The 59,774-nt window shown below is 36.7% G+C and overlaps 2 protein-coding genes across 4 annotated transcripts in view; one reads left to right on the top strand and one right to left on the bottom strand.

Moving 5' to 3' along the window:
• The window catches only part of KLRB1 (killer cell lectin like receptor B1), a 9,691-nt gene extending 2,580 nt beyond the window's left edge, over positions 1-7,111 (bottom strand). The window contains exons 1-5 of the mRNA XM_013049541.2: positions 6,946-7,111; positions 3,641-3,739; positions 2,883-2,957; positions 1,803-1,957; positions 1,311-1,420 (exon numbers count right to left, since the gene is read on the bottom strand). Coding sequence (XP_012904995.1) covers positions 1,311-1,420; positions 1,803-1,957; positions 2,883-2,957; positions 3,641-3,739; positions 6,946-7,045 — 539 coding nt within the window. The 5' untranslated portion in view covers positions 7,046-7,111. The remainder of the gene's footprint in view (positions 1-1,310; positions 1,421-1,802; positions 1,958-2,882; positions 2,958-3,640; positions 3,740-6,945) is intronic.
• A 15,543-nt stretch (positions 7,112-22,654) lies between these two features.
• On the top strand, positions 22,655-53,344 carry CLEC2D (C-type lectin domain family 2 member D). 3 transcript variants are annotated; one of them, XM_045073361.1, is made up of 10 exons: positions 22,655-22,757; positions 23,229-23,609; positions 24,045-24,094; positions 24,758-24,902; positions 39,560-39,712; positions 40,379-40,568; positions 44,740-44,853; positions 46,089-46,273; positions 51,159-51,262; positions 52,792-53,344. In XM_045073361.1, exons 6-10 carry the CDS (start codon positions 40,511-40,513, stop codon positions 52,928-52,930), a joined length of 600 nt encoding a protein of 199 aa, XP_044929296.1. In that variant the 5' UTR covers positions 22,655-22,757; positions 23,229-23,609; positions 24,045-24,094; positions 24,758-24,902; positions 39,560-39,712; positions 40,379-40,510; the 3' UTR covers positions 52,931-53,344. The 3 variants fall into 3 exon arrangements, with proteins under 3 accessions (XP_044929296.1, XP_004779765.1, XP_044929297.1); XM_004779708.3 differs by lacking the exon at positions 23,229-23,609 and having other exon boundaries at positions 22,666-22,757; XM_045073362.1 differs by lacking the exon at positions 22,655-22,757 and having other exon boundaries at positions 23,236-23,609; positions 39,633-39,712.
• Positions 53,345-59,774: the final 6,430 nt, after the last annotated feature.

Genomic DNA, 59,774 nt, shown 5'->3' with positions numbered 1-59,774 from the left:
GAAAATGATCTAATGAAGCCAGCTTTTTTTCAATGTTTAACACTTTCCACTACAGCTTTGATAAACTTGAACATGCTCCTGTGTTTTAAATTTCATGTTTTTTCCTCATATTCCTCATGTTTTTTGAATGGTAAAAAATTTTAACTATAATTTTTGCAAATTTGATTGAATCAAAGACTAAAAAATGTGACATAATATCTCTTCTGAAAAATTTAACAAAAAGTTTTTTTTAAGATTTTATTTATTTATTTGACAGAGAGAGAGATCACAAGTAGGCAGAAAGGCAGGCAGAGAGAGAGAGAGAGAAGGAAACAGGCTCCCTGCTGAGCAGAGAACCTGACACAGGACTAAATCCCAGGACCCTGAGCCGAAGGCAGAAGCCTTAGCCCACTGAGCCACCCAGGTGCCCTATCAAAAAGTTCTTTACAGAAACATTATTGAATTCCTACATGTTTTTGCTTCTGATGAAAAAAAAAATACTCTTCCCTTGTTGTACAATTAACCATGAATTCTGTTAAAATATGTAATTTACCTGTGCAGCATCAATTCAGATTAATCAAGCCATATTAATCCCATTAATCAAGCCATATTAATCCCATTTCCTCAAATAACTGTCTCCTTTACACCACTAGTTAAAATACACAGCTGACCCTCAAACATGGGTTTGGACTACACACTCTTATGCATTTATTTTTGGATAAATAGAATACATTTTTCACGTTTATGCTTTTCTTTTTGGATAAATAGAATACACTACTGTAAAAGTCGTTTCTGTTCTTATGATTTTTAAATAACATTTTATTTTTTCTATATTGTTGTAAGAATACAATATAGAATATATATAGCATATAGAATATGTGTTAATCAGTAAGCTTTTGGTGTGTCTGGGATCTGCACTCTGATATTTACTTTTTTTTTCCCTCTTATATTCACTGTTCCACGGCTGATTGTGACCAACCAAAGCATGTTGTCCCACAACTTGAAAAACACTACTTAAAAATTCTTGCATGCTAAAAGCCACCAGCTAGAGATGTTTAATTTCATGTGCCTCTCCCAAAAAAGTTACTCTGTTTCTTGTCTCCACTAAAACCCTTTTGCAGATTAAAATAGATATTGCTATGATGTCTTTTCACATATGGAACTTTTCAACCAACCAACTTCAACATCATTCATCTTAGTCTATTCTGAACCTCTTAAAAATTTCTAAACTAAATTAAAACCACAAAACTCGATCTTCCATAACAGTATTACTATCGTGAAATAAAACCTGATGTACAGTGAATATTCAAATTAGCTGGTCTAATACTCACACATTTGAATTTAAAAATGAGCCATTAATCCACTTCCATTTCTTTTCTGATAATGTTAATCCAATCCAAAATAGCATTCCCTTTTCATTTATCCAGTTTTGTATGAGTTTCTACCAATGAAATGGAAAAAAAAAAAAAAAAGGTTGAATATTGAATTGGCATTAGCTATTCATGGTTTGCATTTTTCTACTCGTTCTCTAAACCAGAGTTCAAGTGTACCTAGTCTATTATATCTTTCCTAACTCCCCATCAGAGTTAATTATTCTTTCTTTGTGATATTATTATGTCTACATTTATACTCTTATTGTTGTATGCATCAAATAATATTCAATTATTTGCTTACACCTGTGCATAGTCTCTCAGACTGTGAGCTTCTTGAAGTCAAATTTGCTACTTCTATCTGCATAGAACATTTGGGCTAAAGTCAGAAGATCTTGGTATGGTTAGAAAAAAGTGCTGAGTTTTACTAAGGTATCTTATTTAATTATTTACCAATTCTTCCTGATCTTGAATAAGCAGCAAACTGGATTCTTTTGTGGAACAATCAATCAGACTGTCATTCCAAGTGTTGGGAGCACGGGAAAGAAACAAGCATTTTTCTTGGAGTAGATGCCATTCTCCTGGGCACTTTAACAGGTTTGATTTCTCTGAGGTAAACAGAAAGAAGAAATAACTAAGTGTTATATTTCTATCCTGTCTCCACCCACTGCGACTAATCATACATGTACAGGTCATTGTAAATGCACAGAAATCTCTGATTCTCACTGTGAGAACAACAAATGAATTTTATTATAATTTAAGGTTTTTGAGACTTACTGCTCATTCTGGTATCAAGAAGTGCAAATTCACGACCATGAACTATATTGAGCATAAATGGAATTACAGTTATATTGAGCATCAGTGGAATCATACATAGAATATTAGAATAGGGAAAGACCATCAATGTCATTTAAGCAGCCACGTCCTACTTTTTAATGCACTGACAGAATAATTTAAGTCCACATAATCAGATGGTGGTAGAAGTCAAAACTATTCCTGAGTTTCCTGTAATAATAATTCCTACTCAGCACTAGGTCTGACTCCAATATGTAGTTTTCCAAAAAATGTTTATTTTAAACAACATGAAAACTGCAAGGTAGATAATAATTGATTTCACTAAATTAATGACAAATTCTATGGAAAATTTCTTATTGCCAAATTATCTATTTGCTAACTTCAGGCCAAAAAGGACAATAGTTAACTTTTTGACATGCTCATTAAGATCATCAAATATTTCATGTGAGCCCTAGTTTACTTTTTAATGTGTTATTTGACTATTAATTATTGAATATTCTAGCAGCAACTTCTCATGAGGGGGCATGAGCTGGTGATTAAGATCATAGACTTTGATGTCTGGCCACAGGTGTAATTTCCGTTGTCACCTCTTACTAGGTGACTAAACAATTTACTTATCCTTTCCTTTTCTCAGTTTTGTCAAACATAAAATGAGAAAAATAATGCTACCTTAATGTAAGGTTTGGTATCTGTCAAATATGGGCTATTATTTTTAGGAAGTTCAAGCTACCAAATTACCTTTTGTTTCATTCTTGTTCTCTTGAACATCCACTTGGCTTTCCTCTATTGATGAGTTTCGTCTTAAGAGTATCACTAATAAGTAAGGAGAAACCATTAAGAAGATTAAATGCTGAATGTGGTGAAATGGATATGTTATATTGATCATGTTAGGAGACTGTATTATCTCAGCAAGGCTGATAAAGCAAGATAAAGCAATAGTAATGTCGTAGCAAAGGGTCTAGAACACAACATATGTGTTAGAACACAGCATACATACACAAACAAACAAACAAACAAGAAAACACATGGAACAGTGAACTCACACAGACACTGACTTACCTGCTATCTACTCTTAAGTTGTTTAGACTCCTGACCAAGCTTTTTTATCTTCAAAATGAATATAATCATGCCTACCCCATGGGAGAGATCGCCTAGTGCATTCTGGAATTTAGTAACACTTAAAAAACTGTAAATAGGGGAAATTTTTATTTCTCTTTGCCATTGTCATGTTTTTATTACAATTGTGATCATTTACAGGTTCTGGGAGCACATCTGAAATACCTCATGAGATGATCAGAACAATTAGGAAGAGAAATGTGAAAGGCGAAAGTTTGCAGAGGAGGTTGGGGCCGAGCATTGTGTAAAACGTTGTTTTGTAATTGTTTTTATTTACTAGTCTTTCACTAAGTCTGAGGTGGCCAAATGATGTTGATACTCCAGTATTTGTGATAGAAATAATATAAGTATTCTGAAGCAAATGATCTTGAATCACTTACCTGAAACACTCAACCCAATCACAGTCAAAGTAAGAACAATAATGGCAGTACAACCAAGTTTCAGAGCAAACGGATGCCAAGATGAACCTTGACAGATGTCTGAGAAGTTAAGAAAATACACTCAGTTAACCCAGTTGAGTACATCTGGTATAAAAAGCAAGGGCGTTTGGGATCACATATAGGCAGATTCAGGTTGGGAGCTGGGAGCAGGGAAGAACATTTATCAGACATATTAGGGTCCCAGGAGGTGGATTCTCAGTCAGATCCAGCTGAGGCTTTGTTCATTGATAAAACAGAAATATTTATACTTGTCTTATGGACAAATGATCACTGTAATCAGGTGGGATAGATGTGGAAAAGGCTTGAAAATTGCCAAGCGCTGGTGTGAAAATGAAGGACATACCCTATTGTAGGGAGTAAGTCAAAGGACTTTGTTTAGAAAGGATGGCCTTCATCCGGTCAAGGTATTTTAGAAAGAGCTCTACTGAGGCTCTATTTTGTGTTAAGCACGATTTTAGGTTCCGGTGATATACTACAATTCTGTTCTTAGACATGGATTCCTCTACTTTATTGTTATCTAAAATAATTATTTCCAACTTGAGTCAGATGCATGACATTAAGGAAGAGTGTTTTGTGAAGCTGCATATTATTTTCAGTATTTCAATGAATGTAACATAGCACAAACTTATGTCTACGACATTGCATATTCTAACAAAATATCAAACACATTTGTATTTCTCTGTAATCATATCTTTTGTAATATATTGTATATCTCATGTTCATCAGAAATTGTGATTGTATTAATTAATGAAATGGAAGCCTAAATTAATCATAACTTTATCAACATATTTTGGTTCTCAACATCTTATTTATTTAATTTTAAAAAAGATTTTATTTGTTTACTTGACAGAAAGAGAGCACAAACAAGGGGAGCGGCAGGCAGAGGGAGAAGCGGGCTTCCTGATGAGGTAGCTTGATCTCAGGACACTGGGATCATGACCTGAGCCAAAGGCAGATGCTTAACCGATGGAGCCACCCAGGCATCCTGGTTTGAGACATCTTTTAAGTTTTGGATTTATAGGGAAAAATCACGAGAGTAATTTTCTAATAAAAATATTTATCCCACAATTCTTTCAGGTCTTGACTCCAGTGTCATCTCGCCATCACCTTCTGTAAATATTCCACTTGATACAGTCCCCTCCCCCAAAACTAAATTCCACTTCTATTTTTTTATTTTCCTCAGTTGCACTTAATATCATATGAACTTTTTACATATACTTAGTTCTTTGTTTATCTGTGTTTATAGTAGTATAATATAAATGTAATAAAGGAAAATCTTTTTCTCTGTTTTGTTTACTGCTTAGTCTCAGCACCAATAGCATGCCTGGCACATAGGAGGTGCTTATTTTCGAATGAATGAATAACCTCTAGAGGAATTTTGCCATCACCTTGCATATTTTTCTAAGGGACCAAACGCCTTGGCTGTGACAAAATAGGTCACTGATCACATCTCTGTCTGGTTTTACTGACTCCTTTGTTTGTGCTCACTATTTTACAGTAACCACAGCCTGAAAAATTTGGCCAAGAAGCTCAGTAGTGGTTTCATAACAAATGTAGTATCAGGTCAATGGTTTTTAATGACACATTTTGTTTTTTCTACTTTTTTAGGTTAGCTTTCAGGATGATATTTTGTAGGATAAAAATATAATCAGACCAGACAAATTTTCTGGACCACTGATTTGGGGTTATAGAATAGCTTTTGAAGAAAATCTCCCTGCCTCTTTTCTCTTCCCTTTTTTCTGACATTCCCTTTCAACACGATCTTCCTTTCTCTCCATTTTTGCTAGATCTAAATAGGGTAAAAGAACTCCTACTCTGTCCCATAAAAAAATAACTGTGGATAAACCAAATCCCAATTGTAGTTATCAAAATCGTTCAATTTCCCTTAACCACTATATGGACAGTATAGTGAAACTTATTTAGTAATCCCTAAACCTTTTTTCCCAATTTAGAACATTGATAATTTAATAGTTGCAAGCCTATACCAAATCATCCTAAAAGGATATAGCCCACATGCTTAGCACAACATGAACTGAATATCTGGTTAGATAAAAATCCCAATATTACATTTGGTTAGATTTCAGAAATTCATGATAATTTCATATGTATTTTCAGCCTCGTTCCTAGTCTTTTTTCACCCATGTCCAGATCATGGCATCCCTCACCCATTACTTCACATTACACTTCCCCATTTTATTCCCCTGCCACAGAAAAGTGCTGATTTCAACAAGTATCAAATAAGTTCGTTCATTAATGGTATTCTCTAGTGTCTCATGGCTTATCTCCTTCTAAACTGTAATACTTTTTTTTTTTAAGATTTTGTTTATTGATCTGTCAGAGAGAGAGAGTGAGAGTGAGCACACAAGCGGTGGAAGTGGCAGGCAGAGCAGGCAGAGGGAGAAGCAGGCTTCCTGCCAAGCAAGGAGCTTGATGGCAGGACTTGATCCCAGGACCCTGGAATCATGACCTAAGCCGAAGGCAGTGGCTTAACTGACTGAGCCACCCAGGCATCCCTAAACTGTAATACTTTTCCAGTATCAAGTTTCAAAGTCAGAAACTATCACATGGTAATTATATTGAAGTCTTTGATCTTGAATATGATTTTCTTTCAGAAAATTTCTCCCCCTTCTCTTTGGAGAAGGAAGGATGTTAATCATTAAGCTTGTACTTTACATTGTGAAAAAATACTATAGAAGTGAATTCATTAGAACTTAATCTTAGTATTTTGTGGAGGTAATGGCAGGTAGTAATGTGTCTGTAAAAATATTACTTTGTTTATACGTGTAAAATATTTCTTCCTGGTTTTTAAGGCTCAGTAATAGAAGTGATGTTCTATGTTCACACTAGTGTCTTTAAAAAAAAAAGATTTATTTTTGTATTTATTTGACAGAGAGGGTGAGTGAGCACAAGCAGGGGGACTGGAAGAAGCAGGTTCCTCACTGAGCAGCCTCCTTGATGGTGGGTTCGATCCCAGGACCTTAAGATCATGACAGGAGCTGAAGGCAGACACTTAACTGACTGAGCCACCCATATGCCCCCACACTGATATCTTGATAAAAAATGATATCTATAAGGTCTGTGCTTTTCTGCACAGTTACTGTTACCTACAGACAAACTATGCTGCACCACCATAACATAAATATAGGACTGCTGCTCATCCTCAGAGCAGTGATTTAAAATCCTAAATCCAAGAAGAAACTCTGGAAGATAAAACAAAGGCCAAAAGGAAAATTAAAGGTACCTACCTTGAGGAAGTGATGGGGGTGATGAACTTGTAAGGCAAGAACCCCTGGATAGGTTTAAGTCAGCATATACCACTTGTCCATCCATTGCCAACAGGGGCATATGGCCCTGAACTTGTGTGTAAGGGCAGACTCCAAGTTCTGTGAATGAAGATCAGCAAAAGGAAGTGCCCAGTCTGAAATGCTTTGTTGTCTCTCTTGTATCCCCTCCCACCCACACTTTTAGCTGTGGGTTTTCTCCGTAAATTAGTGAGACAATCCACTTATTGGGTGTCCAATATACTTAGATACGTAATATCTACCTTGCTTAATAACCTGGTCTGTATGACAAAATTCAGACAAAATTTTGTCGTTATCTTTCTAACCATTCCTTTTGAGTATCTTTCTCGGGGTCAGAACCAGGATGAGGCAAATGAGACATTCATTTAGGAGTCTCCAAAAAGACTCAGTAATCAAGATAAATAATTAATTAATTCAATGTTGCAAAAAATAAACATTCATGCAAAAAGTGGCAGAATGCCTTTTAAAAGCTCTAAATTCTTCCTGAAATATTTGTGTTCCAAATAAAGTTGCAAACTATGGAAAAGGGCATCTAAATGTGGAAATGGCCACTTGTAAGATAATTTTTTAAAAAAGTATCTATAAACCACTCTTAGCTTAGTTCTAAAGGCACTTGTGAGTATAACAAAGTTTCTATGTAAGTAAAAAAAGAAATTGAAATATGCCAGAATTATAGAAAGTGGAGCACTTAAGTCTGTGGAATTTCCTCTTTCAAGAATTTTTGGGTATAGGACCTTGGATGTCACCAAATCTGACATTCCCACTATACAAATGAGAAGAGAGAAAACCAGGAGTTTCCTCAAAGTCACTTAATGTAATCAGGGCAGAACCTGTATCAAATGCTCAAAATCACTGGATAGTGAAAGCAGTCTCCTGGTTTTGACTCCCCAGAAGGCAGGAAGTGTCTGTTCACAGCAGAAAGTTTTCTTTCTTTCTTTCTTTCTTTCTTTCTTTTAATATATTTTTTTTATTTTTTCAGCATAACAGTATTCATTATTTTTGCACCACACCCAGTGCTCCATGAAATCCATGCCCTCTCTAATACCCACCAGCTGGTTCCCCCATCCTCCCACCCCTACCCCTTCAAAACCCTCCGATTGTTTTTCAGAGTCCATAGTCTCTCATGGTTCACCTCCCCTTCCAATTTCCCCCAACTCCCTTCTCCTCTCCATCTCCCCTTGTTCTCCATGCTATTTGTTATGCTCCACAAATAAGTGAAACCGTATGATAATTTACTCTCTCTGCTTGACTTATTTCACTCAGCAAAATCTCTTCCAGTCCTGTCCATGTTGTTACAAAAGTTAGGTGTTCATCCTTTCTGATGGAGGCATAATACTCCATAGTGTATACGGACCACATCTTCCTTATCCATTTGTCCGTTGAAGGGCATCTTGGTTCTTTCCACAGTTTGGCGACTGTGGCCATTGCTGCTATAAACATTGGGGTACAGATGGCCCTTCTTTTCACTACATCTGTATCTTTGGGGTAAATACCCAGAAATGCAATTTCAGGGTCATAGGGAAGCTCTATTTTTAGCTTCTTGAGGAATCTCTACACTGTTTTCCAAAGTGGCTGCACCAACTTGCATTCCCACCAACAGTGTAAGAGGGTTTCCATTTCTCCACATCCTCTCCAACACATGTTGTTTCCTGTCTTGCTAATTTTGGCCATTCTAAGTGGTGTAAGGTGGTATTTCACTGTGGTTTTAATTCGAATCTTCCTGATGGCTAATGATGATGAACATTTTTTCATGTGTCTGATAGCCATTTGTATGTTTTCATTGGAGAAGTGTCTGTTCATATCTTCTGCCCATTTTTTTTTATATGATTGTCTGTTTTGTGTTTGTTGAGTTTCAGGAGTTCTTTATAGATCCTGGATATCAACCTTTTGTCTGTACTGTCATTTTCAAATATCTTCTCCCATTCCGTGGGTTGCCTCTTTGTTTTCTTGACTGTTTCCTTTGCTGTACAGAAGCTTCTGATCTTGATGAAGTCCCAAAAGTTCATCTTCGCTTTTGTTTCCTTTGCCTTTGGAGATATATCTTGAAAGAAGTTGCCGTAGCTGATATCGAAGAGGTTACTGCCTATGTTCTCCTCTAGGATTCTGATGGATTCCTGTCTCACATTGAGGTCTTTTATCCATTTTGAGTTTATCCTTGTGTACGGTGTAAGAGAATGGTCGAGTTTCATTCTTCTACATATAGCTGTCCAGTTTTCCCAGTACCATTTATTGAAGAGACTGTCTTTTTTCCACTGTATATTTTTTCCTGTTTTGTCTAAGATTAATTGACCATAAAGTTGAGGGTCCATATCTGGGCTCTCCTCTCTGTTCCACTGGTCTATGTGTCTGGTTTTTTTTTTTTTTTTTTTTTTTTTTTTTTTTTAATGCCAGTACCATGCTGTCTTGGTTATCCCAGCTTTGTAGTAAAGCTTGAGATCAGGTAATGTGATGCCCCCCCCCCCGTTTTATTTTTGTTTTTCAACATTTCCTTAGCGATTTGGGGTCTCTTCTGATTCCATACAAATTTTAGGATTATTTGCTCCAGCTCTTTGAAAAATACCAGTGGAATTTTGATCAGAATGACATTAAAAGTATATATTGCTCTAGGCAGTATAGACATTTTAACAATGTTTATTCTTCCGATCCAAGAACATGGAATGGTCTTCCATCTTTTTGTGTCTTCTTCAGTTTCTTTCATGAGTGTTCTGTAGTTCCTCAAGCACAGTTCCTTTACATCTTTGGTTAGGTTTATTCCCAGGCATGTTATGGTTCTTGGTGCTATAGTAAATGGAATCAATTCTCTAATTTCCCTTTCTGTATTTTCATTGTTAGTGTATAAGAAAGCCACTGATTTCTGTACATTGACTTTGTATCCTGCCACGTTACTGAATTGTTGTATGAGTTCTAGTAGTTTGGGGGTAGAGTCTTTTGGGTTTTCCATATAAAGAATCATGTCATCTGCAAAGAGAGAGAGTTTGACTTCTTCATTGTCAATTTGGATACATTTTATTTTTCTTTGTAGTCTGATTGCTGTTGTTAGGACTTCTAATACTATGTTGAACAAGAGTAGTGCGAGTGGGCATCCTTGTTCATGTTCCTGATCTCAACGGAAGGCTGCAAGCTTTTTCCCATTGAGGATGATATTTGCTGTGCGTCTTTCATAGATAGATTTTATGAAGTTCAGGAATGTTCCCTCTATCCCTACACTTTGAAGCGTTTTAATCAGGAACGGATGCTGGATTTTGTCAAATGCTTTTTCACAGCAGAAAGTTTTCATTCTGTTTCTGCTTTAGCCACACACAATTATTCCTTAAATATTACTGATAATTATGTAGAGTAAGCATGTATGGGAGTTGAATGACCCAAAAAGAAAAATATGACATTTGTAATTTTTAAAAATTTTATTTATCCAGAGAGAGAGAGAGAGTGTGTGAGTACAAGCAGGGAGAGTGGCAGAGGGAGAGGGAGAAGAAGGCTCCCCATTAAACAGGGAGCATGACGGGTGAGGGGAGTTTCAATCCCAGGACCCCAAGATCATGACCTGAGTGGAAGGCCTATGCCTAACCCAGTGAGCCACCCATGTGCCCCATTACATTTATACCTATGCACCCTTAAGCTGATGGTGAGGAAAAACAAAAGAGGTTGCTATTTTTAGAAACATATGAAAAATATGTGTCCATATATTATAAATATATATCCAGCATTGTTGATGATAATATTCTGAATTTTAAAACTTCTAAATATTTCTTTTCATTTTCTCGTGAGAGTTTGATTATTAGAGTGATGCACCAATGCTTATCCACCATTATTTAGAAGGTGGATGTTTCACCTTTCCCCCAAATTCTGAGTTTTGAGTATGATATACTGGGTCATTAAAACTAGCTTAGGTTGATAATACCATTATATGCACTCTTCAGTGACTCAGTGCCAATGTTCTTTAATTATCTGACTATTTGGTAAACTAAGAGTCACTTTATTTGTGCTGTGATATTTGGTTTTGTCACATACTTCACCTAAATTTTTAGAGTAAACATAATCTGCCAGGATTATGGAAGGGGATACTGGGTTATCTATATAGAACAATCATTCCTGAATTTTAGTATCTATATAAGGAATACCTGGAAACTTGTTAATAATGTAGAATCTTGTCACACATACTCTTCTCTTCCTAAGATAAAGTTAGTCTGATATGGGGGTTGTATTAAAAACAAAACAAAACAAACAAACAAACAAAAAAAACCATCCCAGGTAACTGGGGTGGTTCATGAACCACAAATAAAGAAACACTCATGTAGCAAGTAAAAAGTGTGGGGACATTTGAGGAAGATCAATAGAATTAACAGAAGTCTGTTAATCAGGGGATTTAAATAGATGCTTTTAGTTTAATAAAGCTTAATTTAAAGTTATGCAGCACCAGTATGCCTGGGTGCCTCAGCCTTCTGCTCAGGTCAGGATCCTACAGTCCTGGGATGGAGCCAGGAGTGTAGGGCTTCCCCTCAGTGGGGAGTCTGTTTGTTCATCTCCTCCCTATGCTCATGGACTCTCTCTTTCACATAAATAAGTAAAATCTTAAATAAAGTTACAAAACATGATTGTGACTATTAGGAATCCACAATGGCCATGTGAAAAATAATTCATTTGAATGTTCCTTTCAGAGTCTTTCCTTAGCTTAAAGAGAAGTCGGAAGAAAAAAGGAGTCTTTACTTGTGCATATATACTATCCATTGATGGTTCATTTTGCTTGTTACAGCCATCTTCACAATCATCTGTCACGAAAGACCCTTATTGTGTAATCATTATTGCATACATATAAAATAAACCCTTCATGGGAATTCATGGGAGAATGTTTTTAGTTATGTTCATTCTATTCATCTAGATGGCACTTTTGCAAAAAGGATATCAGAATTTAGTAATATACTGTCATTATATATGTGTATATGTTATATGCATATATATGTCACAGTACATATAGTGTATATATATATATATATGCACACATATACACACACATACAGAGTAGGCAGACATATAATATATATGATGTTAAAGTTAAATATTTCAGAGAATGAATTATTACAAACTGTGAGATTTAGAAGGTATAATAGTAGCAATAATATTGAGTAACTAAAAAAACAATAAAGAAAGATTTCTTTTTATTGTATCACCTATTTTGGCTTTGAGCTTTTCTAGGTTAATAGTGGGAGTTGGAGTGGGCAGGAAAAGAGGTTTTAAAAAAAGGTTACTTTTGAATGTGAAGAAATATAATAGAGGCCAGAAGATAGCTAGAAATGGAAAAACGAGTGGTAAGAGAATAATTTGGTGCAAGAAGATGAAAACTCAAGAAGCAATATGTGGTAATCATGAGACTAGAGAATCCATTCCAGGCTTATTATATATATATATATATATATATATATATATATATATAAAAGCAGACTAGGAAGCTACAGACCCACCTTCTTCCACTATATTAACAAAAATATATGGGCCAGAACACCTCTGTAGGAGTCTAGAGACCAGCTGAGAAACTGCAGCACCCAGGCTATTATAAAACCAAGAAAACATTCCACCAAAAGATGTAGGATAATTCCTAGCATTTGGTACACTCATTAGTGCCCTTACCCTTACACAGCACATTGTGGAGACATTAGGAGGAAACCCCATGTAACCTCCTTCAAGACTGAGGGTGGGGGGGAAGAGAGTGGACCATGTACCCAACATTCTGGATTGTCTGAAGGCTACTCTATTAACTGGTTTCTGTCTTGGCTACCTCAGAGTTTTTAGGGGACCAGTTCAAGATAAGCTACTCAAAACTGAGGGGAGCAGCAAGCAGGGCTACAGTATTTCAGGCAGATATGGGAGGAAAGGAAATGAAAAAAATTATTCCATTTATAATAGCATCAAAAAGAATAAAATACTTAGGAATAAATCTAATTAAGGACATGAAAGACTTGTATGTTGTAATCTATGCAACATTACTGAAAAAAATTAAATAATAATTATTTAATAATTATTTATTTCCATAAATAAATGGAAAGGCAGCCCATGTCATGTATTGGAAGACTTAATATTGTTAAAAAGTACATACTGCATAAAATAATCTTTAGATTAAATGTAATTCCTATCAAAATCCCTAAGATACCTTTATTTCCTCATGAGTATAAAGAAAAATGGGGTACCTGGGTGACTCGATCATTTAAGCATCCAACTCTTGATCTCAGTTCAGATCTTGATCTCATGGTCATGGGACTGAGGCCCACGTCAAGCTCTGTGCCGTACTTAAAGCCTGCTTAGGATTCTCTCTTTCTCTCTCTCTCTATGCCCCTCCCACCCTTAAAAAAAAAGCAATAGAAAGAAATCATCCTAAAATTCATATGGAATCTCTAGGAAATTCAAATAGACAAAACAACTTTGAAAAAGAAGAACAAAGTTTGAGGACTCATACTTTCTGATTTTAAAACATATCATAAAGCTACAGTAACCAGAACAGTGTGGTACTGGTGTGAAGACAGACAAATGAATCAATAAAATAGGGAACCTAGAAATAACTCTCATGTTTTTGGCTATATGGTCTTCAATAAGTCTGCCAACACTACTCAAGGGTAAAAGAGAATCTCTACAACAAATAATGTTGGGAAGTAGACATGCATAAGAATGATGTTGGAATATTACTTATATTACATATAAAAATCAACTAACAATGTAAGTGTAAGACCTAAATTTATAAAAGTTCCAGAAGAAAACATATAGGAAAAACTTTATAACATTGAATTTGGCAGTGATTTCTCTTATTTGATACCCCAAAAAAGACAACATCACATCTAGGCAAATGAGACTACATCAAACTTTAAATCTTTTGTGCATCAAAGGACACAACAAAGTGAAAAATCAACCTAAAGTGTTGGATAAAATGTTTGCAAGTCATATATCTGATAAGGGGTTAATATCCAGACTATATAAAGAATTTATATGACTCATATACTGCAACAACAAAAAATCAAAGAGCCTGATTAAAAAATAAGCAAAGGAGAGGAGGCGAAAGATGGTGGAGGAGCAGGAGACCTAAATTTCATCAGGTCCCAGCAGTTCAGCTAGATAGTTATCAAACCATTCTGAACACCTACAAACTCAACAGAAGATTGAAGAGAAGAAGAGCAGCAATTCTATGAACAGAAAAGTGACCACCCTCTGGCAGGTAGGACATGTGGAGAAGTGAATCTGTGGTGATATTTGGAAAGATAGACCACTGGGGGAGGGAGCCTCCATCAGCCACTTCCTGGCAAGTGAGAGAGCAGTAGAACACAAAATCAGAACTTTTAAAAGTCTGCTCCAGTGAGGGATGTGGCTCCAGAGGCTAAGCAGGGGGTGGAGCCCTCATGGGAACAGTATGGTCTCAGAACCATAGAAAGACCGGGGGTGTCACAGAAAGACCGGGGGTGTCTGAGTGCGGCAGAGCTCCCAGGTATCAGAACAGGGAAGCCATTGCAAACATGGAGCCAAGGAGGGGCTCTCAGCTCGGTGTTACCTTAAACCATGATCCAGGCAGAGTTGGGCCACTAATATTTGAGAAGGGACCCCACAAGTGGCAGATCCAGGGAGACTCACCTTCCTCCTCTGGGAGAAGCCATGTGGGAACACACTGGAGAAATCTGCTGGGTTTGGAGACTCCAAACACCAGAGATAGAAATGCCTGGTCACAGGCTGGGTGAGCTCAGAGCTTGGCCAGAGACCAGGGAGATGGGAGGGATTGACTGCTTTTCTCTGAGGGTGCACTGAGGAGTGGGGCCCCGAGTTCTGGGGTCCTGCAGGCCAGAGACTGGGAGGCCACCATCTTCATTCCTGTCCTCCAACATGGTATGGAAAGTGTTCAGGGAACAAAAGCTCCCAAAAGCGAATCCAAGCAGATTACTTAGCCTGGCCCCTAGCAAGGGTGGTGCAATTCTGCTTCAGACAAAAATAGACTCCAAATGGATAAAACAGGATGAGACAGGAATCCATCAAAATCCTTGAGGAGAACACAGCCAACAATCTCTTCCACCTCAGCTGCAGCAACTTCTTCCTAGAAATGTCGCCAAAGGCAAGGGAAGCAAGGGCAAAATTGAACTATTGGGACTTCATCAAGATCAAAAGTTTTGCACAGCAAAGGAAAGAGTCAACAAAGCCAAAAGACAACTGACAGAACAGGAGAAGATATTTGCAAATGGCATATCAGATAAAGAGCTAGTGTCCAAAATCTATAAAGAACTTAGTAAACTCAACACCCAAAGAACAAATGATCTAATTAAGAAATGGGCAGAAGATATGAGCAGACATTGCTGCAAAGATATCCAAATGGCCAACGGACACATGAAAAAATGCTCATCACTCAGTATCAGGGAAATACAAGTCAAAACCACAGTGAGACACTACCTCACACCAGCCAGAATGGTTAAAATTAACAAGTCAGGAAAAGACAGATGTTGGTGAGGATGCGGAGAAAGGGGAATCCTCCTACACTGTTGGTGGGAATGCAAGCTAGTGCAGACACTCTGGAAAAAAGTATGGAGGATCCTCAAAAAGCTGCAAATACAGGTACCCTACAAGCCAGCAATCGCACTACTGGGTATTTACTCTAAAGGTACAAATGTAGTGATCTGAAGGGGCACGTGCACCTGAATGTTTATAGCAGCAACATCCACAATAGCCAAACTATGAAAAGAACCTAGATGTCCATCAAGAGATGAATGGATAAAGATGTGGTATATATATACAATGGAATACTATGCAGCTATCAAACACCCCCAAACCTTGCCATTTGCAACAACATGGATGGAACTAGAGGATATTATGCTAAGTGAAGCAAGTAAATTGGAGAAAGACAATTATCATATGATCTCTCTGATATGAGGAATTTGAAAAGTAGGGCAGGGGGTCGTGGAGGGAAGGGAGGGAAGAAAATGAAACAAGATGGGGCCAGGGAGGGAGAAAAACCATAAAAGACTCTTAATCTCAGGAAACAAACTGAAGGTTGCTAGGGGGTGGGAAGGGAAAGATAGGGTAGCTAGGTTATGGACACTGGGGAGGGTTTGTGCTATAGTGCCATGAATTATGTAAGACTGATGATTCACAGACTTGTACCTCTGAAACAAAAAGTACATTGTATGTTAATAAAATTTTAGGGGGACCAGGGGGACTCTGTGGGTTAAGCCCCTGCCTTTGGCTCAGGTCATGATCTCAGGGTCCCAAAAAATGAGCAAAGAACTTGAAGAGATATATCTCTAAAATGATAAAGATATGGCCAACAAGCATATAAAAAGATGATCAACATCACTAATCATCTGAACAAATGAAAAGCATGCTAATTGGTATGAAGTATCAGTTCACACAGTTAGTCTGGTTATTACAAAAAAAAAAATACAAGTGTTGACAAGGATGTGGGGAAATGCAAACCCTTGTATATTGTGGGTGGGATTGTAAAATCCCGCAGCAACTGCTATGGAAAATAATATAGAGGTTCCTTAAATTTTTAAATAAAACTCCCATATTAATCCCATTTTTGGGTATATATTCTAAAGAATTGAAAATAATTGAAAGAAAAGGAGTCCTAAAGAGATATTTCCATAATCATCCTCATAACAGCACTATTTGCAATAGCCAAGAATTGGAAACAATCCATATAACCCTTGACAGATGAATGGATAGAGAAGATATGTTATGCTGACACCTGTCCGAATGGCTGGAATCCAAAAGATAAGAAATATTAAGTGCTGGTGAGTATGTGGAGGAAAAAACCCTCATAAGCTGTTGGTGGGAATGAAAATTGATATAGCTGCTGTGGAAAAGAGTATGGAAGATATGAAAGTGACTCAAGTAACCATGAGTAGATGGATTCAGATAAAGATGTGAGAGACATAAATAAATACACACACACACACACACACACACACACACATATACGTGTGTAAATGTTTTATGTATGTATATATATATATATAGATAGATAGAGAGAAAGAGAGAAGAGAGTGAAAGAGAGAGAGAGATACACAGTGTAATATTACTCAGCCATAAGAAAAATGAGATCTTGCCATTTAAATAACATGGATGGACCAGAAGGTACTATGCTAAGTGAAATAATTCACAGAGAAAGACCAATACACATTATTTCACTCATATGTGGAATTTAAGAAACGAAAAAAAGAAATGAAGAAATGAATAGATAAAAATGCTCTTTTTAAAAGACTATTCATCTGAGAGCCTGAGTGAGAGAGAGAGAGCACATGAGCAGGGGCAGCGGGAGAGGGAGAAGCAGACTCCCCCTGAGAAAGGACACCAGTCTGGGGCTTGACTCCCAGGGGAGTCGATGTGTAATACTGCCTGTGTTGATTTGCTAGGGTGGCCAGAACAAGGTTCCACAGATTGGGTGGTAGAAACAACAGATGAGTTATTTCCTCATAGTTCTAGATGTTAGAAATCCAGGATCAAGATGTCAGCAGGGTTCATTTCTTCTAGGGCTGGCTCTGTGTTTGGATTTTAAATTTTTTTTTTTAAAGATTTTATTTATTTATTTGACAGACAGAGATCACAAGTAGGCAGAGAGGCCAGCAGAAAGAGAGAGAGGAGGAAGCAGGCTCTCTGCGGAGCGGACAGCCCAATGCGGGGCTCGATCTCAGGACCTTGGGATCATGACCTGAGCCGAAGGCAGAGGCTTTAACCCACTGAGCCACCCAGGCGCCCCTGTGTTTGGATTTTAAATGGCTGTCTTTTTTCTGTGTCTTCCCATGACCTCTCTGCAACTGTACCCTAATTTCTTCAAATATAAGATACTATAAATAATAAGGACACTAGTCGGATCGGATAAGGGCTCACCCTAACAGCCTCATTTTAAATTAATTACCCTTCCCCTCTATACAGTCACTTACTGAGGTGCTAAGGCTAGGATTTTAGTATATGAATTTTTGGGGGGGGGGTTAGGGACTATAATTCAATCTAGAACATATTCTAACGAATTTTCCACTTTTAAACTGGGCTAATGGTTATATATGGCTGCAAAAGATGGTTTAGGGTTCTATAACTGAACTTGAAATTATTAATATAAGCTGATCATACTGCAAAAATTAAAGTTTTTATGGGATGCCTGGGTGGCTTAGTTGGTTAAGCTTCTGCCTTTGGTTCAGGTCATGATCCCGTGGTCCTGGGATGGAGTTCCACATCAGGCTCCTTGTTAGTGGGGAGCCTGCTTCTCCCTCTGCCTGCCACTCCCCCTGCTTGTGTTCTCTCTTTCTCTCTTACAAATAAATAAAATCTTTAAAAAAAATTAAAGATATCTAAACACCAACCGAACCCACTATTTAATCCAAGACAAAATACAAACTTTTCGAATAGTTAATGCACTTTCTATAGCTTGTTTCATAATGAGTTATGCCAATATTGAGAACATTTTCACATTATGATAAGAAAGATACTGCACAGAAATGTTTCATGTTTAAGGTTTAGAAATTTCCACTGCAGATAAAATAGGTCAGTTGGCTATGCACAGGAAATACTTACCACAAATACCGTCCTAGAAACATTTCCATTTTTATAGCTATGGTCAGGTGGTGTGCCAGCAACACTAGCCCTATTAGCATTTGCCTGAAGTCCAACCACTAAAATGAAGATGAATATAGTTAGAACCCACATTTATAATGTGCCTGGATGGCTCTATTGGTTTAACATCTAACGTTTGAGCTCAGCTCAGGTCTTAATCTCATTGTCGGGAGTTCAAGCCCTGTGTTGGTCCCCATGCTGGGTGTGGAGCCTACTTAAAGAAAAAAACAAACAAACAAAAAACAAAAAACCAACACCTGTTTATATAACTGGAGAACTGTGGTTATTTTTAGTGTAGCACAGTTCTTTTATCATGTTTGTATTATCAAATATAGAGGAGGTACACGTGATATAAGGCAGCTGCTAAAAATCAAATTCTCAGACTTGATTTCATAAAGTGATATGATGCCCTTGTCATGTGATTATTTCAACAGTCATTTGGTCCATATTTATGAAGCATCTACTGTGTTATTTGTTGGGAGGGTTATGTAGTAAAATCTAAATATAAAATACAAATACACAACACAAAGTTAGCAACAACCAATGTAAAGTACAATTTAGGTTTTCCAAAAAAGTAAAAGCGGTTGGGTAAATTTCCAGCTGATGTGTGGGTGGTTGTGGTATGAGGATGGTGGCAAAGGTAAGAGAATTTATCTGAAGGGGAAAAAAATGGCTTAAAACAAAAGACACTTGGGTTTTGAAAACCATACAACAAAAACCATTGTCTATATTATTTATCAATACATACTTGTGGTAAATTCATAAAAAGCATGCATGCAAATTGCACCAATCTCAGATTAGATTTTAACTTTGGGAGAAAGGAAAGAAAAAAATGGCTTTGGTGGGATCTGTAAATTTTGCTTATTTTTTAACTTGATGCAAGGCAGTTTGGGCACAAGTGTTAATACATGTTATATATGTGAGGGATTATTTTATTGACTCATTCATTTAATTTTTTAGCTGCAAATCCAAAATATGTACTGGGCCATATTTTTTTTGCAATATCTTTAGTCATTTTGCTTATATGCATTTCATAATCAGCAATTTTTATTTTATACAAGTCATAATGTATTTTTGTTACTATAGCAGATTGCCCCAAATTTTATCTCCTTATTTTGTGCATGTGTTTGTGCATATGTGTTATAATTATCTTTTGTATGTGATCTATGTTTTCCTTTTCTGCATAGTCCATAAGTGCACACCCTTCTTTTGGAAAGCTAGAAGCTTTATTATCTTATTAAGGTCTTTAGTGGCAAAAGTTTATCTATCATCTATCTATCTATCTATCTATCTATCATCTATCTATCTATCATATCTATCTTGGTTAAAAATTTACATTGCTTTTGTTCTGAGTGAGTTGAGAATCCTGCTCAGTGCTTTGGAGCCATTTGTAGATCCTTTTTGTAAATTTTCTGTTTTTGTCATTTGACTATTTTTATATTGAATCATTAGAGGATATCTTAATGAATACTTAAAACTCTTAATATATTAAAGGAATGAACCCATTTAACCCAGATTAATATGTAATAGTTATTTTGTTTGTATACTCAAACAGTTAAAGGATATTACCACCTGACTCAAGCTCTTCCAATTTATAACCTTTATACTGGGCATCAATGAATGCGTTAAATCTTCCTATCACCTCCTTTTTTATAGCCAGCAAACTAGAAATATTTTTTATTTTTACATTTTTCTTTGTTGGGAAAAAATGTTTTAATGAATAGTTTATACTCAATGCAAATTTAAATAATCAGAATAAGGACGTTTTAAAAAAGATTAGTATGTATGTATGTATGTATGTATGTATGTATTTATTTAATTTATTTGCGAGATAGAGCACATGAACCAATTCCAGCATGGGGGGGTGGGTTGAAGGAGGGGAAGAGAATTGCAAGCAGACTCCCTGCTGAGCAGAGGCCTGCCATGGGGCTCAAACTCATGACCCTGACATCATGACATCCTTGTATTGTTTCTATGTTAAAGGAAAGGCTTTCAACCTTTCACCATAGACTATGGCATTAGCTGTGGGCTTGTTGTATATGACCTTTATTATATTGAGATATCTTCTTTCTGTAACTGTTGAGAGTTTTTATTATGGAAAGATGTTGTAATTTGTTAAGTGTTTTTCTGGATCTATTTAGATGATCCTATAAAATTTTAATTTAATTCTATTAACATAGTGTTTACATTTATTGATTTGCATATGTTAGACCATCCTTGCTTCTCAGGAATAAATCCCACTTGATCTTGCTGTCTGATCCTTTTCATGTGCTGTTGATCTCATTTTTCTAAGTATTTTGTTGAGAACATTTGTATCTATATTTACCAGGGATATTGCTCATTTTTCATCAGGATAATGCTGGACTCATTAAGTGATTTTGAAAGTATCTCTCCTGTCCTATTTTTAAGAAAAGTTTGAGAAAGATTAGTACTAATTCTTCTTTAATATTTGGTAGAATTCACCAGTGCAATCATCTGGTCCTGGGCTTTCCTGTGTTCTTGTGTGGGTTTTTGATTACTGATAGGATATCTTCACTTGCTATTGGTCTGTTCAGAATTCTAATTTTTTTATGATTAATTCCTAGTAGAATGGAATTTATCCATTTCTATTAGGTTATCCAGTTAGCTAACATATGATTGTTTATAATAGTCTCTTATTATTTTTTTATTTGTGTTATCAAAAGCTGAAGTGAGTCTCTTATAGGCAGCATATTGTTGGATCTTCTTCTTCCTCCTCCTCTTTTTCCCCATTCCTCTTTTCTCATCTCTCCTCTCCCCTCCCTCCTCTTCTTCTCCCTTCTCCTACTCCCCCCATCTTCCCCCTCACTCCCTCCTTTTCCTTCCCCTCCTTCTTCCCCCCTTCTTCTTTCTTCTTTCTCCTCCTCCTCTTCCTTTTCCTCTTCTTCCTCTTTTCTTTTTTCCATTTGGCCCCTCTGTGCCTTTTCATTACATAATTAATTCCATTTGCTTTTAGAGTAATTATTGATATGTAAAGACTTCATAATGCCATCTTATTAATGCTTTCTGACTATTTTGTAGTTCAGTTGTACTTTTTTCCTCATCTGCTGCCTACCTCTGTGAATTGGTGATTTTCTGTGGTGGCCTGATCTGATTTCCTTCTCTTTGTTGTTGTGTGTGTGTGTGAATCTACTATGGTTTCACACAAAAGATTTTATAGATATGAGTGCATTTTATACTGATAGTGACTTAACTTAGACAACATACAGAAACTCTACCCCTTTAGCTTTCCTTTTACGTTTTTAATATTGAAATTTCCCGCTTTACACATCTTGTATTTAAGTATAGTAGCAATAATTGATTTTAATACTCTTTTTCTTTAACATTTGTAATATGGTTCAGTGATTAATACACCATTATGTTACAGAAGTAAAGTTTTTGGAATCTGATTAATTGGAGGTTTGCATTACTGTTTTCACACTTGAAGTAGCAGTCACTTCCTTCAATCTTTACTAGCTACCTTCAAGTGAGAGGTACTTTCTGTTGATCCTGCTCATATTTTGAGGCTTTCTCTGGCCTCGTAGGATATACTTGCTCCATGCTTCTTGTTCCCTATTTTGGCATAATTCTTAAGCTTGTATATTTTTCTCCACCTTCCAACAGAGCCTGTTGGCTTTGGTAACCTCCCTTTTTATTCCTGAGGGTGGTGCTAGAGTTGAAGATTATGTTTCCTCTCTTACCTCAAAACCTAACTTGTTTTCTGCATATACTGTGTCTAATCTAGTTTCCTCTTGCTGCCCTCCCAAGGAGTGCACATAAAGAGCCAGCTACAAATTGGGCATAAGTGTGGGTTTGGTGCTAAGGGTTTTGGGGGTGCCTAGGCACCAGTTGGGGTGGTTCCTCAGGTGAAGTTTTCCCAGCAGCTCTTGGCCAGACTTCCTACTGGAGTCTAGAAAGCAGTTAGTAGGACCGGGTTTCTTGTCTTTTTTTTTTTTCTTTTCTCTAGGAACCGGAACTACTTCTTTTTTTTTTTTTTTTAAAGATTTTATTTATTTATTTATTGGACAGACAGATCACAAGGAGGCAGAGAGGCAGGCGGAGAGTGAGAGGGGAATAGGCTCCTTGCTGAGCAGAGAGCCCCATGCGGGGCTGGATTCCAGGACCCTGAGATCATGACCTGAGCCACCCAGGCGCCCCTAGAAACGGGAACTTCCATAAAGACTCTTGTGTCTGTAAGTATCTGCCCAAGTCAGCATTTTCCAGGCACTGTGGTCAAAAGGGATTGGATTCAGTGAACAAGATCCTCCTGGTTCCACAGCCATTTGGGGTCTGTCCCATTGCCCAATTCCTAGGTGAGTGTGACTTCTGAGTCCCTTGGCGTATGGTGCTGGAAAACACAAACTCCCAAAGCGACACTTTTGTTCGTGGATAGATGCCATGTTTTAAATGTTAAGAGAGGACAAAATGAGGGATTTTTAAGTTGCTATGTCACTTTGTAACTTTTCCAATTTAAATTTTCTCAATTTCATATTTGTTGGCTGATCAAAAGTCTATCAAATGAGTTTATACCTTTGCCAGAGGAAGAATACAGTTACATTTACATTTCTTATATTTACTTTTTTTTTTTTTTTTTTTTAGGTAATGAAAGTTTCAATTGTGGTTCAGTCTTAGTTTTTACTGTTGTAAGATTTCTTTTCTTTTAGGGCACATGGTTTTTAGTCACGCTGCTACAAAGAAAGAAGTAGACCAGAAGAAGTGGTGGGCTGCAAAGCACGATTTATGCAAAGCTCCCAGAAGAGGGAGGTGATCCAACCAGAGTGTCTTAAGTCTAGGGGGTTTTTACAGGCTTGTAGGCGACCATTCTAATATGATTACTCCTCCATGCGCCTGTCATCCAATCAGGTTTTTGTCCACGTGCTCATCTACCAATCAAGTAGTTGTTCACGTGGAAAGCGTGGAGCGCTTCTTCCAGGCTGGTGAAAGATCCTTTCAGGGGTGATCTTCCTTTTCTTCTTTTTCTTTTTTCTTCTTTTTGTGAGAAATGGTTTTCAGACAAAATCTAAATACGAAGACAGTTGTAAAAGGTTTGTACAGGGAAGTTTTTATTTTTGTTTGTTTTTTCCTTTTTTAAAATTTGAATTCGATTAACATATAGTATTAGTTTCAGAGGTAGAGTTCAGTGATTCACCTGCCTTTCTTCTGACTATCCTTATCATTTCATCGTACACAGTTTAATCATCATATGTAGCGCTTAAACTTCATATGAAATAAAATCATTAGTCCTAGTGAAGAATCTATAGTTCCATTCGTTTCATACAATGTCTTCATCTTTTCTGAGATCCTTATTTTAAACTATCCATTAGTTGGCTGGATCTATTTATTTATCAAGTAGTTTATTTTTAGAAAGATATATATTGTGTATGTTGTATTCAATGAGTTCCTAATGTTGTTTGGTTTTAATTTGCGTGAGAACTGAATGGATATAAGAACTTGCCTCACTCAGTATTTTTCTCATACAGTGCTGACATTATCAATTCCAGCCCTTGATGTGACTGTGGCAAAGTCTAAGGTGAGGTTGGCATGCCCCATTGTAAGCAACATACTTTATTTTTATTTTGAAAAATAAGAAGCTTTACCAAGATGTGCTTTATTTATTTATTCAATGCTCAGATTTAGTTGACTTCTTATTTCAGGACAGTTTTTTTCTGTTAATGCTTAGCTGTTTTCTACTGTGGGCTAGTCTTTAGGAATATTGAGTTTATGCATGTCAGAACTCTTTTCTTTCTTAAGAACCACTTTTATAAAATTATTTTTTCCAATTTTTTTCTCACCATACCACATACCCTCCCCAAAGTCCATTTCCTGGCCACCCCATCCCTACCACCCAGCTCCCCTCCAGCAGCCTACAGTTTGTTTCCTGAGATTAAGAGTCTCTTATAGTTTGTCTCCCTTTCTGGTTTAACCCCTTTCTAATTGTGTTGACTTGGTTTGCAGAGTCAGTATTATATCATGATATTTCTAACAATTTTCTTTTATGAGATATCAGTGGGCATTCTTATCTTTCTGATAAGAATATCAGAGGTATTTTTCACCTTCCTTTTCTGTGCTGAGAGCTGCCAGCTTATTTTTCATTTCTTTATTATGTCTTACCCTTTTAATTTTATCTGTTACAGGAGTTCTTTTTCAGTCTAAATTTGTTCCATCCTGTGTTTACCCATCTATCCATTAACAGGCATTTTGGCTGCTTCCAAATTTTCACACTTATGAATATAGCTACTCCAAACAGGCTTGGGCAGGCTTCTCAATGTCCCAGGACCTCAGTTTTTAAATCAACTAATTTGTGTAAATGCCAAGGAGCAACATTGCTGGACCATAGGGTAAGTGTGTTTTGCCAGCCTTTCTTTTCTTTTCTTTTTTTTCTTTTCTTTTCTTTTCTTTTTTTCTTTTCTTTCTTTTCCTTTCCTTTCCTTTTCTTTCTTTCCTTCTTATGATTTTTTTCTATTTATTTGAGAGACAGCAAGCAAGAAAAAGCAGGAGCCAGGGCTAGGGGAAGAGGAAGAGGAAGAAGCGGGCTCCCTACTGAGCAGGGAGCCAAATGCAGGACTGGATCCTGGGACCCTGGGATCATGACCTGAGCTACCCAGGCACCCCAAGCATATTCAGTGTATTAAGAAACTGGCAATATGTTTTTCAAAGTCATGTGTTTTTTATTATTACCTGGTGGTGAAACTTCTAAAAAAAAATCTCAGAGATTAAAATAGTCCACTGGGGGAAAAAAAAAAAAGTGTCCTTGACCTAAGACTGATTTCTGCAGTTATTGTCTTGTTTTAACAATATGAACATACGTAAAGACTGCTCCAACTGGGCAAATCTTACTGTGGGCCGTCCTCAACTTTGAAATCTAATCACCCCAAGGAAATCCAAGAGAACAGGATGGAGAGAGACTTAACCCTAGGGGCAAAGCCCTGCCCCCATCTTTGTTAGGTCAGGCCATACCAGGATGCCAAGTCCTGAGCAGAATTTTACCCCCACTACATGTGTAAGGAAACCAATGACCTGCCAGCCTTCCTGTTTATGAAGTTTTGGTTTCCTGTTCTTCTATTTCAAAGGCTTTTAAGAGAATAGAAAGCCACAGGAGATAAAACTGAAAGCAAGAACTCCCTCTGGGGGTGGTCAACACTTCAGAGGAGGGGGGGCTGGGAAGCTGCTATTGTTCCTGGACTGAACAGGTGGTTGCAGCCCAGAAGCAGAGGCACTGGGCTCAGGGGGTCTGCAGCTATGGAGGGGTCCAGATCACAGATGAGAGAAAGCCACATGCAGAGATCTGCAGCCTTAAGACCCCCTCACCCCCACGAATCACATTCTTCAACTTTGTCCAGAGTTCCCCATTGGTGTGAAAGAGGAACTACCACCAGGAAAGGGAAAAAAGGGGGAGAAAAGAAAATGGCTTCTGGGTTTCTTTCTGACTTTGGCCTCAGGACCTCCCTAGCCTGGTAAACTTCTGCCCTGACCATGGCATTTGAAAAATTTGACCTGACTTCCTCCCCAGATGTTGTGAACCCCTGGCCAGCTTTCTCTCTTCATCAGAGAGTGCAGAGCTTGGAAGGGGGCAGTGAGTAGTAGAGTTCTTGGGACAGGTCCAGGCGTTTGAGGCTTAAGGACTTTTGGAAAGACTGTTGGGGAAACCTGTGTTTAGTGTTCTGGTTCCGTCTCCCCCCCACCCATTATTTCTCAGTCTTCCTTTCTCCCTCCCCCAACTCCTTGGCCTTCTTGGGTTGAAAATTTATGAAAGCTGCTCTCAAGAAGCATTAGTATTTTAAGTGGAAGGCAGAGATCCATTTGGAGCTGGCCCAGGATTCCTTCTTTCCCAAGAACACAAATGCCTCAACTTTGAGAAAGAGATTTGTCTTAAAACTGGGTCTGAGTATGCATATACTCAGGTGGGGTGTCACTTTCTTGTCTTTTCTGGGGCCACCTCTGCCCTAAGAATTGTTGCCCAGTTGTGAGCACAGCCAGTTTGCTCCTCCGGGAGATGGTAAATGGCTGGAGCATTCCAGTCCCTTTCAGGGAGCTCAAGCAAAGAGCAATCTCTCAAAGAGCCCAGCTCACTGTTTATGGCAACTTGAGCTGAGAGCCCCCTCCTCGGCTCACTGACAGTAACCTGTTTCCTACTCCCCTGCTTGGACACTACTCATTCAGGCACCCTCATTCATTCTGTGTGTCCTCAGATCCTGAGACCACAATGACCCACCTAGAATTCTGCCCTTTTCATGCCCTGAACCCCTTTCAGAAAGGGGAACCTCACTAGAGCAGATTTCTAAGTTTTCTGATTTTGTGCTCTGGTGTTATAGCACTTTCTGATAGCCGGCTCATGGAGGCCTGCCCTCACCCCCCCATCCCCCATTTATCTTCCTATATCTCCCCACAGATTCAGGCCTCCAAACCTCCTACATTGCAGAAAGCTGTCACTTTTCTACTTGTAGACTTCCAGATATGTTTTACTACATCGCAGGCTAAATTTGTGGGTGTTCAGAGTGGTTTGATAGATATACAGCTAAATTCAATGGGCCAGATGAAATGAGGTCCTCTACTCTTCCGTCATTCCATTTCTAACCAGCTGTGACCTTGATCAATTATCAAGCCCTTAAGTAGAGTTTCTTCATATGAAAAGTAAGGATAAGATACCAGTTGCTCTGCCCAGTTACAAGATTCAAATGAGCTAACAGATAAAAGTCTTTGCCAGTGTATCTGGCTCATAGTAAATGTTCAATAAATTGTTATTCTTCCATTATAACTCTCTGGAAATAAAAATAAAGTAGCAGCAATAGTTCTGCCACCAGTGTGGGGACATCTAAGTGACATTAAGTTTATCTCCATTTTCCTACTACCCCCAGCAGGAAGTCAGTGAGTTGTTCAAATCAGTTTCTGATAGAGATCATTACTGGTTGAATTACTCATTCAAAGCACATGTGGAAAACATTTCTTCATGGGAACAAGCTTGAAAAGTACATGGTACTTTTCAGAAAGTACAGAAAATGTCTGCATAATTTAGAACTTGCCCATTCTTCACTTTAAAACCATTCTGACTCATTCAGTCAAATGCCACTGAAATTCAGAGTGATCATTCTAATACATATATGATCAGGTCACTGGCTTGCATAGAATCTTTCAATAATTCCTCCTCTGCTCTTATTATACAACCCAAACTCCTAATGATAATTAAGGCCACATAATGTAATTATGTCTCCCTTTCCTTTCCATCTTTAAAATGCCTGTGCTCTCCAAACTTGATACCAAAAAAGAGAGAGAGAGAATATTATATACTAAGTAAATTTCCTAGTAGGGTAAAGCACCAAGCTTGTGAAGAGTTCGAGAAGGTGCAATTGTCAAGCCAGAATTTTTACAGAAACTCCGTGGTGTTCACTGGAAATAATATAGTAGTCACCCCTTATCTATGGTTTCACTTCCTGTGTTTTCATGGACCCTTTTTAAACTGTGGTCCAGAAATAGTCCTCCTGAGATCACCTCAGAAGGCCAGTAGTAGCTTAATGCTACATCTTATTGCCTACATCATTCATCTCACTTCATCTCATCACATAAGCATTTTATCGTCTCACATCATCACAAAAGGAAGAGTGAGCATAGTATAATCAGATATTTTGAAATAGAAAAACGACATCTACATGACTTTTATTATAGTGTGTTGTTAAAATTGTTCTGCTTTATTGTTGTTCATCTTAAGAGATTAAGATTTTATGTGCCTATTTTATAACTTAAACTCTATAGTAGGTATGTAAATTAAAAAAAAAAAACTACACAACATAGTATATATAGAGGGCTTGGGACTCTCTGCACTTGCGGACAATCCACTGGGGGACTTAGAATGTGTTCCCCATGGGTATGGAGGGATTGCTGCATTGCTGTATTAGCAGTTAGAGAAGGAATGAGGCCTCAGCCATCCATGAGTGATCGGGACTATAGTCACATCAGCAGCTGCAGTTCCAAAGACCTGAATTCCAGTGTAGAGGATAAATTCTCTGAAAGAGTGCATCAACTGTGGGTGTGGTGAATGAATAGAGAACTGCAACCATGGAGGAGTTTGGCCAACTCTTCTTAATCTTCATTCCATCAACACATACCATGGATGTACTTTCTGAACTTCCCCATGCTTGTGTTCTCATAGCTGTTATTTACCCAACTGAAACCGCATTATATTGTGTTGCTATTACTTAACCAATTTTCTTATTTCCCAATAAGAGTGTAGCTACATCCAGGAAGAGGACACAGTGACTTCTTCCTGATTGTGTTCTCAGTGCTTTGTGTAGTCCCTGATGGATAGTAGTTAATACCTATTAATTAGTCTGGTTGAATGTATTTTTCTGTTGTTTATTTTTAAAAAATCATACTCTTAATAGTTTGTGGCCAGTTTGATTAAGAACATGTGTAGTCTTTCTGTATCATGGGGTATACTTAATAGTCTTTTGACATAGTTGAATTTGAGTAAAGTAGAACAATGATATAATCTCTCCTGCAAATAACCCAGAAACCTTTGAGATAAAGTACATCGACTCTACAATACAGCAATGATGCAAGTTATATTTAAAGACATTTGGGATTTTCATTCATTATGCTAATTCTCCTATTATGAAATAAAATAGAAGTAGATTTTGACATTTGTGCAGTAGAAAGTAAGGTACGAGATATGTACAATTATTTTGTCAATGTAGGAAATAGATTTAATGCTGGTTTTTTAAATCTTGTTTTTTGATGTTGGGGTTTTTAAATTTTATTTTTTAAGTTCTGTTTTATTGTGGTAATAACACTTAACTGAGGTCTACTCTCTTAACAAATTTTGAAGAGTATAATGCATTATTTTCTGTAGGTACAGAGTCATACACATATCTAAGGCTTATTCACCTTGCTTAACTGAAACTTTATGTCTTTGATTAGTAATTCCCTCTTTCCTTCCCTCCCCTTCCCCTAGCACCTATTATTCTGCTGTTTGATTCTCTGAATTTGACTATTTTAGATTAACTAATGGAATCATTTGGTCTTCATGTTTCTGTAGCTGACTTATTTGACTTAATGTCCTCATGTTTCATCCATGTCATCACATATTGCAGAATGTCATTCTCTTTAAAAAGCTGAACAGCATTCCATTACACATATAGATCATGTTTTCACTATCAGTTCATCTACAGATGGACATTTAGGTTGTTTCCATGTCTTAGCTATTGTGAATAGTGCTTACTGAACATGGGAGTGCTAATGTTGCCAAGATCCTCATTTCAATTCTTTTGATAAATATCCATAAGTGAGGCTGTTGAATAATATGGTAGTGCTATTTTTAATTTTTTGAGGAACCTCCATACTCTTTCACATAGAAGCTACATCATTTTGCATTCCCACCAACAATGTGTAAGTGTTCTAATTTCTCTACATCTTCCCCTGCATCTTTTAGTTTTTCTGTTTTGTTGGAGTTGGGGGGTGGGTTCTTTTTCAGTAATAGCCATTCTAAGAGGTGTGAAGTGATGTCTCCTGGTTTTGATTTGCATTTCCCTGACAGTGCTATTGAGCATTTTTCCATATACGCCTGTTGGCTATTTGTATGTCTTCTTTAAAGAAATGTCTATTCAAATCTTTAGCCCCTTTTCTATTTTTAATTTTTTAAATTTAAATTGAATTAATTAACATATACTGTATTAATAGTTTCAGAGGTAGAGTTTAGTGATTCACCAGTCTGATATATTACCACTCTTCATTACATCATACTCTCCTTAATGTCCATCACCCAGTTACCCCACACTCCCACCTCCTTCCCCTCCAGCAACCCTCAGTTTGTTTCCTATGGTTAAGAGTTTTATGGTTTATCTCCCTCTCTCATTTTGTCTTATATTTCTGTCCATTGCCCTATGATTCACTGTTTTGTTTCTTAATTCCACATATGAGTGAGATCATATGATAATTTTCTTTTCTCTGTTTGACTTCTTTCACTTAGTATAATACCCTCTAGTTCCATCCATGTCATTGCCATTTGTATCTTTGGGGTAAATACCTAGTCGTGCAATTGCTGGGTCATAGCATAGCTCTATTTTTTACTTCTTAAGGAACCTACATACTGTTTTCCAGAGTGGCTTCTCCAGCTTCCATTCCCGCCAACGTTGTAGGAGGGTTCCCCTTTCTCCACATCCTCCCCACTGTTGTTCCTTGTCTTGTTAATTTTAGCCATTCTAACTGGTGTAAGGTGGTATCTCATTGTGGCTTTGATTTGTATTTCTCTGATTGCAAGTGAGGTGGAGCATTTTTTCATCTGTCTGTTGGCCATTTATGTGTCTTATTTGGAGAAATGTCTGTTCGTGTCTTCTGCCCATTTCTTGATTGGATTATTTGTTCTTTGGGTGCTGAGTTTGGCATGTTCTTTATAGATTTTGGATACTTGTCCTTTATCTGATAAAATATTTACAAATACCTTCTCCCATTCTGTTGGTTGTCTTTTAGTTTTGTTGACTGTTTCCTTTGCTGTACAAAAACTTTTATCTTGATGACGTCCCAGTTGTTCATTTTTGCCTTTGTTGGAGATGCGTCTTGCAGGAAGTTGCTGAGGCTGAGATTGAAGAGGTTACTACCTGTGTTCTCCTCTAGGATGTTGATAGATTCCTGTCTCACATTGAGGTCTTTCATCCATTTTGAGTCTATTTTTGTCTGTGGTGCAAGAAAATGGTCCAGTTTCATTCTTCTGCATGTGACTGTCCAATTTTCCCAGCACCATTTGTTGAAGAGACTGTCTTTTTGCCATTGGATGTTCTTTCCTGCTTTGTTGAAGATTAGTTGACCATAGAGTTGAGCATCCATTTCTGGGTTCTCTATTCTGTTCCACTGATCTATGTGTCTGTTTTTGTGCCAGTACCATACTGAATTGATGATGACAGCTTTGTAATAGAGCTTGAAGTTCAGGATTGTGATACCACAAGCTTTGGGGTTTTTTCCCCCCAACATTCCTTTGGCGATTTGGGGTATTTCCTTGTTCCATACAAATTTTAGGATTATTGATTCCAGCTCTGTGAAATAGTTGATGGTATTTTGATAGGGACTGTATTGATGTGTAGATTGCTTTGGGTAGTATGGACATTTTAACAGTATTTGTTCTTCCAACTCATGAACATGGAATGTTTTTCCATTTCTTTGTGTCTTCCTCCATTTCTTTCATGAGTGTTCTACAGTTTCCTGAGAACAGATCCTTTGCCTTTTTGGTTAGGATTATTCCTAGTTATCTTATGATTTTGGTGCAGTTGTAAATGGGATCAGCTCCTTAATTTCTCTTTCTTCTGTCTCATTGTTAGTGTATAGAAATACCACTGATTTTTGTGCATTGATTTTATATCTTGTCATTTTGCTAATTCCTGTATGAGGTCTAGCAATTTTGGGTGGAATTCTTTCAGTTTTCCACATAGAGTATTATGTCTTCTGCGAAGAGTGAGAGTTTGACTTCTTTTTGGCCAATTCAGATGCCTTTTATTTTATTTTTGTTGTTGTTGTTTGCTGAGGCTAAGAGTTCTAGTACTGTGTTGAGCAACAGTGGTGATAGTGACAGCATACTGTCCAGGCAGCTTTCTTCATTTCTATGGGGTGAAGGTCCCCTTCCTCCAGCTAGATGCACCAGGTTGAACAGCTTGGGAAAACTCCTGCTCCCGTGCACAGCAGACCAGGAGAGCCCCTGTGGTACCAAATAAGCCAAGGCCAAAATAGCATGGTAAAACCTCTGAAAATTCACACTGGAAACACAGATCACAAAAGTGGGCCAGAACATGCATGCTAAATTGAAAAAAGGTGACTGTCTGCTAAAATGAAAATGAATAGTTCCCAGAGTCTCCAAACATAATAGACAGAATATCTAGGATACGATGGAAACTCATCTATCATACCATGAACCAGGGAAAGAACTTGATAAAAACACTTAGAAAACTAGGGATGGGGGAGGAGAACTTCAACTCAATAAAAAGCATCTATACAAAACATATAGCCGACCTCATATTTAATGGTGAAAGACTAAATTCTCTCTCCCTGTTATTGGGAACAAGGGAATTATGTCCTGTCTCACCACCAGCATTTAACATCATAGTGGAAATTCTAGGCAGTGTTATAAGACAAAAATATAAATGAGCAAACAAAAATAAGCGAGACATATAGGATAGAAAGGAAGAATTAAAACTCCTTTTATTTGCAGATCACAGGATTGTCTACATAGAAAACCCAAGAAAAATGAAAACAAAACAAAGACTTCCTAGAACTAATGTGATCTCAGCAAGTTTGCAAGATACAAGTTCAACATACAAAAATCAATCACATTTCTATATACTAGCAATTAACATGTGATAACAGATTAAAAACACAATAGCAACCACAGTCATTCCAAAGAAAGTGAAATACTGATGTAAAAAACTAAAACCTATTCAGGATAAGAATGATGAAATTTTAACATGCCGATGAAAGGGGCACCTGGGTGTCTCAGTAGGCTAAGCGTCCAACTCTTGACTTCTGTTCAGATCATGGCCTTAGGTTTGTGAGATCAAGACCTCCATTGGGCTGCATGCTCAGCAGGGAATCTGCTTGAGATTCCCTCTCCCTCTACTCTTCTTCCCATTTGTGTGTGTATGTGTGTTTTCTCTGTCTAAATAAATACAATCTTAAAAAATAAAGTTTTGATAAAAAGTAAAAGAAAACCCAGATAAATTGAGATACACACTGTATTCATGGATTTGGAGACTGCAGGTGATCTATAGGTTTGATGCAATTTTTATCAAAATCCCAGTAGGATTTTTGTAGAGATAAATTATAAACAGTCTTATTCAAGAATTCAAATGGAAAGGCACAGGCCTTAAGAAAGCTAAAAATAATCTTTAAAAAGAAGAATAAAGTGGGGAAATCCTCCTATATGATGTAAGATCATTAAAACAATAGTTTCAGAGTGCTGGACACATAGATTAATATAACGGAATACAGAACTCACAAATAGGCCCATACAAATATGACTAACTGAATTTTCACAGAGGTACAAAAACACTTCATAAATGATGTTGGCGCACTTGGATATCCACTGGCAAAAACAAACAAACCAAAAAAAACCTAACCCCCCCCCAAAAAAAAACCCTTGAACTTTGACCTAAACCTTACATCTTAAACAAACATTAATATAGGAGGGGCCATAGGTTTAAGTTTATAATATAAAACAAGAAAACCTTTGGGAAAGAAACGTGGAATAGTTTTGGATATAGAGCTGTACAGTGAATCTTAGATTTGACACCAAAAGCATGATTCATAAAAGGAAAAATTGTAAACTAAATATCTTTATTTTGCATAATACCCTTTTAAGAAAATGAAAAGCTGGGCCTGGGAGAAAATGTGTATACCACATGCCTGACAAAAGACTAGTATCTAGAATATATAAAAGACTGTTAAAACTCAACAATAAAAAAAAAAATCCAATTAGAAAATGGGTGCAATGACTTTTTTAAAAAGGATTTTTTTTTTTTTTTAGAGAAGTTTTGGGAGATATTCCATACACTCCCAACCCCACACATGCATAGCCTCATTATCAGCAGCACTTACCCTAATGGAACAAAACACCAAGGAGGAACCTGCATTGACACAGGCTAATCTCCTGAAGTCCGTAGTTTACCTTTGGGTTTCATTCTTGGTGTTATGCATTCTATGAATTTGGACAGAAGTATAATGACATCTATCCATAACTATAACATCAAACTGAGGATTTTCACTGGCCTGAAAATCCTCTCTGCTCTGCTAATTTATCTCCTTGTATCCCCTCAGCACTATAACCACTGACTTTTTATTGCCTTCATAGTCTTGCCTTTTCCAGAAAGTCATATAATTGGAATGATAAACTTTTTCACAATGATTTCTTGCACTTAGTAATATGCATTTAAGTTTCTTGTGTGTATTTATAGCTTATTTCTTTTTAGCTCTGAATAATATTGCATTGTATGAATGTTCTGGTGTTTTATCTACTCAGCCACTGAAGGACATCTTGATTGCTTTTAAATTTTGGCAATTATGAAGAAGGCTGCTAAAAGCTAAAAACATCCTTGTGCAGATTTTTATGTAGGCATAAGATTACAGCTTCTTTGGAACAATACCAAGGAGCATGATTACTGAATTATATGGACCAAATATATTCAGTTTTATAAGAAACCACCAAACTGTCTCCAAAGTGACAGTATCATTTTGCATTTTACCAGCAATGCACAAGAGTTTCTGTGGCTCCATATTTTTACAAACATTTGGTGTTGTTCCAGTTTCTGGCCATTCTAATAGATGTGTCATGATATATCATTGATATTTTAATACGCATTTCCCTGATGATATGTCATGGAGAGTACCTTTTCATATGCTAACTTTTCATCTATGTATTTCTGGTGAGCTGTCTATTAGGATCTTTGACCCATTTTTATTTTTATTTTATTTTATTTTATTATTATTTTTAAACATTTTATTTGATAGACAGAGATCACAAGCAGGCAGAGAGGCAGGCAGAGAGAGAGGGGGAAGCAGACTCCCTGCTGAACAGAGAGCCCAATGCACGGCTCGATCCCAGGACTGTGAGATTATGACCTGAGCCGAAGGCAGAGGCTTTAACCCACTGAGCCACCCAAGTGTCCCATTTGACCCATTTTTAATTGAGGTGTTTATTTATTTCTCAATATTGTGCTTTAAGTGTTTTCTGTGTATTTTGGAAACCAGTTTTTTACTGGATATGTCTTTTGTCAATTTTTTCTCTTGGTCTGTGTCTTTTCTTCTAATTCTCTTGTTATTGTCTTTTGCGGAGCAAAAATTTTTAATTTTAATAAAATCCAGCTTATCCATTATTTCTTTCAAGAATTATGTCTTTGATGTTGTATCTAAAAAGAGATCATTATATCTAAGGTATTCTAGGTTTTCTTCTATGTTATCTTCCATGAGTGTTATTTCAGATCTAGAGACACATGCAGGTTGAAAGTGAAGGGATAGAAAAATAATCTAGACACATAACCAACTTCCCCCAAAATCAACTCAAAATGGATCATAGACCTAATGGTATGGTGCAAAACCATGAGTCTCTTGTAGACAGCATATAGATGCATCTTTCTTTTGTATCTATTCAGTCAGCTATATCTTTTGATTGGAGTATTTAATCGTTTCACATGCGAAGTAATTATTGTCCTTATTTCCATTGTGTTACTCATTTTATGGTTGTTTTTGTAGTTCTCCTCTATTCCTTTCTTCTCTTGCTTTTCTTCCCTTAGGATTTGATGGCCTTCTATAGTGATATGCTTGGATTCTTTTCTCTTTATTTTTTGCTTATCTGTTACAGGTTTCTGATTTGTGGTTACCATTAGGTTTATATGTAATACCCTATGTGTATAGCAGTTTATATTAGTTTGATTTTCACTTGAAATCTAAAAGCACTAAATTCTCCACCCCCATATTTTATGTTGTCATGCCTTTTTATTTTTTTGAATCCTTTGACCGATTTTTTTAGATATAATTGATTTTACTATTATTATGCTTTACCTCTGTACTAGTTTTATAAGTGATTCATCTATTACTTTTATCATATTTGTATATACCTATGAAATTTTTTCCTTCTGAAGTTTGTTTACTCTTGATTGGAGCCTTTTCTTTCCACCCAAAGAATCCCCTTTAACATTTCTTATAAAGCTGGAGATGAATTTCTTTAAATTTGTTTGGGAAACCCTTTATCACCCTTTCAATTCTGAATGATATCTTTGCTGGACAGAGTATTCTTAGCTACAGATTTCTTACTCTGAGCACTTTGAATATATCATGCCACTCCATTCCAGCCTCGTGAAAGGCTAAGAAATCAGCTAACAGTCTCATGGGGCTTATATGTATGTAACTGTTTTCCTTTCTTTCATTCCTTTTAAAATTCTCTATCACTACTTTTTGCCATTTTAATTATTGTGTGTCTTGGTATGGACGTCATTGGGTTGATTTTTCTTAGGCTTTCTTGTGCTTCCTGGATCTGGGTTTCTGTTTCCTTCTTCAGATTAGGGAGGTTTTCAGCTATTATTTCTTCAATGAAATTTTCTGCCTCTTTTCTCTTCTCCTTTTGGGATCTCTATAATGCAAATGTTATTATGCTTGATGACATTGCTGAGTTCTCTTAACATATTCATATTTTTTATTAGTTTTTTTTTTCTTTTCCTTGTTCAGCTTGATACATTCCCACTACTTTATCTTCCAGCTCCTTGATTTGTTCTTCTGCTCTCTCTAGTGTATATTTTTCCCTTTAGTGTATTTTTAATTTTAGTAATTGAGTTCTTTATCTCCGTCTGGTTCTTTTTGACTTTTCTCTTTGTTGAAGGTCTCATCGGCTCTTTTGCTCTTTTCTCAAGTCTAGTGAGGATCGTTAGGACCAACCTTTTGAATTCTTTATCTGACATATTGCTTATCTTTGTTTTGCTTAGTTTTTTTTTTTTTTTTTCTGTGATTATGCCCTGTTCTTTCATATGGGACACATTCCCCTGTCTCCTCATTTTGTCTATTTCTCTGTGTCTGTTTCTATGTGTTAGGAAAGTTGGCAATATTGTCTGCTTTTAAAAACAGTGGGTTTATGAAGAAGGGTTTCAGTAATGCCCTGTAGTGCAATGTTCCTTGTGCATCAGAACTTGGTGTGTCAGGGGTGTCTCCTAAGTGTGTTGTATGTGCTCTACTGTTGTGGTTGAGATGTTTTTGCTTTCATTCCAGTTGTCTGCAATGCTCTCTTTGTCTATTATATGCAGAGTTTGGTCCCTGTGCTGTTAAGAGGCTAGTCTTAGGCCACCTTGGGCTGGTGTTGGGTCAAAATAGATGCCTTCCCTCAGCCCATTTCTGGGGCTATAGTCATACTGGTGTGTGTGGTTATCATACCCTATTCTCAGGGCAGGTCACTGTGGAGTGGTGCTGGTCATTTTGAGGATGTTTGCAGGATAAGACCGGCAACCACTTTAGAGGGACTCTGCTGAATTGGGATAATCATCCCAATGGTGCAGTCTGCAAGAGAATGCAGGGACAGGGCACATTGTTAGAAAATCTAGGTGGAGAGTGTTTGGACTGATTCCCATAGATATCTGTGTATATAGGCTAGTGGGCGGGGGAGAGAAATGGCACCACCCAGCTTCTTTGTTATTGGAGAAGTCTCCCAAAGGTATCTGCCCCTCTTGTATATGCTTTGAGACTAAGAAATACATCTTCCTGTGTATCCCATATGCTCTTCAAACTGCTGCTTTTATGCTATACTTAGGGTTGTTTGTTATACTGTTTCTTTAAGGGTTGGGACTCAGTTTCTCATCACCCTCAGGCTCTCTCAGAGCCAAGCTTGCTGATTTTTAAAGTTTCTGGTGTTAAGCCCTGCTGATGGAACCATGTGGTAATGGAATGGTTCTGTATCCTGACAGTGTCAGTGTCATTATCTTGGCTGTGATATCATACTGTGGCTTTAATTAATTGGTTAGTTAATTAATTAATCAATTTTAATGTATTCTCCTTGATTCAACTTTATTTTAGGGTTGGCACAATTTCCTTTTCTATATATGTGAATGTGTATATATAAATACTGTATGATGTTGGTGAATTAATGTTTGTGAGATTTTTACTAAGCAAAGACATGGAAACCAAACATACTGTAGTTTTTTAAAATGTTACTCTCAGGGAAACTGGCTAAAGGGAACATGGGTTCTTTCTGTAATATTTCTCATAACCACATATGACTCTATAATAATCTGAAAATTTAATAAACCCATTTAAGTAAAAAATGAAAGCTCTGTTAGGTGGGGTCAAAACTAATTCACCTCTTTCCTGCACACAGAGTCAGGACCCACTACATAATTTGCAGTGTCAAGTGCAAAATAAAAACACGGAGTGTCTTGTTTAAATAGTAGTAATAATTTGAAGACATTGATGGCAGCATATTAAACAAGTGGAAAGCCCTTTTGAGCATGGAGATCTGCTGCTGGACAGACAGTATATCTGTGTAGCTGGTCCTGTGCACAGTCATTTTTCAGTCCAGTTGCAATTTATCATTGACTACTCATGCTCAGTGTGTTTGCTTCCTGAAGAGGGTACTTCCTTTGCTGAGCTAGTTAACAATAGTTGCTTTGCCTAGTGGGCTTCTCTCACTCCTCTCAGAGCCTAGCATAATGCATTAGGATGAAACACACCATTTCTCCTACCCTTGAAGAAACATTGACATTCAAAATATTTAAACGTAGGCACTGGACTATCGGAAAAATCTCCGGCCAGTGTTCTGCACTTGTGGGAAATGGTGTTATCTGAAACTAGAAGAAAGACCAAGAAAAGTGGGGCAGAGTTCAAGTAAGACTAAATAATTTTCATGAGATTTTGCTGTTTTGTATAATTTTTTTTATCACTGATGTGTTTCAACAAAACAAAATCTGCTAAGATTTATTTTATTTTATTTTTTTAAAAGATTTTATTTATTTTTTTGACAGAGAGAGGAGACACAGTGAGAGATGGAACACAAACAGGGGTGTGGGAGAGGGAGAAGCAGGCTCCCTGCTGAGCAAGGAGCTTGACATGGGACTGGATCTCAGGACCCCGGGATCATAACCAGAGCCGAAGGCAGATGCTTAATAACTGAGCTACCCAGGTTTCCCTAAATTTACTTTTACATTAGTCACTTGGGGTAGTTTTTTCTATTGACTAGTAATAGCTCTGAAGGAACTTTTTTATTTTCACAGATAATTAGTCACTTATTTCTGTCTCTTAAATACATGCCTAATTTTAGAAAAAAATCTTGTTTCAGAAAAGGAAAAATCCTTTTCCTAAGTGAAATTAAAATAGTTCTCTGTGTCCTCTGTCCTTTCACCATGCAAAAAACATGCCAGTGTATCTTAAGTATGGTGTCAGCACAGGGTTTCATAAGAAAGTGAACAAGATCTTAGGGCTTAGAAGTCATGAAATGCACAGTTTAGTATAGAGTTAATTAGAAAGTTATTTTCTCATGTTTCACGCTTCACAGGTTGTGTTCCAGCCATCTTAAATATCAGGAGGTTTCTCAGTTACATTCCATGTTCTCTTCTCTTTGGGCATAGATGAACACAGTTCCCTTCAACTGGAGCCCTTCTGCCATTTCAGCCCCACTGTTTTGTTCAGCTAACACATCATCATGACTGTAAGAACTAATTTTTCTGTTTCTTTTTCTCATAGTGAGGAGCTGTTTCAGGAATAGAAACTGAGATTTTATGAGTGTATGAGGAGTATAATTTATAAATGTCAGAGGAGTCAGGGGAATCAACATTTGACCTTTACTGACTATGTAGGGTCTTAAACTTTCAAAGCAGTTTCTACATCAATCTAAATTATTTAGAATCATTTCTAAATCAAAGTAGTCTGTCAGTATCTGTGAATTTAAAGACAAATTAGTCTTTACTCAAGAAGCTTATTTTAAAATAAAAATGGTAATATTAGGCTCATTATTTAGTTGTACTAATTAAATGAGAACACATACTTAAGCCTTTCATCCATACTTCTGTATCATGGTAAGGGACAATAAACCATAGTTTTATGTTAACACACCATGAGAATAATAGTAAAAGTATCATTATTAGTTCTGTCATCTGTGTAGGAATTCCAAGAAAATGTGGAATTTATCAAGGTTTACTTTCTGTCCTCTTTGACAACAAAATCATGAAAAAATGCAAAATAGGATAAACCTGAAAATTTACATTTACTTCTGCGGACTACAAGTTGAGAGTTACCACTTTTATGCTGAGAACCATAAGAGGCATTTGCTGTAGCAAGTGGTTTTCAGCATCGCTTCTTTCTCTTTCCTTTTTAGTCATGTATAAACCGAAGCCAAAGCTTCAGTTAGAGGAAGTTCTAACCAGAATGTGAGTTTTTCTCGTTTTTTTCACATTCTGGAGATGAAATTGCCAACTGAGTGAGCTATTCTGTAAAAACTGAGCACAAAATGCATGATGGCAATCAACTGAAGAAAGACAGTGAAGCAGTGGAATTGACAGACTCAAGTAAGAAGATGGGCTGTATGTCATGAATGTGGGCACTGAGGTGGTAAGATTATAGCAGTGATGGGATCTAGTTTCTGCACAGGGACTTTTCAAGGATGAGAGATGGAGTGCTGAAGTTTATAAATTAGTTTATAATTTTTGTAAAACTATGCAGTTACTTAAGTATACTTGTCCTAACAAGTAAGGAGAGAGAACTATTAGAGAAAGTTGTAAGAGAATGGGGGTCAGGTTAAACTTATGATTGAGAATAAATATTTAAAAATTAGTGTCACTGAAACACATACTATTTTATCAATATTAATATTATTAATAACCCATCAGCCAGCTGTTAAATATTAAAATTTAAAATATTAAATTAAACATTAAATGATGAAATTAAAAATTAATAAACATTAATAAAATTAATTTTACTGAGGGGCACCTGAGTGGTACAGTTGGTTAAGCACCCGACTCTTGATTTTGGGTCAGGTCATGGTGTCAGGGTCATGAGACGGAGCCCCACACTGGGCTCCAGTTTCTGCATGGAATCTGTTTAAGAGTGTCTCTCTCTTCTTAACTAAATAAATTCATTATTTATTATAAATTATTCATTAACATTATTTTATCAATATTAATATTAATTCTGTTTATTATTTTAAATATTTATTTATATTATTATGAATATAAATTTAATTTATTACACACTTACTAATTATTAAAAAATAATTTTACTGAAAAGAGCAATACATTGTTGAAAGTGTTATATTGACATATGGTATTATTATTATTAAATAAGGCAAAAAGGGGGATGCCTGGGTGGCTTAGTCAGTTAAGTGTCTGCCCTGGCTCAGGTCATGATCTCAGGATTCTGGGATTGAGCCCCACATCCAACTCCCTGTTCAGCAAGGAATCTTCTTCTCTCTTTCCCTCTGCCCCTTCTCCCAGCTCATTGGACTCCCTCTCTTAAATAAATAAATAATATCTTTAAAAATAAGTAAGGTAAAAAATCTATAATGAAATCTCATAGGAAAGAAAGAATTAAAAAGGAAAGTTTAAATAAAGAGTCTAACAAATAAAAACCATAAACAGAAGTCAAAGGTAAAACAATAGAGCATTCAAATAGAATTATCTTACTTTGTATTTTAAAGATTTTATTTATTTATTAGACAGAGATCACAAGTAGGCAGAGAAGCAGGCAGGGGGCGTGGGGGAAGCACGCTCCCCACCGAGCAGAGAGCCTGATGCAGGGCTCGATCCCAGGACCCCGGGACCTTAACCCACTGAGCCACCTAGGCACCCGGCGAAGCTTGAAACTTCAAAAACTAGTATTTGTGGGCACTTGGATGGCTCAGTGGGTTAAACCTCTGCCTTTGGCTCAGGTCATGATCTCAGGGTCCTGAGATAGAGCCCCACATCAGGCTCTCCGCTCAGCAGGGAGTATGCTTCTCCCCCAAACCCCGGATTCCCTCTCTGCCTGCTTGTGATCTCTTTCTGTCAAATAAATAAATAAAATATTTTAAAAAAAAAACCAACCTTGTATTTGAGGCTTTATATGATGACTTAATAAGTGAAAAAAAAAAAAAAGTGTTTTGTACCAGTTGGGAAAAACTGAAGTGTCGTAATTTAGGAAAAAAAAATATATTTGTCTTTGGTAGAAATAGTAATCAATTTAGAGAGAAGGCATTTCAGATGAGGAAAAGATGATTCCTAATTATTGTTAAATGACTTCATTTATTTCTTTATTCATTTGGTATTATGAGTATTTCTACAACAGCTGCTTTAAGGTATATGTCAGATAATTCCAACATCTGTGTCATCTCACCATTGGCTTCTCTTGATTGTCTTTTCCCATGGAAGTTGAAATTTTCATGGTTATTCATATGCTGAGTAATTTTGGACTGTATTCTGGACATGTTGAATGAATATTTTGGGGGGGAGACTTTTGACTTTATTTAAATTTTTGGTTTTAGCAGGCAATTACTCTGGCTAAATTCAGGCATTCTGTCTGCTTAGATTCCAAAGTAAGCTCACTTTTTGGATCCTTTGTAGGGTTATTCACATCTTTCCTGCACGTATATGAACCAGTGGTCAATCTGGTAAACGTTAATGAAAAGCTTTCTAGTGTGGATAGAATATATTTTTTAAGATTTTATTTATCTTAGAGAAAGAAAGAGAGTGAAAGAGAGCGTGAGAGGGGAGAAGGTCAGAGGGAGAAGCAGACTCCCCACGGAGGTGGGGGCTTGATGCGGGACTCAATCCCAGGACTCCAGGATCAGGACCTGAGCTGAAGGCAGTCACCCAACCAACTGAGCCACCCAGGTGTCCCTAGTGTGGATAAAATGTTACAGAGAAATATGCCTGTTTAGCCAAGAACATCTCTAGATGAAGGAGCTAAGAGAGTGTGTGGTAGCCAAGAGATGGAGTCAGAAGTTCCAATGATTTAAATTTTACATGATTTTAAAATTTACAAGAGGTTTTAGGGGTACCTGGGTGGCTCAGTCCTTAAGTGTCTGCCTTCGGCTCAGGTCATGATCCCAGGGTTCTGGGATCAAGCCTTGCATGGGGCTCCCTGCTCAGTGGGAAGCCTGCTTCTTTCTCTCCCACTCCCTGCTCCCTCTCTCAGCTGTGTCTCTATCAATTAAGTAAATAAATAAAATATTTAAAAATTTACAAGAGGTTTTAGATAATGTAGAATGTTTTGAGCTACAATGCAAATGTAGAAAATTGTACAAAACAAATACACAGCTTAATGAATTATTCTAAGTTGAGCATCCTTATTAAATACTGTCTTTGTCAGAGAAAGAAGCTTGCTACCAAGTTCAGAGGCCCTCCAGGTATTCTCTTGAATCAAACTAAATTGACTTTTAGGAGAATCATTATCTCACTTTAATTTTGACTTAGAAAAGAAAGCACTTTAAGTCCATTTTATTTTTTATTTTTTATTTTTTTTTAGATTTTTTATTTATTTGACAGAGAGAGAGATCACAAGTAGGCAGAGAGAGGCAGCCAGAGAGAGAGAGAGGAGGAAGCAGGCTCCCTGCCAAGCAGAGAGCCCGATGCGGGACTCGATCCCGGGACGCGAGATCATGACCTGAGCCGAAGGCAGCGGCTTAACCCACTGAGCCACCCAGGTGCCCTTTAAGTCCATTTTAATCAAAAGGTTCCCCCATGATTGCTTTTTAAAATTTGCTTTTCACTTTTTTCTTTAAGATGCAAGATAATTAATTATGTAGAATTACGTAGAATGTTTTTTAATTGACGTGATTCTCAATCTCTTGTATTTCTATTAAATTGGTACCTGGGTCTGAAACTTTAATGAGATTTGCTGCTGCCCCTCGGAACAATTTGTTACTTAAACTGTAACCCCTGGAGGATTTTACTAGTTACCAAGCCCATTTAGATATGGCCTTAAGAAATACATATACTGGCAACAGGTCTTTGGGGAGAAGGACGATATACGACCGTGAAGCTGGGCAGCTGGGGACGCCCGGCTCGCTCAGGGCGGAAGGCCGCCCCTTCACAGAAGCGGGGCAGCCAGGAACGCCCGGCCCTCCCTGGGTGGAACGCAGCCTGCTTCAGGGAAGCCGAGCACCTGGGAACGCCCGGTCAGCTCAGGGTGGAACGAAAACCGCCTGCTTCCCTTTTCCGTTATCGCTCCTTTCTCTTACCAGAAGTGCCCGTTGTTAGTTAGATGAGTCCTTTGAATGTGCTTGGTTAACTATAAACTTTATTCTCCTCCTTGCTTGCCTGGAAGATGTGACTAACATTTGACCATCGATCCTTCTGTTGGCTACTCTTTTCTACCCAATACAAGTGAGATGGTGGAGTTGCTCGGGGCAGCAGTCCTTTTCGACTGTTGTCCCCTGCTCCCAGTCTTTTGCTGCTGACTTGTGTGTGCCTAATTCTTCTCTCGTCGCGGACTGGAAGCAGCAAGAGATTTGTGTTTAGTTTTTGGGAGGCATGCAAAGCAGTTCATGGGTTGTATGTTAAGATCAATTTTAATTTCTGTGAACAATTAAATCAAGAAGGGAAATTGCAAATTCACAAAATAACAGGACAATTGCCCCCTCTAGTGGAAAGGAATGGAGTGGAAGTAGCATTTTGATGGTTAATTCTTCTACTAGCCTGATGTCTATTCTGCATTTAATATAAACAAAAACAAAAACACATTTTTAATTATGTTTTTTTCCAGGTAATCTGCATCCAAGGAAGCATTCTATTACCAATACTCTGAATCGACTCTTGGTTTTATGCATAATCATATTGCTTATAATTATAGTGATTGCAATACTAGTGGGTTTGTTAGGTAAGTGAATTGTAATCTTTGTTCATCTAGAGAAATCCACTTTCCAAAAGAAGAGAGGACTTACAGATAATTTTCCTGTTCCTTACACTTCCTAATTTTTAAAAAATTTCACTGAGTTAAATTCTAATTACCTTGTAAGTTGGGTCTTTGATTTTAATTGTGTAATATAGAGGTCATAGTATTGCAAGCTTAATAGAAGGACCAGAGCCTGCATAAGGTAGAACCCAGTTTTCAACCATATTGTGCTTTAATTTATATTATTGCTAGGCCTTTTATCATGTAGTTTTACTCTACAGGTATACATATATATATATTTATATACTCATATATTTTATTTACAAACATGTAATTATATACTTTGTATATTTTATATATAAATTTACTCTCAAATTACATTTTCTTTTTAAAAATTTTTCTTTGGATTAAGGATATGTGAAAAATGAGCTATAACTGACATATAATATTATATTAGTTTCAGGTGTACAATATAATTGAAATTAAATTTTCAACTAAAATTACTTCAAAGGTATTGTGTGCAGATCCTTATGGAGGACACATCAAAATAGAGCTGTATAAGCTGAGTGTGTATGATTTATGAAATTGTGTTTATGTTTGAATATTGGCCAAGAATTCAGTAATTTTAAATAATATGTTAGTGAGGACATAGGCTGAGATGATATTAGAAAGAAGAGAGGACCACAAAAACATTGTGGCTTACAAAATATAGACCTCTCTGGCCTTTCAATAATCCTGTTACATATGAATAGGACTGTGGGCCTGTTATTTTCCATCATTCCCAATGATATCACTGACTTTATCTTCATGGGACTATTTAGACATATATCTGGTGATTTCATCTCAAGAAACCTTATTCACAAAAGATATCTATACCCTGCCCCTCATTTTATTTAGGAAAGAATCTAGAGCTCTTGAACTATCTGTTCTCTAAGGCTGATAAAATGTTGCTATTGATTACCTGGCATTAAGGAAAGGTAACAGTAGTCCAGGGTTTAAGGCATTATTAATTCTTTTTTCAATCAACCCACTAAGACATTAGTTGAACCTTAGCTTTGACATTTATTATGTAGTGTATGCAATGACTTTCAGAATTCTATTCCTCATTTGAAAAAGAAGGATAATACATTTAGTATTTCACATGACCATTGAAAAGTGTATTAGAAAGCACTTGGTAATATATATAGGAAAATATAAAAGCAAGTTGTTTTTATTTTTAGTAACTGGTAGAAAATTGCATCGGATATCATCAGAGTGTCTTGAAGCTGCATGTCCAGAAAGCTGGATTGGTTTCCAAAGAAAGTGTTTCTATTTTTCTGATGACTTCAAGAATTGGACATTCAGCCAGAGGTTTTGTGACTCACACGGTGCTGATCTTGTTCAAGTTGAAACCATCCAGGAACTGGTAAGAAAATAGTTTTACCTAGAATTAAAAATAAAAACGCCCCCCCCCCAATTCACTCCCCAAAGGGGAAAAAAACAAGTACTGTTTCTGGAAATCCCTTGGAAATCAATTCAGTTTGTAGGGGTTGAAGAAAAAATGGCAGCCCATCTCTGTATCTTCCCCTCAGCAATGAAAAGGAGTAGTGGCTTCTGGAATCTGTACCTAAATCTGTACAACTATTGAGCTAGCAGAAACTTCCTCAAGTAACTGTTTTGGAACTCTGGAGTCTTGTAGCATCCAAGGGTTAACTTAATGAAGAGGTTAGTAAATTTTACTTAATCCCAGTGAGTTTCAACTTTCCCACTCAGTGGCTACCATTCCCCACACTTCATCATGGCTGGGAGCCATGGATACTTCTGGCCATGTTCCTGGTAAAACTTGCTGGAACCAGGATGGCCAATAAGAGTATTGTTCTTCAAATATTTTGGTTACGTGTTGTGATTTTAAAAAAAAAATTATTTATTTATTTGATAGAGAGAGAGATCACAACCAGGCAGAGAGGCAGGCAGAGGGAGAGGGAGAAGCAGGCTCCCCGCTGAGCAGAGAGCCCAACATGGGGCTCAATCCCAGGACCCTGGGATCATGACCTGAGCCGAAGGCAGAGGCTTAACCCACTGGGACACCCAGGTACCCCTGTGTTTTGATTTTTGAGTGCTGCTTTTCATTGCTGAGGGGAAGATACAGAGATGGGCTGCCATTTTTTCTTCAACTCCTTCCAACTGAAGTGATTTCCAAGGGATTTACAGAAACTGTGCTTGGTTTTTTTCCCCCTTTTGGGAGCCAGGCATTTAAGAAAATCTTTGGCTGGTAACTGGCTGACCTTAAAAATAACAGAATAAAAATTTCAGTGACCACACAGAGTTGGGAATACACTTTTTCCAAAAATTATTAGAAAAGTCACAAACAGATGGCTCCAAATCTCAATAATCAAAATTCAAAAATCTTTGAAGAAAATAATTATATTCCCAGAGTTAACACATAAAATATTCATAATGTCCAGTTCTGAACAAAGAAATTACAAAGCATAAAGATGAATAGAAAGCATAGCCTATTCACAGGGAGATATATCTGACAGAAACCATCCCTGAAGGAACCCAGTCATTGGAAATATTAGTCAAAGATGTATAATCTACTGTCCTAATTATGGTCAATGAACTAAAGAAAACCATAGACAGACAAAGTAAAAGAAATCAGGAAAATGGTATATAAATAAAATGAGAATATCAATAAAAAGTAGGCATTATTAAAGGAACAAAATAGAAATTCTCAAGCTGAAAGTACAATGATTGAAATGAAAAACTCACTAGAGGAGTCAAAAGCATATTTGAACAGGAAGAAGAAAGGATCAGCAACTTGAAGATAACACAATTGAATGTATCCTGTTTGGGAATAGAAAGAAAAGAGAAGAAACCAAAGATAAATGAACAGATCCCGAAGGAACAGTAGTTTCGTCAAGCAAATCAATATATGCATTGTAGGGATCTCAGAAAGAAAAGAGAAAAAGAAGTAGGAAAAATATGTAAAGAAATAATGGCCCAAATTTTCCCAAAGTTGAGGAAGGAGATGAATATACATGTCCAAGAGTCTCAACAAATCCCTAAGCAAGATAAATTCAAAGAAATCCCCACGAAGACAAATTAGAGTCGAGTAGTCAAAACCCAAAGAGAGAAATTTGAAAGCAGCAAGAGGAGGGACTAGTCAGGTACCTGGGATCCTTAGTAAGATTAATAGTTGATTTATCCTGAGATACTATAGAAGCCAGAAAACTGTGGAATTACATATTTTAAAAATTCTGGGGGCACCTGGGTGGCTCAGTGGGTTAAAGCTTCTGCCTTCAGCTCAGGTCATGATCCCGGGGTCCTGGGATGGGAGCCCTGCATCAGGCTTTCTGCTCAGCAGGGAGCCTGTTTCCCTTCCTCTCTCTCTGCCTGCCTCTCTGCCTACTTGTGATCTCTGTCAAATAAATAAATAAAATCTTAAAAAAAAAAATGCTGTGGGCACCTGGGTGGCTTAGCGGGATAAGCCTCTGCCTTCAGCTCAGGTCATGGTCTCAGGGTCCTGGGATCAAGCACCGCATTGGGCTCTCTACTTGGCAGGGAGCCTGCTTCCCCCTCTCTTTCATCCTGGCTCTCTGCCTATTTGTGATCTGTCTCTCTGTCAAATAAATAAATAAAATCTTTAAAAAAAAATTCTGCAAAAAACCCTGCTGATCAATAATTCTGTATCTGTTGGGACACCTGGTTGGCTCAGTTGTTTAAGCATCTGCCTTTGGCTCATGTTGTGATCCCTGGATCCTGGGATTTAGTCCCACACTGGGCTCCTTGCTCAGTAGGGAGTCTGCTTCTCCCTCCACCTGCTGCTCTCCTTGCTTATGCTCTATCTCTCTGACAAATAAATAAAATCTTTAAAAAAATAATTCTGTATCTGTTGAAACTGTCTTTCAGAATGGGGAAAAAATTAAAACACTTCTAGACAAACAGCAGCTAAGGGATTTTCTTAGTAGTAGACCCATCCTTAAGCAACTGTAAAGTCTGAAATAAAAGTACATTAGATAGTAACTCAGAGCCAAAATAATAAAGAACACTCATAAAGTTAACCACACAGATAAATTACAAAATCCAGTATTGCTATACTCTTGGTTTAGTTTGTAACTTGCTTTTTTTCAGAAAAGATTTACAAGATGAATTCATAATGTAGTATTATAGATCTGTGTTAATGTGCTTGCAATGTATACATATAATATACATATATGTACATAATATACATATAATCTATGACAATAATATAAAGACAATGTTGGAGATATATAGGGACAAAATATTTATACAGTATTAAAACCAAGTTCATATTATAAACTAGATTGTTATAAGTTTAAGATGTTAACTGCAACCCCCAAGGTAACCACTAATAAAATTACTAAAATCCATACAGAAAAAGAAAGAGGGAATAAAAATGGCACTTACAAAAGCTCAACTCAATAAAAAATACAATAATAGAGAAATTAGAGAATAAAGAACATATAAGAGGTGTAAAAAATAAATACGGATTCCTCACTGGGAGTGGAACCTACTAAAAAAAAAGATGAATGGTAGAAGCAAGTCCTTCTTTATGGGCAATCATATTAAATGTAAATGGATGAAACTATCTGATTAAAAGGTGGAGACTGGAAGTTGGATGAAAACAAAACGAGATCCATCTGTATGTTCTCTCTCAGAGACTCACCATAGATATAAAAACACAAGTTTAAAATGAAAGGATGGAAAACGATACTACACGCAAATAGTTACCAAAATAGAGCTGTGTGACTATATTCTTGTTGGATGAAATAGACAAAAGCAAAAAATTTTATGACACAAAGAAGGATATTATATCTTGATACAAATTTTGATACAGTAAGATCTAACAATTATAAACATGTGGTACCTTAATAACACAAACCCCAAATATATGAAGGAACAATTGACATAAGTGAAATGAGAAATTGTTCTATTATAATAGCTGAAGACTTCATGATTCTACTTTCAATAATGGGTAGAACAACCAAAGAGAAGAACAGTGAGGAAATAGAAGTCTTGAACAGTTCTGCAAACCAGTTAGATGTAGGAGACATGCAGAAAACTCCTCCCAACAACAGAACACATATTCTTCTCAAGTGCACATGGAATGTTTGTTGGGATAGATCATATGATAGGCCACAAAACAAGTTAGTAAATTTGAAAAGATTGAAATCATATAAGGTTCTTTTTGCAGTTACAATAGAATGAAACTAGAAATCAACAGAAAGAAAACTGGAAATATGTTGAAGTTAAACAACTCCCTGTTAAATATCCAGTGAGCAAAAAAGAAATCACAAGGGAAATTAGAAGATACCTTGAGACAAATGAAATGAAAACACAACATACCAAAATTCATGATATGTGGTAAAAGCAATATAAGAAGGAAATTCAGAGCTGTAAATGCATACCTTAAAGAAAAAAAAATATAAAAGTCAGTATCCCAACTCTATACCTCAAGGAAAAGCAAAAATAAATGTTTATGACTACAAAAGAGTAAAAATTTCCCTAAGAAGTCATTAAATCACAAATCTACTAATCATAAGGGAAAATCACACATTTAATTATAGTGAAATTAATACTTGTAATAATAAAAAATACTCTAAGTGTTAACAAGGATGTATAGCATGGAAAACAGGCCTATAATGCTGGTGTGAGTGTAATTTCTTACAATGACATAAAAAAGGAGTTTGGTGTCATTTAGTAAAATTGACAATAAGTATCCACTGTGGCTGGATCATCCATTCCAGGACAGGTGCCAAAAATGTCATTACAACCTTTATAATAACTTCATTACAACCTTTATAATAACTTCAAACCTTTATAATAATACTGGTGGAAACCAATAATATAACAGATAAACAAATTGTGGATTATTAATACAAAGTAGCACTATGCTGAATTAAAAGTGAACAAATTATCAGCAATTTCTCTTAGTTTTAATATTTGTGTGTGTATGTTGCTGTAGCATATCTAGTCTCTATGTATTATAAAACAATATAAAATTAAAAAGGAGAAAATCGTAAGAGCAGTTAAGAATATAGTATAGAGGTGCTGCTGGGTGGCCCAGGTCATGATCATGAGGTCCTGGAATTGAGCTTCACATCAGGCTCCCTGCTCAGCAGGGAGTCTGCTTCTCTCTCTCCCTCTGCCACTACCCCCTGCTTGTTGTGTCTCACTCTGTCAAATAAGTAAATAAAATATTTTAAAAAAAGAACATAGCATACAAGCAGCACTTCTGGGAGAGGTCAGATAATGACAGGTTAATGCATATCATCTTTGTTTTCTAAAAGAATTTCCTACTGAGGTATAAAGGGCCTTATGACCACTGGATTGGGCTCAGCAGAGAACTAGGCCAACCATGGAAATTGATAAATGGCACTGAATGGAGCAACTGGTAAGTTCTGAAAGATATGATAGCACTATTTGTATTTGAATTTACTTTGCATGAAATCAAATGTATTCTCCAGTTATATCCTCTAAGAATTTTTATTTTAGGATTAGTGATAAAGGAATAAAGTGAAAAATTGTAGGTGGTAGAGGTTTTGAAACCTCCTCCAACCAATACCATGTGGCATGGTAGAATGATGAACTTGACAACAGTGTGTCATTGACCAACTCTTTCACGTTGAGCAAACTACACACTATCTTTAAGTATGTACAAAATTAATTGTACTTGCTCTATTGATCTCACAGGGTTGATGTGAGAATCAAAGATTTTGGTGTATATGGCTGCAGTACTTAAACTTTAAAATCTTATATAAATGCAAGTTAAATTATATTAAACTATCACTGCCTCAGTGTTCAACCATTTACATAGGGATGAGTGATGGTAATGGCATCCATTACAAGATCATAATTATAATGGTCAGCACAAATATAGTTTGGCATTGTCAAATTTAATCTCAATCTTATATCTATCGGGTCTTTATATTACTGGGAAAATTTCAGATAATGCTGGAAGACTTGGATTCAGACAGTTCTGCTAAATGTTTTCTTGTCTGAGCACATGAGGAAGTTTTGAAAAGTTGCTTTATGAGGTTATGAAAAAGTCTTCAGCATTGGAAATATCACTATTTTTTGGTGAAAAGGGCACTAGGTAAGACATTCGTAGTTTTGAAAACTAGTTCTTACTTACTAGCTTTTTGATCTTGGACAGATACTAAGTTTTAAGAGTTAGAACTTATGTTTATACACTGTTGTATGTGTAGTGCCTAGCACATTGTGGAAACTTGTTAAACATTTTGTTTTAACCTTTACTTCTTCCTCAGCAATACTGAAATAATAATATTCACTTCACCTAATTCTCTAAGTGTTTAAAGGAGCAAATATATTGTCAACTATTCAGTTGCTGAAAATTGTTCATCACACAGAAATGAAAAATATATTTTATTAAGGGCTAGCATGTCTCAACCGTAGGCAAGTCAGGTCACATGAAAACAATTTCACACAGTACAGAGGAAAAATTTATAGTCCAAATGCTGACTGAGATGTCTGTGGCAGGCCATTTAAATGCTGATGAACACCATAAGAGAAAATAAAGACCCAAGAATAGCAGCAACAACAAAAATCACCTGCAATATAACATCATTTCTTCCCTCTTCTCTTTCTCAAAGTGAAGAAGGTGAGAATAGCATGGGCCCTGTATTTTCATTGATTTAGGTATGAATCCTAGTTTTACTTGTTAAAAGAATCTTGGTAAATTCTGTTGTTTTGGTGTGTTTGGTTGTTGTTGTTTTTGTCCATGAAAAGAAATGATACAGATCTCAGTGGGTAATTTTTAGTATTAAAGAGATGACATGTATAATGTATCTTACATTTAGAGGCTGATTTAATGTCAGTTTCCTTGTTTTCTTATCTTTATTCTCTCTGCTTTTGGAGAAATATCTGGTGGCCAGCTGATTGACTTTGCTTCTTCCATTGCAGTTTTCCTATCAGAGGAGGAGGTGAATGTGCCTATTTGAATGACAAAGGTGCCAGCAGTGCTAGGCATTACACAGAGAGGAAGTGGATCTGTTCCAAACCAGACACGTATGTCCAGATGCAGAGACAAAGCTCTATCTGATCTTCATATACTCATCATAACCTACCAGTAAATTTTTATTTCTCATTTTGCATATTGGAAAGAATATTATTTTATTCTTTCCAAATTTTTTAACGTGGTGATTCTCTGTTACTTTGGGTTCTGGGTGGGGCACGGAGCCTACTTAAATAAAACTAAATCAAACCAAAGCAACACCCCCCCCCCAAAAAAAATCCAAACACAAAAAATAAAGAGCAGCCCCCTCCAAAAAACCCTAAAAGACCAAAATATCTATTTTTTTTTTGCCTTTTGCTTTTTTGAAAAAACCTATTTTTGTAGAGAAAAAAAACTTAAAAAAGATTCAAGCTCTTAAAAAGAGGACAGGACTAGAACCTAAAGTTCTTTGTATATAGTTGGCATTTTATCATAAAGTGTATAAATTTTCTCTTAAAACTCTGTGTGGACAAAAAGTTTTCATTCTAGAATTACTTATTGAATAAGTAGAAACAGTTTTCTTTCTATTTAATTTCTTAATCTTATTACACTCTCAGAACATTCTCTAATGTTACTAATATTATACTATGTGTTAACTAGCTAGAATTTAAATAAAAACCTGAAACAAACAAACAAAAGATGTATATATAAAAATAAAGGGTAAGTGTACCCTTAATCCCCTTCACCTATTTCACCCAACCTGCTGACCCACCTCCCCTATTGTAATATCAGATTTTTCCCTCCGTACCTAAGAGTCTATTGCTTTCTCTCTTTTTTCCTTCTCATTTGTTTCTTAAATTCTACATATGAGTGAAATAAAATGGCATTTGTCTTTCTCTGACATATTTTGCCTACATGATACTCTGTAGCTTCATGCATGTTGTTGCAAATAGCAAGATTTCATTTTTTATGGCTGAATAATATTCCATTTTATATACCACATCTTTGTTTGTTTCAAGTTTTTATTTAAATTCTAGTTAGTTAACATATAGTATAATATTGATTTCAGGAGCATAATTCAATGACCCATCATTTGTATATAACACCCAGTCTTCATCACAGCAAGTGCCCACCATTTGTTGAAGAAACTACCTCTTATCCATTGGATATTCTTTTCTGCTTTTTCAAAAATTAGTTGACCATATATTTGGAGGTCCATTTCCGAGTTTTCTATTCTCTTCCATTGATCCATATGTCTGTTTTTGTGCCAGTACCATGCTGTCTTGATGATCACAGCTTTGTAATAAAGCATAAAAGACTTAATTATGATGTCTCCTGTTTTGCTTTTCTTTTTCAAGATTTCTTTGGCTATTTAGTGTCTTTTGTGGTTCCAATCAAATTTTAGGATTGTTTGTTCTAACGCTGTGAAAAATGCTGGTGGTGTTTTGATACTGATTGTATTAAATGTGTAGATGGCTTTGGATAGTATAGATATTTTAGCAGTATTTGCTCTTCCAATCTATGAGCATGGAATTTTTTCAACTTCTTTTTGGGTTTTTCATTTTCTTTCATAAGTGTTCTATAGTTATCAGAGTACAGATCCTTTACATCTTTGTTAGGCTTATTCCTAGGCATCCTATTGTTTTTAGTGTAATTGCAAATGGGATTGATTCCTTGGTTTCTTTTTCTGCACCTTCATTATTGGTATATAGAAATGCAACAGATTTCTGTACATTGATTTCGTATCCTGCAATTTTATTTAAATTTTTATCAGTTCTAGCAGTTTTTTGGTGAGTCTTTTGGGTTTCCTACATAGAGTATCATGTTATCTGAAAACAGTGAAAGTTTGACAACTTCTTAGCTGATTGGATGCCTTTTATTTATTTCTGTTGTCTGACTATGCCATGTCTTTTTTAATCTATTCATTTATCAATGGGCACTTGAGCTGTTTCTATAGTTTGGCTATTATAAATGATACTTTTCATTAAAGTTTAAAGAAAAAATTAGAGACATTGGATGGCTTACTTGGTTAAATGTCTGCCTTTGACTTGGGGTATGATCTCAGGGTCATGGGATCAAGCCCTGCATTAGACTCTCTGCTCAGTGGGGAGTTTGCTTCTCCCTCTCAGTGTCCCTCTGTGCTCTCTCTCTCTCTCTCTCAATAAATAAATAAGATATTTTAAAAAAAGACTAGAAGGACTTAATTTTGTGAGTTTTTACAATCAGTGAAGCTTATCACTGGGAACCTTAAAAATCAGTGGACTTGGTTCTCGGAAAGCCTAAGGTAACCGAGTCCATGCCCTTAAAGGGACAGCATAGCAAACAATCTCACCAAGACACAGCATAGAAGCAGTGGTTTGAGAGATGTATTCAGGAGTATTCAAGAAGGTGTATTTACTGGTCTCAGAGCAAGCACAGGAACATTAAGGATCTTTGGAGACTTCTCTAAGAACAAAGGAGCTGACTGGAGCAATTTCTATTCCTCCCACCCCACCAACCTGAATACACCAACACCTGCAAGAACCAGCATGAACACTTCCCACCAAGATTTTCTAACAACACACCCTGTCCCTGCATTCTTCTTGGACTGCCCAATCCAATCCATCCCTCTATGTAGGAGTTCCTCCAAAGCACCTCCACACTGCTGCCCACAAGCAGACCAACAACATAACTTGCTAACACTCTGAAGCCTACCCCTAGATTTCTTGTGTATGAAACCCACCAAATCAGCCCCACTTGGCAGGAGTTCATCCACAACTGAACAACAAGTGTGGTATTGTGTAAGCAGCCCCAAGTGTGACAAGCACTACTTAAGAGTGATTCTTGCCTTGGATGAAGGGGGAAGATAACCACATATATCAGGTCAACTGCAGCCCCAGGAGTGGGCTAGGAGCAGACATCTGATATGACTGCTGTTCCCACAAAGCAACAAAACTTTACAAGGGACAGTACAAAGGGAGACTCCAGCAACTTGAGGTCACTGCAACCCTAACAGACATCTAGTCTGACTGCAGGCTCAGCCCACCAATGAAAATCTCTCAGGGGAACAATGCAGAAAGAGCATCCTGCAGTTCAGTGTGACCATAGTTCTGGCAAGTGAGCTGAGAGTAGGCATTTGGGCTGACCCAATTCAAGCTCAAGGAAGACCCAGTCTGGCCCCTTAACATCACAGAGACCAAACACTGTCCAGAGCAAGCAAAGATAGCCATTGAAGACAACTGACCTGAAGGCAAACCTATCTCAATCACAACAGTAGGGTACACACAACACATTTAGGAGACACCCCTGAAGCACCAAGTTCTGATGCATAGGAAGCATTGCACTACAGACTTCTTCTTCATAGGGTCACTATTTTCAAAAGCAGGAAATGTAGCTGATTTTCTTAATGCATAGAAACAGACACAGAGAGTTAGATAAAATGAGGAGACAGAGGAATATGGACCATGGAAATGAAAGAACAGGACAAAATTGCAGCCAAAGAGATAAACAAAATAGAGATAAGCAATATGCCAGATATAGAATTCAAAGGAATGATCATAAAGATACTCACTAGACTTCAGAAAAGGGTGGAAGATCCGATGAGACCCTCAAGAAGGAGATAGAAAATATAAAAATAACCAAGCAGAGATAAAGAGTTACAGAAGTTAAAAATTCATTTGAGAGAATAAATATTAGATTAGATGAAACAGAAGGATAGATCAGTGATCTTGGAAAGAGAATAACAGAAATAAGTCAAATGAAACAGGACAAGAAAAAAGAATAATAAAAAATGAGAATAGGTTAAGGGAACTCAGTGATGCCAGCAAGCAGAGTAATATTTGTATTATAGGAATCCCAGAAGAAGAGAAGAAAGGAAGGCAGAAAATTTATTTGAAGAAATAGTAGCTGAAAACTTCCCTAATCTGGGGAAGGCAACAAACGTGCAGCTCTACAAGACAAAGGGAACTCCCAACAAAGTCAACCCAAGGAGATCCACACTAAGACACACAATAATTAAAATGACAAAAGGTAGTGATAAAGAGAGAATTTTAAAAGCAGCAAGAGAATGGGGGTGCCTGGGTGGCTCAATCTGTTAAGCATCCATTACTTGGTTTTGGCTCAGGTCATGATTTCAGGGTTGTCAGATCAAAACCTGCATTGGACTCTGTGCTGGGTGTGGAGCCTGCTTAAGATTCTCTCCCTCTCCCTCTCTGCCCCATTTCTCTCTCTCTCTCTCTCTCAAAAAAAAAAAAAAAAAAAAAAAGCTGTAAGAGAAAAAACAAAACAAACCAACCCCTCCACAATAACAATTCAATGGAAACCCTATGAGACTATCAGCTGATTTTTCAGCAAAAACTTTGCAGGCCTGAAAGAAGAGGCATGATATAGTCAAAGTGCTAAATGGGAAAAATGTGTAACCAAAATCATCCTTTCTGGCAAGGCTATCATTCAGAAAGAAGTGGAGATTAAGAGTTTCCCAGACAAACAAAAATTAAAGGAATTCATCACCACTAAGCCATCCTTAAATTAAAGGGGATTCTTTGAGTGGAAAGGAAATATCATAAAGAGAAATAAAAGTAAGAAAGGAAAATATTTCACAGATTCATACTAACATAATAAAAGTAGTAGATTTATTGCTTATAAAACCAGTATGGAAGTTAAAGCACAAAAGCAATAAAATTAAATATATCTGTAACAATCAGCCAAGGGATTCACAAAACACAAGGATGTCAAGTAGGACACCATGTACCTAAAATGTGGGGAGAACTGGGGTAAAAATTTAGTGATTTTAAAACGGGTTCAAATGAGCAACCTCCAAATTAAATTAGACTAATGTAAGCTATAGTAATCAAAACAGTATGATGTGGGTACAAAAACAGACAGATAAATATAAAAGATTAGAGATCCAGAAAGAAACCCACAATTATATGGTCTATTAATCTATGACAAAAGAGGCAAGTATATACAATGGGAAGAAGTCTTTTTAACAAATAATACTGGTAAAACTGGACAGCTACCTGTAAAAGAATGCAACCAGAACCTTTTCTTTCTTTCTTTCTTTCTTTCTTTCTTTCTTTCTTTCTTTTTCTTTTTCTTTTTTTTAAGATTTTATTTATTTATTTGAAAGAGAGAGATCACAAGTAGGCAGAGAGGCAGGCAGAGAGACAGGAAGGAAAGCAGGCTGCCTGCTGAGCAGAGAGCCCAATGCGGGACTTGATCACAGGACCCTGGCATCATGACCTGAGCCGAAGGCAGAAGCTTTAACCCACTGATCCACCCAGGCACCCCTAGACCCCTTTCTTATCCAGTACACAAAAATAAACTCAAGATGGATTAAGCACCTAAATGTGACATCTTAAACCATAAAATTCCTAGAGGAAAATACAGACACTAATCTTGATATCAGCTATAAAGACATTTTTCTAAATATTTCTCCTTTGGTAAGGAAAACAAAAGCAAAATTGAACGATTGACTCTGTACATCAAAATAGAAAGCTTTGCACAGAGAAGGAAACCATCAATAAAACAAGATAACCCACTGAATGGGAGAAGATATTTGCAAATGATATATCCAACAAGGGGTTAATAGCCAAAATATATATTAAAAACTTATACAACTGAACACCCCCCTAAATAATCCAATTAAGAATGAGCAGAAGACATGAACAAACATTTTTCCAAAGAAGACATTCAGATGGCCAATAAATATGTAAAAAGATGCTTAATATCACTCACCATCAGGGAAAGGCAAATCAAAATTACAATGAGGTATCACCTCACACCTGTCAGAATGACTAGAATAATAAAAAAAAAGAAGATATGGAGAAAAAGGATTCCCTGTGCATTGTTGGTGGGAATGCAAACTGGTGCAACTATGGTAAAAAGCAGTAGGGATGTTCCTCAAATATTAAAAATAGCATCACCATATGATCCAGAAATTCTACTACTGGATATTTTACCCAAAGAAAACAAAATATACTGATTTGAAAAGATACACACTGTGCTATTTATTGTATATTATTTACAGTAGCCAAGACATGGATGACTGGATAAAGAACATTTGCCATATATAATGGAATATTACTTGGCCACAAAAAGAATGAAATCTTGCCATTTGCAACAACATGGATGGATCTAGCAGATATAATAGCTAAGTGAAATAAGACAGAGAAAGACAAATACTGTATGATCCACTCATGTGTGGAATTTAAGAAACAAAATAAACAAAGAAAAAAAGAGACAAATGAAAAAGCAAAATCCTTACCACACCAGAACAAACTTGTAGTTGCCAGAGGGGATGTGGAATAGGTGAAGGGGACTAAAAGCACACTTATCACGATGAGCACCAAGTAATGCATAAGTTTGTTGAATCATTATATTGTACACCTGAATCTATTATAATACTGTATGTTAATTACATTGTAAAGTAAAATAAGCAAAAATTTTTAAAAATTCAAAATCCATGGTGATCTGATATCTTGGTTGTGGTAAAGGTAAAATTTGGTAGTACTAAAATAAACCTGTTTAGTGAGATTAAAATATGTTTACTGAGTTATCTCTTATTAATAATCACCTATTTTCTGTTGAAAAATACACATTTCGGCAGATATATGGGGTTTCTAATTCTGTGTTGAACATTAAAATACCAAAGTTATGGTTTAGAAATATCTACTCAGGCACTTGACTTTTCTCAGCAGTCTTTTGTATTTTTTTTTAATTTTTATTTTTTATAAACATATATTTTTATCCCCAGGGGTACAGGTCTGTGAATCACCAGGTTTACACACTTCACAGCACTCACCAAAGCACATACCCTCCCCAATGTCCATAATCCCACCCCTTCTCCCAAACCCCCTCCCCGCAGCAACCCTCAGTTTGTTTTGTGAGATTAAGAGTCACTTATGGTTTGTCTCCCTCCCAATCCCATCTTGTTTCATTGATTCTTCTCCTACCCACTTAAGCCCCCATGTTG

The sequence above is a fragment of the Mustela putorius genome, unplaced genomic scaffold, assembly GCF_011764305.1.
Source record: "Mustela putorius furo isolate JIRA1106 unplaced genomic scaffold, ASM1176430v1.1 tig00537227_pilon_pilon_pilon, whole genome shotgun sequence".
Taxonomy (NCBI): Eukaryota; Metazoa; Chordata; class Mammalia; order Carnivora; family Mustelidae; genus Mustela; species Mustela putorius.
This window is presented reverse-complemented; position numbering and strand designations above follow the sequence as displayed.

Coding starts and splice junctions, on each gene's coding strand:
- CLEC2D (XM_045073361.1), top strand. CDS start 40,511: ATGCATGATGGCAATCAACTGAAGAAAGACAGTGAAGCAGTGGAATTG. Junction 40,569..44,739: donor AGTGGAATTGACAGACTCAA/GTAAGAAGATGG, acceptor GTTTTTTTCCAG/GTAATCTGCATCCAAGGAAG. Junction 44,854..46,088: donor AATACTAGTGGGTTTGTTAG/GTAAGTGAATTG, acceptor TTTTATTTTTAG/TAACTGGTAGAAAATTGCAT.